This window comes from Oncorhynchus mykiss, chromosome 16, assembly GCF_013265735.2.
Source record: "Oncorhynchus mykiss isolate Arlee chromosome 16, USDA_OmykA_1.1, whole genome shotgun sequence".
NCBI lineage: Eukaryota > Metazoa > Chordata > Actinopteri > Salmoniformes > Salmonidae > Oncorhynchus > Oncorhynchus mykiss.
In genome coordinates, this window is record NC_048580.1 from 72,361,845 (window position 1) to 72,426,978 (window position 65,134).

Sequence of the window (65,134 nt, forward strand, 5' to 3'; positions counted from 1 at the left end):
TGTGCTTGAGGGACACGGTGTTGCATGCCACCAGAGATGTATGTGACTGGCAGACTTCCTCATCTTTCTCTTCTGTCATCCTCTTCCCCACACCTCTCCTCATCCCCCTCCACCTTCCTCATCCTCTTCCCCACACCTCTCCTCATCCCGCCTCTACCTTCCTCATCCCCCCTCTACCTTCCTCATCCTCTTCCCCACACCTCTCCTCATCCCCCCTCTACCTTCCTCATCCCCCCTCTACCTTCCTCATCCTCTTCCCCGCACCTTTCCTCATCCTCCCTCATCCTTCCTCATCCTCTTCCCTGCACCTCTCCTCATCCCCCCTCTACCTTCCTCATCCTCTTCCCCGCACCTTTCCCCATCCCCCCTCATCCTTCCTCATCCTCTTCCCCGCACCTCTCCTCATCCCCCCTTTCACTTCCTCATCCTCTTCCCCGTACCTTTCCTCATCCCCCCTTTCACTTTCACTTCCTCATCCTCTTCCCCGTACCTCTCCTCATCCTCTTCCCCGTACCTTTCCTCATCCTCTTCCCCGTACCTTTCCTCATCCCCCCTTTCACTTTCACTTCCTCATCCTCTTCCCAGCACTTCTCCTCATCCCCCCTTTCACTTCCTCATCCTCTTCCCCGTACCTTTCCTCATCCTCTTCCCCATACCTTTCCTCATCCCCCCTTTCACTTTCACTTCCTCATCCTCTTCCCCGCACTTCTCCTCATCCCCCCTTTCACTTCCTCATCCTCTTCCCCGTACCTTTCCTCATCACCCCTTTCACTTCCTCGTCCTCTTCCCCGTACCTTTCTTCACCCTCCTCTCCTCTCCTCTCTTCTCCTCCTCCTCTTTCCCTCACCCTCCTCTCTTCTTCTCCTCCTCTTTCCCTCACCTCTATTTAACAGCTTGTAAACAATCAAATCTCTTCTGTTGTAAATGCCAATGATTGAGATCCAAAGTCTTTACTGTGGTAGTAGCGAGGTAGTAAAACAACTCCCTGCTCTACGCATCACTCTGTGCTCGTCCCAAATGCCCCCCTCTTCCTTATGGGCCCTGGTCTGAAGTAGTTCACTATAAAGAGAATGCTTATGCTTGTGATAACGCTCTCTCCAATGGGCTTTTGTGTCAATATTAACCTATTATACATCTCATGTGATAGGGCTCAGTAGGGCACTACAGGAAGTCATCGCGTTCAAGCATCAGTTTCTGCTTTAACAGTTTAACCGGTATATGGAATATGGTATAAACAAAACACACTCTCCAATGGATTTAGTGTTTTTTTAATTATTTTTTACTGCATCAGTAAGGCAGAGCAGGCAGCCATCTTGTTTTCAAGGTCAAATCAGAATACAGCCATGCAGACCATCACTGTGTTATTGATGCATGCTGTGCTCTTCCTCCTGACAAATCTGTTGCTTTAGAAAGCTGATGTCCTCTGTGTATATGATATTATAATAGTAAATGTTATGCAGATTTGATCATATTTTGAAGATAGCATTAACATCTATTAATCACATTTGACTCTTTATTCATGTTTAGCATTTCTAAAAAATAAAACAAATTAAACGATCCATCTTTGCTCTGAGAAACGTTGTACACACTTAAGGCACTTAATCATAATTGCTTCAGGGTTGCTGGTGATAATGGCAGTCTAAGTCACTTTCCAATGGTGTCTCAGGGAGAGTTAGGATATGAAGAGAAAAAAACAAAAACATTTCACACATGTACATATGTAAAATTGGACAAATTTAAGCACCCACCAGCAGTGGGTGAAAATGAAAAAAAATATATGTACAATTTATTAGTTCTCACATTTTAAAATGATTTCCTTGCAATATAATTGTTATTGGTGGTCTCAATACTCTAGGACATACTCCAGCCTGGCCATTCATTCACAGCCTCGATGCATAAATCCCAGTCTGTAAGCTGCTAAGGTGCTGGAACACAGTGAGTAACTATCATATGATCTGCAGTTGCCGTAGCAACTGATCCCAGCAGTCGAGCCCTTGGAAAGTGAGTCACATGAGCGAATGGAAGCAGGCGGGCGGGCGGGCGGGCTGCAGCAAGCTTACTGTGTACACACACTGTGTGTGTGTGTGTGTGTGTGTGTGTGTGTGTGTGTGTGTGTGTGTGTGTGTGTGTGTGTGTGTGTGTGTGTGTGTGTTCATCCACAATCTGCCTCGTGATGCACAGGGGAGAATAGGGGCTAACATGCACAGCCATACACACGCCATAAGCTGAGGATGCTCCACCATGCCTCCAGCTGTAGTTACTGTGGGTGGCAGCATGGAAAACAGAGGGAGGGAGAGATGGAGAGAGAGGGAGAGAGAGCTGGAGGGATGGATGGATAAAGGGAGGAGCCACCTCATGGACAAGCCAATCCTATCGTCAGTGGTGGTCTGCATCAGCAACATGTCTTCTCTTTCACACACAAAAAAAAAAAACATTTTCACACACACACATTCTCATCCTGACAGATGGACAAATACAACATTGCAACATCTATAATCTAGAGCCTTTAGTTTAGACCTCTGGCAATGCAATGGTTGTCTGAGGATGGAGGAATACCGTTGAGAATCTGAATGTTTTACACGCAGACATTCCCACTGTAAACCCTGGGAAAACCTCCAAAATAATGTGATCGTATCCTCTTAAGTTTAACATCTAATGTAAGAGCTTAATATAGTCTATTTACAGATTCCTTTAAAAACATTAAAAGGAATTATAGGAATGTGTTCTCTGCCTAAGTCATTTCCTGTAGGATTTACCATCCGTTCTAATGGTAGCACATTCCTAACCTCTTAAAACAACCCTAATATTTCAGCCCAGTTTAACTTGTTTGCGTCATTCTACACAGCAGCCACACTTCTGAATGTTCTAAACTGGGCTATCCTCACTGTTTGTTGTTCTAAAGGCATCTGAGTCATAGCTGGTTCTCTGTGGACTGCTGTCTCACACACTGCTGCCTGCCTCAGGGCAGAGTATCCAGGGAGTAGGGGGTAGGATGCCCAGGGAGTAGGGGGTAGGATGCCCAGGGAGTAGGGGGTAGGATGCCCAGGGAGTAGGGGGTAGGATGCCCAGGGAGTAGGTGGGTAGGGTACTCAGGGAGTAGGGGGTAGGATGCCCAGGGAGTAGGGGGTAGGATGCCCAGGGAGTAGGGGGTAGGATGCCCAGGGAGTAGGGGGTAGAATACCCAGGGAGTAGGGGGTAGGGTACCCAGGGAGTAGGGGGTAGAATACCCAGGGAGTAGGGGGTAGGATGCCCAGGGAGTAGGCGGGAAGGGTACCCAGGGAGTAGGGGGTAGGGTGCCCAGGGAGTAGGGGGCAGGATACCCAGGGAGTAGGGGGTAGGGTACCCAGGGAGTAGGGGGCAGGATGCCCAGGGAGTAGGGGGTAGGGTGCCCAGGGAGTAGGGGCAGGGTACCCAGGGAGTAGGGGGTAAGTTACCCAGGGAGTAGGGGGTAGGGTACCCAGGGAGTAGGGGGCAGGATGCCCAGGGAGTAGGGGGTAGGGTGCCCAGGGAGTAGGGGCAGGGTGCCCAGGGAGTAGGGGGTAGGGTACCCAGGGAGTAGGGGGCAGGATGCCCAGGGAGTAGGGGGTAGGGTGCCCAGGGAGTAGGGGGTAGGGTGCCCAGGGAGTAGGGGGTAGGGTGCCCAGGGAGTAGGGGCAGGGTACCCAGGGAGTAGGGGGTAAGTTACCCAGGGAGTAGGGGGTAGGGTACCCAGGGAGTAGGGGGCAGGATGCCCAGGGAGTAGGGGGTAGGGTGCCCAGGGAGTAGGGGCAGGATACCCAGGGAGTAGGGGGTAGGGTACCCAGGGAGTAGGGGGCAGGATGCCCAGGGAGTAGGGGGTAGAATACCCAGGGAGTAGGGGGTAGGATGCCCAGGGAGTAGGCGGGAAGGGTACCCAGGGAGTAGGGGGTAGGGTGCCCAGGGAGTAGGGGGCAGGATACCCAGGGAGTTGGGGGTAGGGTACCCAGGGAGTAGGGGGCAGGATGCCCAGGGAGTAGGGGCAGGGTACCCAGGGAGTAGGGGGTAAGTTACCCAGGGAGTAGGGGGTAGGGTACCCAGGGAGTAGGGGGCAGGATGCCCAGGGAGTAGGGGGTAGGGTGCCCAGGGAGTAGGGGCAGGGTGCCCAGGGAGTAGGGGGTAGGGTACCCAGGGAGTAGGGGGCAGGATGCCCAGGGAGTAGGGGGTAGGGTGCCCAGGGAGTAGGGGGTAGGGTGCCCAGGGAGTAGGGGGTAAGTTACCCAGGGAGTAGGGGGTAGGGTACCCAGGGAGTAGGGGGCAGGATGCCCAGGGAGTAGGGGGTAGGGTGCCCAGGGAGTAGGGGCAGGATACCCAGGGAGTAGGGGGTAGGGTACCCAGGGAGTAGGGGGCAGGATGCCCAGGGAGTAGGGGGTAGGGTGCCCAGGGAGTAGGGGCAGGGTACCCAGGGAGTAGAGGGTAAGTTACCCAGGGAGTAGGGGGTAGGGTGCCCAGGGAGTAGGGGCAGGGTGCCCAGGGAGTAGGGGGTAGGGTACCCAGGGAGTAGGGGGCAGGATGCCCAGGGAGTAGGGGGTAGGGTGCCCAGGGAGTAGGGGGTAGGGTGCCCAGGGAGTAGGGGGTAGGGTGCCCAGGGAGTAGGGGCAGGGTACCCAGGGAGTAGGGGGTAAGTTACCCAGGGAGTAGGGGGTAGGGTACCCAGGGAGTAGGGGGCAGGATGCCCAGGGAGTAGGGGGTAGGGTGCCCAGGGAGTAGGGGCAGGATACCCAGGGAGTAGGGGGTAGGGTACCCAGGGAGTAGGGGGCAGGATGCCCAGGGAGTAGGGGGTAGAATACCCAGGGAGTAGGGGGTAGGATGCCCAGGGAGTAGGCGGGAAGGGTACCCAGGGAGTAGGGGGTAGGGTGCCCAGGGAGTAGGGGCAGGGTACCCAGGGAGTAGGGGGTAAGTTACCCAGGGAGTAGGGGGTAGGGTACCCAGGGAGTAGGGGGCAGGATGCCCAGGGAGTAGGGGGTAGGGTGCCCAGGGAGTAGGGGCAGGGTGCCCAGGGAGTAGGGGGTAGGGTACCCAGGGAGTAGGGGGCAGGATGCCCAGGGAGTAGGGGGTAGGGTGCCCAGGGAGTAGGGGGTAGGGTGCCCAGGGAGTAGGGGGTAAGTTACCCAGGGAGTAGGGGGTAGGGTACCCAGGGAGTAGGGGGCAGGATGCCCAGGGAGTAGGGGGTAGGGTGCCCAGGGAGTAGGGGCAGGATACCCAGGGAGTAGGGGGTAGGGTACCCAGGGAGTAGGGGGCAGGATGCCCAGGGAGTAGGGGGTAGGGTGCCCAGGGAGTAGGGGCAGGGTACCCAGGGAGTAGAGGGTAAGTTACCCAGGGAGTAGGGGGTAGGGTGCCCAGGGAGTAGGGGCAGGGTGCCCAGGGAGTAGGGGGTAGGGTACCCAGGGAGTAGGGGGCAGGATGCCCAGGGAGTAGGGGGTAGGGTGCCCAGGGAATAGGGGGTAGGGTGCCCAGGGAGTAGGGGCAGGGTGCCCAGGGAGTAGGGGGCAGGATGCCCAGGTAGTAAGGGGCAGGATACCCAGAGAGGTAGTGGATCTCCAGTTTGCCCTACAGTAGACAAATACTTGTGTTTATAATTGTATCTTTCAAGGAAGAGGATCCCTCACAAGATCCATTTCAAAGGAAGAGGATCCCTCACAAGATCCATTTCAAAGGGAGAGGATCCCTCACAAGATCCATTTCAAGGAAGAGGATCCCTCACAAGATCCGTTTCAAAGGAAGAGGATCCCTCACAAGATCCATTTCAAAGGGAGAGGATCCTTCACAAGATCCATTTCAAAGGAAGAGGATCTCTCACAAGATCCATTTCAAAGGAAGAGGATCCCTCACAAGATCCATTTCAAAGAAAGAGGATCCCTCACAAGATCCATTTCAAAGGAAGATGATCCCTCACAAGATCCATTTCAAAGAAAGAGGAACCCTCACAAGATCCGTTTCAAAGAAAGAGGATCCCTCACAAGATCCGTTTCAAAGAAAGAGGATCCCTCACAAGATCCATTTCAAAGGAAGAGGATCCCTCACAAGATCCGTTTCAAAGAAAGAGGATCCCTCACAAGATCCATTTCAAAGGAAGAGGATCCCTCACAAGATCCATTTCAAAGAAAGAGGATCCCTCACAAGATCCATTTCAAAGGAAGAGGATCCCTCACAAGATCCATTTCAAAGGAAGAGGATCCCTCACAAGATCCATTTCAAAGAAAGAGGATCCCTCACAAGATCCATTTCAAAGAAAGAGGATCCCTCACAAGATCCGTTTCAAAGAAAGAGGATCCCTCACAAGATCCGTTTCAAAGAAAGAGGATCCCTCACAAGATCCATTTCAAAGAAAGAGGATCCCTCACAAGATCCATTTCAAAGAAAGAGGATCCCTCACAAGATCCATTTCAAAGGAAGAGGATCCCTCACAAGATCCATTTCAAAGGAAGAGGATCCCTCACAAGATCCATTTCAAAGGAAGAGGATCCCTCACAAGATCCATTTCAAAGGAAGAGGATCCCTCACAAGATCCATTTCAAAGGAAGAGGATCCCTCACAAGATCCATTTCAAAGAAAGAGGATCCCTCACAAGATCCATTTCAAAGGAAGAGGATCCCTCACAAGATCCATTTCAAAGGAAGAGGATCCCTCACAAGATCCATTTCAAAGGAAGAGGATCCCTCACAAGATCCATTTCAAAGGAAGAGGATCCCTCACAAGATCCATTTCAAAGGGAGAGGATCCCTCAGAAGATCCATTTCAAAGGAAGAGGATCCCTCACAAGATCCATTTCAAAGAAAGAGGATCCCTCACAAGATCCGTTTCAAAGAAAGAGGATCCCTCACAAGATCCATTTCAAAGGAAGAGGATCCCTCACAAGATCCATTTCAAAGAAAGAGGATCCCTCACAAGATCCATTTCAAAGGGAGAGGATCCCTCACAAGATCCATTTCAAAGAAAGAGGATCCCTCACAAGATCCATTTCAAAGAAAGAGGATCCCTCACAAGATCCATTTCAAAGGGAGAGGATCCCTCACAAGATCCATTTCAAAGAAAGAGGATCCCTCACAATATCCATTTCAAAGGAAGAGGTTCCCTCACAAGATCCATTTCAAAGGGAGAGGATCCCTCACAAGATCCATTTCAAAGGAAGAGGATCCCTCACAAGATCCATTTCAAAGGAAGAGGATCCCTCACAAGATCCATTTCAAAGGAAGAGGATCCCTCACAAGATCCATTTCAAAGGGAGAGGATCCCTCACAAGATCCATTTCAAAGAAAGAGGATCCCTCACAAGATCCATTTCAAAGAAAGAGGATCCCTCACAAGATCCATTTCAAAGAAAGAGGATCCCTCACAAGATCCATTTCAAAGGGAGAGGATGCCTCACAAGATCAATTTCAAAGGGAGAGGATCCCTCACAAGATCCGTTTGCCAACTATCCCTTCAAAGAACAACACACGTTCCAAATCCTCTATTTAGCTTTAAAGTGTTCAGTGATACTCTTCCATCTGTGCACCAACTCAGATGGCACTAAAGCACAACAACAATTGCGACCCTTTGTGTCTAGGAATTTACTACTGTAGGTCTGTGTGTGTTCATATTTAAAAAAATATATATATACATGTTGATGTGTTGCTGTTCCAAAGTGAATAACTTTAAATGTCTTTATAGTCCACAGCTGCTCAAGAAATGACAAGCGGTGTGCATCCAAAGATGTCCTTGAAAAACATGCAATAATGTGTCATATTCTCTCAATAGAGCAGGGCTTCAGCAGAAGAAAAAAGGGCAGTGGAGGCAATTAAAGAAATGGTCTGGAAGATAGCCTGTCTGTGATCGCATATCCTCAGCCAGAAATGGAAGATAGCCTGTCTGTGATCGCATATCCTCAGCCAGAAATGGAAGATAGCCTGTCTGTGATCGCATATCCTCAGCCAGAAATGGAAGATAGCCTGTCTGTGATCGCATATCCTCAGCCAGAAATGGAAGATAGCCTGTCTGTGATCGCATATCCTCAGCCAGAAATGGAAGATAGCCTGTCTGTGATGGCATATCCTCAGCCAGAAATGGAAGATAGCCTGTCTGTGATCGCATATCCTCAGCCAGAAATGGAAGATAGCCTGTCTGTGATGGCATATCCTCAGCCAGAAATGGAAGATAGCCTGTCTGTGATCGCATATCCTCAGCCAGAAATGGAAGATAGCCTGTCTGTGATCGCATATCCTCAGCCAGAAATGGAAGATAGCCTGTCTGTGATGGCATATCCTCAGCCAGAAATGGAAGATAGCCTGTCTGTGATGGCATATCCTCAGCCAGAAATGGAAGATAGCCTGTCTGTGATGGCATATCCTCAGCCAGAAATGGAAGATAGCCTGTCTGTGATGGCATATCCTCAGCCAGAAATGGAAGATAGCCTGTCTGTGATCGCATATCCTCAGCCAGAAATGGAAGATAGCCTGTCTGTGATGGCATATCCTCAGCCAGAAATGGAAGATAGCCTGTCTGTGATGGCATATCCTCAGCCAGAAATGGAAGATAGCCTGTCTGTGATCGCATATCCTCAGCCAGAAATGGAAGATAGCCTGTCTGTGATCGCATATCCTCAGCCAGAAATGGAAGATAGCCTGTCTGTGATCGCATATCCTCAGCCAGAAATGGAAGATAGCCTGTCTGTGATCGCATATCCCCAGCCAGAAATGAACTGTGATGTTGTTGGAAGAATATATGAAGCCATGCCACACATCATGTTACAATATCCGGTAATCATACGCATAATGTGTGTTTACGAGTAATAATACTGATAGAAACAATGCATTTTGTTCCATTGATTTGAATGTCTCTTGGACATTAGATAACGGCATATGGTAGGTGTAATTGTAGGAATGAAAATGATGTGGATATATTGAAGCAACATATCAAGACATCACTCAGGAAATTAAAGCTTGGTCGCAAATGGGTCTTCCAAATGGACAATGACCCCAAGCATACTTCCAAAGTTGTGGCAAAATGGCTTAAGGACAACAAAGTCAAGGTATTGGAATGGCCAGCACAAAGCCCTGACATCAACCCTATAGAAAATGTGTGCGCACAACTGAAAAAGTGTGTGCGATCAAGGATCCTACAAACCTGACTCAATTATACCAGCTCTGTCAGGAGGAATGGGCCAAAATTCACCCAACTTATTGTGGGAAGCTTGTGGAAGGCTGCCTGAAACGTTTGACCTAAGTTAAACAATTTAAAGGCAATGCTAGCAAATACTAATTGAGTGTATGTAAACTTCTTACCCACTGGAAATGTGTTGAAAAAAAAGCAAAAATAAATCATTCTCTCTACTATTATTCTGACACCTAAAACAGGGAATTTTACTAGGATTAAATGTCAGGAATTGTGAAAAACTGTGTTTAAATGTATCTGGCTAAGGTGCATGTAAACTTCCGACTTCAACTGTACCTTTACTTTAACTGCCCTCCCTCAGGGACAAATAGCAGCACCTCGACTGTTATTGTCTGACAGAAACATACTAGATGCTTTAAAATAGGTATATAAACATCGGCTGACGTAAGAAAGAGAGGATGACTCAAACCAGCGTCAGGCATCTTGATGGGGAGAAAAAAAAACTTCACCATAGTCAACTCTAAATACAGGGAGTTGTCCTACCAATATTAACCACGTGGAAGGAACCTTAACAGGCGTTTTCAGAAAGAATATAGACAATATCAGTGCTGGATTGATGAAGTAATACAATACATTGTCGTTAATGTGTGTACAAGTGACCGTTATTGTCCGTTAAACTTGCCAATGAGAACCATTGGTGTCTGTCTCTGTCTGCGTCAGACTTTACGCGCATCACCGCATGTCATTTTCCACCAAGGAACTCGCGGTGATTTTGCATCTCTGCGCGCAGAGAGATGCTGGTTTCGGAGGTTGTGCCTGAATGAAGATTTGCCTTACTAAATGTGTGAATTTTGAATTGCTTTGAGAACAAATACTTTTGCTGTTGTACTTTGAATAAGGTAAGGAGGGCATTTACGATTCTTAATCCTTTCTTTCCATCTAGCAACGCATTAGGCTACTCGATTGCATCATGAAATATCTAGGCTAATAATAAGATAATCGTTCAAGTCAATGGAAAATAATTGTCATGTGTCACCTTTTCAAATCTGCATGATTGTTTCATTGGCTATTTCATACTGTAGCGTTGTCTTTTTGAAAGCGTTCGTCTTTTTTCCGTGCGATTTGAGGCTGAGCGCTCATTGGCGCGGTCACTCTAGGTTGCGGTGCTGTCCACAATATTTAGTTCGATTATAAAGCCCCACAATAAGCATCCCCGACGTTCAGGTATAGCATTTATTGAGTGATCAGGTCACATATGGAGGAAATAGGCTACCGTGCTCTGTCTTTGGATGCATGAACATCTTATTCGGGGTTTTCTTACCTTGACCTTGGCGACGATTCATGAAATGTGTCCTCCAGCTGTGCACTGTTTGAAGCAATAGTGTTTATTTTTTTCCCACAAGGAGTCACACACGACACAGTGTACCTGTGGACATTAGGCCAATTGGCTATGACATGATGGTGTCTCTCAGTTGAGTTGGGCCTGGAGGAGGCACCCCTAAGTGGGAAGATGCTAGATGTCAAGATGCTATGGGATTTCAACTCTGTTTTTAAAAAGTTCCAAATCCTCTCAAAACCACATGGAATAGAATAGTTTCTATAGAATATAATAATTTGTTGTCTTCAGAAAAGGCAATTATTTCCCCCAGTATACAACAATATACTATAGTTTTGAGTTTGACATGGGATGTACTGAAACTGTCCAAGAACAAGTGATTAGACTCAATATGGGTGGACCATGGCCTGGATATATTTAATTCACTCCTAGCCTCTATCCCGGTCGTGAATAGGGTGTGATGTCTGGCAGGTTAAGGCTAGTTCACTTCTATTTTGTCACAGTAACTCTATGTGATTGGCAGCAGTCCTTCCAAGAGATGACAGTGACAGTCTGTGAGATAGTGAGAGGAGGAGAGGTTGGGTTTCACTGATGCTGCAGGGAGGGAATGTACATTTAACAGGAAGAACCATTGCCTAGCAACCCCATTTGGATAAAGTGGAGCATCTCCTCTAGAAATGGCACCACAAGGACCTGGACTGTTATGATTTAAGCAACAACTCTTCCCTGGAGAGATGGGGTCTTACTGGTTGGTCTGATTGCAGGTTTCAGCTATCTACTACTATCCAAATGCCCTTCTTAACTTCATTTTGTGTTGTTTACACAGGGTTTGTTACGTAGCGTCACTACTCTCCACATGTATAAAGGAACCATCCAGTTATTTGGCCTACAGAAATGCCATGATTCATAGTTGATGAGCAGACACGACAACGGTCTGGTTGATAAGGTCAAGGCTAAAGTGACAGACAGTCAGACAGGTCTGAGGGCCCCAGGATACTGTAGCTCATTTCTCTCTCTCTCTCTCTCTCTCTCTCTCTCTCTCTCTCTCTCTCTCTCTCTCTCTCTCTCTCTCTCTCTCTCTCTCTTTTGCTCTCTCCCCTGTCTCCCTCTCTCTTTGTCCCTCTCTTTCTTTCTCTCTCTCTCTCTCTGACTTCCTACAGTGAGAAGTTAATCACTCAGTAGATTTTCATCTGATAAACTATCCCAACATCTACTAAACATAGGATTTAAGGCCAGAGGTTTCCAACTTGATCATGATTTGCGTACGCACCATAAATAGGAGGCCACTATAGGCCAGAAATAAATCATTGTCACGTGTCAGTTGTGCAGAGGTGAGGACGGAGTCAGGCGCAGGACACCGAACCGAGTAAAATAACGTACTTTACTCTGAAAAATAAACAGCCAATAAATCCACGCAAGGATAACAAACCCGAACACAAAAGACTAACACAGAACCAGGAACAAACACGTACAAAACATAATGAGAACCAGAGGGTTAACACATGGAAACAGAAACGTGGATCGGTGGCAGCTAGAAAGCCGGTGACGACGACCGCGAACGCCGCCTGAACAAGGAGAGGCACCAACTTCGGCGGAAGTCGTGACAATAATCTCTAGGCTATGTCACAAATAGCACCCTATTCCCTATGTACTGCACTACTTTTGATAGGGCTCTGGTCAAAAGTAGTGCACAAACTAGTCCGACGACCCTGACGTGAATGACATACTGCTTCCCCTGAACAGGCCCAGATCCCCGTCATTTGCGGGAAGAGAAGGCGGAGAAAATGGGGCCAGAGGGCAGGCTGCTTTCTGAGAATTCGTAGGCGATCAAATAAATCCCCACTGCCTTCCATTCTGCTAGCAAACGTGCAATCTTTCAAAAATAAAATCGATGAACTACGCGGAAGATTAAACTACCAACGTGACATTCAAAACTGTAATATCTTATGCTTCATGGAGTCGTGGCTGAATGAGGACATTATCAATATGCAGTTGGCTGGTTATATGCTGTATCAACAGGATAGAACAGCGGCGTCTGGTAAGACAAGGGGCGGCGGACTACGTATTTTTGTAAATAACAGCTGGTGCACGATATCTAAGGAAGACTAGATTTTGCTCGCCTGAGGTTAAGTGTCTCATGATAAGCTGTAGACCACACAATCAGCCTAGAGAGTTTTCATCTGTATTTTTCCTTTGCTGTCTGCATACACCACAGACTTATGCTAGCACTAAGACCGCACTCAATGAGCTATATTCCGCCAAAAGCAAACAGGAAAACTCTCACCCAGAGGTGGCGCTCCTAGTGGCCGGGGACTTTAATGCAGGGAAACATAAATCAGTCTTACCAAATTTCTATCAGCATGTTAATTTAATGTCCAGATGGAAAAAAACTTTGAACCACTTTTACTCCACACACAGAGATGCATACAAAGCTCCCCTCACCCTCCATTTGGCAAATCCTGCTTACAAGCAAAAATTAAAGCAGGAAGCACCAGTGACTCGATCAATAAAAAAGTGGTCAGATGAAGCAGAAGTTACAAAATTGTTTTGCTAGCTCAGACCGGAATTTGTCCCGGGAAGCACAGCCGAGAGCAAATAACACTGGCAAATAACACTGAAACATGCATGAGAGCACCAGCTGTTCCGGAAGACTGTGTGATCACACTCTCCGCAGCCTGCAGTCCATTGATTATTGATTTCCATTACCATTAATATTGATCTATTTCTTCTGCTATTGGTCACTATTATTCCTCTTTACATGTATATATTACCATTAGTATATTGAGCCTCCCGAGTGGCGCAGCTGTCTAAGGCACTGCATCTCAGTGCAAGGGGCGTCACTACATTCCCAGGTTTGAATCCAGGCTGAATCATATCTGGCCGTGATTGGGAGTCCCATAGGGCGGTGCACAGTTGGCCCAGCGTCGTCCGGGTTTGGCCAGGGTAGGCCGATATTGTAAATGAGAATTTGTTCTTAACTGAATTGCCTAGTTAAATAAAGGTTAAATACTAAATATTACGATAAGTATTTATATATTCCTGCTATCACACAATTTTCAGCCCTGTATATAACTACCAGTACATTTTTATTGTATAAACCCACCTCAACCAATCCAGTACCCCTGCACATCGAATAAGGTACGGGTACTGACCTATATATACAACCAGTCCATATCCCTGTACGTTCAATAAGGTACTGACTGACCTGTATATACTTTTATTCGCGTGTTTCTTTAACTCATCGTAGTTCTTGTGTTTTTTATTCTTACTTTAATTATTTTTTTCTACTTTCTATTACTATCTATATTGGTATCAGTGTATTGTTGGGAAAGAGCACTGAATGTAAGAATTTCACTGTACTGTTTTACACCTGTTGTATCCTGTGTGCGTGGCGAATAAACATTGTAACTTGAATAGAATGGGCGTCCCCATTCAAGTCAATGATGGCATAATGGATGGACTGATGGCCATTGCTAAAACATGTGCTACGATTCAACTCAACTGACGTTGCAAAAAATCCATTCCATTGCATGAGCCACGTCAGTTAGTATAATTTGAATGAACATTCTACATTACCATGGAAATGATTGCATCACCATACCAGGCAGCCATTGTGAGTGTACACATGAGTTTACCAGTCAAATCGCCTGGGTTAGAGCTTATAACCAAGACTGTTTCATTCATTATCTTTCTATGTGTGCTGCGGCTGCATTGTGGTCATTCAGTCAGCTGTTCGTTCAACCGCAAAAAAATGTAATAATAATAATAGTTTAAACGGTTATGACAGTCTTCATTCATAACCATCGGTTACACGGTTATATTGTAATTGTGCCAGCCCTACCTACAGTTGAAGTCAAAAGTTTACATACACCTTAGCCAAATACATTTAAACTCAGTTTTTCACAATTCCTGATATTTAATCCTAGTAAAAATTCCCTGTCAGTTAGGATCACCACTTTATTTTAAGAATTTGAAATGGCAGAATATAAGTAGAGAGAATTATTTATTTCAGCTTTTATTTCTTTCATCATATTCCCAGTGGGTCAGAAGTTGCATACACTCAATTAGTATTTAGTAGCATTGCCTTTAAATTGTTTAACTTGGGTCAAATGTTTCGGGTAGCCTTCCACAAGCTTCCCACAATAGGTTGGGTAAATTTTGGCCCATTCCTCCTGACAGAGCTGGTGTAACTGAGTCAGGTTTGTAGACCTCCTTGCTCGCACACGCTTTTTCAGTTCTTCCCACAAATGTTCTATGGGATTGAGGTCAGGTTTTTGTGATGGCCACTCCAATACCTTGACTTTGTTGTCCTTAAGCCATTTTGCCACAACTTTGGAAGTATGCTTGGGGTCATTGTCCATTTGGAAGACCCATTTGCGACCAAGCTTTAACTTCCTGACTGATGTCTTGAGATGTTGCTTCAATATACCCACATAAATTTCATCCCTCGTGATGCCATCTATTTTGCGAAGTGCACCAGTCCCTCCTGCAGCAAAGCACCCCCACAACATGAGGCTGCCACTCCCGTGCTTCACTATTGGGATGGTGTTCTTCGGCTTGCAAGCCTCCCCCTTTTTCCTCCAAACATAACGGTGGTCATTATGGCCAAACAGTTGTATTTTTGTTTCATCAGACATTTCTCCAAAAAGTACTATCTTTGTCCCCATGTGCAGTTGCAAACTGTAGTCTTGCTTTTTATGGCGATTTTGGAGCAGTGCCTTCTTCCTTGCTGAGCAGCCTTTCAGGTTATGTCGATATAAATCAAATCAAATGTTATTGGTCCCATACACATGGTTAGCAGATGTTAAGTGTAACAAAATGGTTGAGCTTCTAGTTCTGACCGTGCAGTAATATCTAACAAGTAATCTAACAATTTCACAACAACTACCTTATACATGCAAGTGTAAAGGAATTAATAAGAATATGTACATATAAATATCTGGATGAGCGATGGTCGAGCGGCATAGGCAAGATGCAGTAGATGGTATAGAGTGCAGTTTATACATATGAGATTAGTAATTTAGGGTATGTAAACATTACATAAAGTGGCATTGTTTCAAGTGACTAGAGATATGTTTATTTCCTCCAATTTTTTTATTATTAAAGTAGCTAGAGATTGAAGTCAGTATGTTGGCAGCAGCCACTCAATGTTAGTGATGGCTGTTGAACAGTCTGATGGCCTTGAGATAGAAACTGTTTTTCAAGTCTCTCGGTCCCAGCTTTGATGCACCTGTACTGACCTCGCCTTCTGGATGATAGCGGGGTGAACAGGCAGTGGCTCAGGGGGTTGTTGTCCTTGATGATCTTTTTGGCCTTCGTGTGACATCCAGTGGTGTAGGTGTACTGGAGGGTAGTTTGCACCCGGTGATGCATTGTGCAGACCTCACTACCCTCTGGAGAGCCTTACGGTTGTGGGCGGAGAAGTTGCCGTACCAGACAGTGATACAGCCCGACAGGATGCTTTCGATTGTGCATCTGTAAAAGTTTGAGTGTCTTCTTCACCACGCTGTCTGTGTGGGTGGACCATTTCAGTTTGTCCATGATGTGTACGCCGAGGAACTTAAAACTTTCCTTCTTCTGCACTACTGTCCTGTCAATGTGGATAGGGGGCTGCTCCCTCTGCTTTTTCCTGAAGTCCACGATCATCTCCTTTGATTTGTTGACGTTGAGTGTGAGGTTATTTTCCTGACACCACACTCTGAGGGCCCTCACCTCCTCCCTATAGGCCGTCTCGTTGTTGTTGGTAATCAAGCCTACCACTGTAGTGTTGTCTGCAAACTTGATGATTGAGTTGGAGGCGTGCATGGCCACGCAGTCATGGGTGAACAGGGAGTACAGGAGAGGGCTGAGAACACACCCTTGTGGGGCCCCAGTGTTGAGAATCAGCGGGGTGAAGTTTAGAGGTCGACCGGTTAATCGGAATGGCCAATTAATTAGGGCCGATTTCAAGTTTTCATAACAATCGGAAATCGGTATTTTTGAACGTCGATTTGCCGTTTTTTTTTTTTTACACCTTTACTTAACGAGGCAAGTCAGTTAATTAAGAACACATTCTTATTTTCAATGACATCCTAGGAACGGTGGGCTAACTGCCTTGTTTAGGGGTACCTTGTCGGCTCTGGGATTCAATCTTGCAATCTTACGGTTAACTAGTCCAACGCTCTAACCACCTGCCTCTCATTGCACTCCACGAGGAGCCCAACTAATACAACCAACTCAAAACAGGTGTAATCAATAAACACATAAGGAGGGGGAGAAAAGAATCAGTGGCAGCTAGTAGGCCGGCGACGACGACCGCCGAGCGCCACCAAACAGGAAGGGGAGCCACCTTCGGTCGGAGTCGCGACAGAATCAATCAATCATAATCACTAGTTAACTACACATGGTTGATGATATTACTAGTTTATCTAGCTTGTCCTGCGTTGCAAATAATCAATGCAACGCAGGGGGATGATTTAACAAAAGCACATTTGCGGAAAAAAGCACAATCGTTGCACGACTGTACCTAACCTAAACACCAATGCCTTTCTTAAAATCAATACACAGAAGTATATATTTTTAAACCTGCATATTTAGCTAAAAGAAATCCAGGTTAGCAGACAATATTAACCAGGTGAAATTGTGTCACTTCTCTTGCGTTCATTGCACGCAGAGCCAGGGTATATGCAACCGGTATCAGCTTTTTTTGGTCCTCCAATAATCGGTATTGGCATCGGCGTTGATAAATCATAATCGGTCAACCTCTAGTGGAGATGTTGTTTCCTACCCTAACCACCTGGGCGCGGCCTTTCAGAAAGTCCAGGACCCAGTTGCACAGGGCAGGGTTGAGACCCAGGGTCTCGAGCTTAATGACGAGTTTGGAGGGTACTATGGTGTTAAATGCTTAGCTGTAATCAATCAAGCATTCTTAAATAGGTATTCCTCTTGTCCAGATGGGTTAGGTCAGTATGCAGTGTGATTGCGAGTGTGTTGTCTGTGGACCTATTGGGGCAGTAAGCAAATTGGAGTGGGTCTAGGGTGTCAGGTAGGGTGGAGGTGATATGATTCTTGACTAGTCTCTCAAAGCACTTCATGATGACAGAAGTGAGTGCTACGGGGCGATAGTCATTTAGCTCAGTTACCTTAGCTTTCTTGGGAACAGGAACAATGGTGGCCCTCTTGAAGCATGTGGGAACAGCAGACTGGGATAGGAATTGATTATATATGTCCTTAAACACACCAGCCAGCTAGTCTGCGCATGCACTGAGGACACGGCTACGGATGCCATCTGGGCCGGCAGCCTTGCGAGGGTTAAGACGTTTAAATGTTTTACTCACGTTGGCCGGGGTGAAGGAGAGCCTGCAGGTTTTGGTAACGGGCCGTGTCAGTGGCACTGTATTGTCCTCAAAGCGAGCAAAGAAGTTGTTTAATTTGTCTGGGAGCAAGACGCTGGTGTCCACGACTGGGCTGGTTTTCTTTTTGTAATCCGTGATTGACTGTAGACCCTGCCACATACGTCTCGTGTCTGGGCCGTTGAATTGCGACTCTACTTTGTCTCTATTCTGATGCTTAGCTTGTTTGATTGCCTTGCGAAGGGAATAGCTAAACTGTTTGTATTCGGTCATGTTTCCGGTCTCCTTGCCATGATTAAAAGCAGTGGTTTGCACTTTCAGTTTTGCGTGAATGCTGCCATCAAGACACGGTTTCTGGTTTGGGAAGGTTTTAATAGTCACCTTGGGTACAACATCACCGATGCACTTGTTAATAAACTCGCTCACCGAATCAGAGTATACATCAATGTTGTTGTCTGAGGCTATCCGGAACATATTCCAGTCCACGTGATCGAAGCAATCTTGAAGCGTGGAATCCGATTGGTCGGACCAGCGTTGGAACAGACCCCAGCATGGGCGTTTCCTGTTTTAGTTTCTGTCTATAGGCTGGGAGCTACAAAATGGACTCGTGGTCAGATTTACCAAGGGACTATAGGACTTGTTTTACTGTGGATATAGATACTTTTGTAGCTGTTTCCAACAGCATTTTCACAAGGTACTCTGCTGCTGTTCTGTGATTGATTTGCACTTCTCGCACCAAAGTACGTTCATCTCTAGGAGACAGAACGCGTCTCCTTCCTGAGCTGTATGACGGCTGCATGGTCCCATGGTGTTTATACTTGCGTACTATTGTTTGTACAGATGAACGTGGTACCTTCAGGCGTTTGGAAATTGCTCCCAAGGATGAACCAGACTTGTGGAGGTCTACAATCTTTTTTCTTAGGTCTTGGCTGATTTCTTTTGATTTTCCCATGATGTCAAGCAAAGAGGCACTGAGTTTGAAGGTAGGCCTTGAAATACATCCACAGGTACACCTCCAATTGACTCAAATTATGTCAATTAGCCTATCAGAAGCTTCTAAAGCCATGACCTAATTTTCAGGAATTGTCCAAGCTGTTTAAAGGCCCAGTCAACTTAGTGTATGTAAACTTCTGACCCACTGGAATTGTGATACATTGAATTATAAGTGAAATAATCTGTCTGTAAACAATTGTTGGAAAAATTACTTGTGTCATGCAGAAAGTAGATGTCCTAACCGACTTGCCAAAACTATAGTTTGTTAACAAGAAATGTGTGGAGTGGTTGATAAACGAGTTTTAATGACTCCAACCTAAGTGTATGTAAACTTCCAACTTCAACTGTATAGCACAGACCCTTCCCCCATCAGATGTACTGGCTAAACCAACAACATAGCATCCCTCTGAGGAGGAGCTACTGACTTGTCAAGCAGCCAGTCAGCCGACCACCCCAAGCAGCCAACCAACCAACCAGAGATTAGAGGGTTTTACACAGTCTCACTCCACAAAGTTACATTCAATTGCCCAATGCCGTGAGCTCAGGCAATTTCCATTCAGACTCAATTTCTAGACAAATCTCCTTTAGCTATTACCTTAGACCTGGAATAATTGGGACTGACATAAATACAGCTGAATCATGCTGAAATGTTAGGCTCTTTGATCAAAACTACTGTGGTTTTAAAGAGCCCGTACAGAGAGGAGAGGAGAGGAGACTGCTGTGGATAGGGTGTCTGTATTTGTCTAGTTGCATAAGATATAGACATTGAGCTTTTGTCGCTGTAAATTATCTGTGTTTTAAGGCATATACAGAGACATATTTCCAAGTCTGATTGTTTAGGACATAGAAAGATTTCTCTAACCAACTCGTAACTTGTCTCTTTCCAGGTTCAAGACAAAAAAAACATATTTACGCCTCTATCTGTGGAATCTACCTTTTGACCATCTCTGACCCCTTCTGACATCGTACCCCTGACCCTAGACCACCCTCACCATCCACCGCCACCATGCCTAAAAACAGCAAGGTGACCCTGGGACTCCCTCACAGTGATCCCGTCACTGAGTCAGTGGCGGACCTCCTGACCCTGGCCGAGCCCCTGGACTATAAGAGCAGCCGAATGAGTATGGGTCTCAGCCCCGGGGCCCAGCCGGCTATGGGCAAGGGCCTGCTACCTTCTCCAGGGGACGAGGAGGGGAGGCCGGCCTGGAACAGCAAGCTGCAGTACATCCTGGCCCAGGTCGGGTTCTCTGTGGGGCTGGGCAATGTCTGGAGGTTCCCCTACCTGTGTCAGAAGAACGGAGGAGGTGGGTAACGCTGGGGAATCTGGGTATTGTACTTAGTTACTGGTGGGGATTCTGGATAGTGTAGTCACAGGGGGGATATGGGTACCTTAGTCTTTGTCGGGATTATCTGTGGGGCTGGGAAACATTTGGAGGTTCCCCTACCTGTGTCACAAGAACAGAGGAGGTGGGTTCTGGGTATTGTAGTCACTCTTGGAGTGGGGGGATATGGATACTGTTGTCACTAGTGGGGATTATGGAGACTGTATTTTCGGTGGGGGTGGGCTTCCCTATAGGCCTCGCTATCGTATTGAGGTTCCTCTACCTAGGCCGGAAGAATGGAGGAGCTGGGTATTGTAGTCACCGGAGATTCTGGGCACTGTAGTCAATCTGCATACTGTAATTACTAGTGAGGGTTTTTTGGAACTCTGTGAAGTAGTTACTGTGTTATAATAATGATGATGATAATGACGATCATGAAGACCCATGCTGTGTTTACTATGTATGTATCAGAACACGCTCATCCTTTACAGCTTTACAAGGCTTTACAGCTTTAAAAGGCTTTACAGCTTTACAAGGCTTGAGAAAGTGCAGTTTGTTTTGATGTCACCAGTCACCCCAGGCTGGTGGAGAAATGGTGGGGGGGTAAGAGCATCACATCTCTCGACAAGGCGGGTCATTGTTCTGGCAGACTGGACAGGTGTGAAATAGCAGGCAGTTGTAGCTGTCACTATTCACATTTTCTATGGTGTAGTACCAGGCTGAGTCAGGGAACATCCAATAGGTGACCCTGAGCATCTTGTTCACTTGTTGCAACAAGGATAAACATGGTGAAGGACTATAATACATTTGACTTCAAAGATATACTGCCCTTGGCTATACTAGTACTATAATACCCTAGTATCCCCTAGTACAGTGTTTCAAAGATATACTGCCCTTGGCTATACTAGTACTATAATACCCTAGTATCCCCTAGTACAGTGTTTCAAAGATATACTGCCCTTGGCTATACTAGTACTATAATACCCTAGTATCCCCTAGTACAGTGTTTCAAAGATATACTGCCCTTGGCTATACTAGTACTATAATACCCTAGTATCCCCTAGTACAGTGTTTCCCAAAACGCGAGGGGATGGAAGGTGGGTGCGGGTCCCCCCTCCGTCTTAAAATCAATGAATAAATATATATATATATATTACGGTTACATACAGTATATACATACAGTAGCAGTCAAAGGTTTGGACACACCTACTCATTCAAGAGTTTTTCTGTATTTTTACTATTTTCTACATTGTAGAATAATAGTGAAGACATCAAAACTATGAAATAACACATATGGAATCATGTAGTAATTTTAAAAAATGTAAATATATTTTATCTTTGAGATTCTTCAAAGTAGCCACCCTTTCTTTGCCTTGATGACATATTTGCACACTCTTGGCATTCTCTCAACCAGCTTCACCTGAAATGCTTTTCCAACAGTCTTGAAGGAGTTTCTACATATGTTGAGCACTTGTTGGCTGCTTTTCCTTCACTCTGCGGTCAAACTCACCCCAAACCATCTCAATTGTGTTGAGGTTGGGTGATTGTGGAGGCCAGGTCCTCTGAGGCAGCACTCTATCCCTCTCCTTCTTGGTCAAATAGCCCTTACACAGCCTGGAGGTGTGTTAGGTCATTGTCCTGTTGAAAAACAAATGATAGTCCCACTAAGCACAAACCACATGGGATTGCGTATCGCTGTAAAATGCTGTGATAGCCATGCTGGTTAAGTGTGCCTTGAATTCTAAGTAAATCAAGACAGTGTCACCAGCAAAGCACCCCCACACCATCACACCTCCTCCTCCATGCTTCATGGTGGGAACCATACATGCATAGATCGTCCGTTCACCTACTCTGTGTCTCACAAAGACACAGCGGTTGGACACATCAGACAAAAGGACAGATTTTCACCGGTCTAATGTAATTTTTTTGTGTTTCTTGCCCAAAACAAGTCTGTTCTTCTTATTAGTGTCCTTTAGTAGTGTTTTTTTTTGCAGCAGTTCGGCCATGAAGGCCTGATTCACACAGTCTCCTCTGAACAGTTGTTGACATGTGTCTTTTATTTGTGAAGCATTTATTTGGGCTGCAATGTGAGTTGCAGTTAACTCTAATGAACTTATCCTCTGCAGCAGAGGTAACTCTGGATCTTCCTTTCCTGTGGCGGTCCTCATGAGAGCCAGTTTCATCACAGCGCTTGATGGTTTTTGGCGACTGCACTTGAAGAAACTTTGAAAGTTCTTGAAATGTTCGGGATTGACTGGTCGTTTCTCTTATCTTATTTGAGCTGTTCTTGCCAGAATATGGACCTGGTCTTTTACCAAATAAGGCTATTCTGTATACCACTCTAACCTTATCACAACACTCAATGCAGCTTCAAATACATTAGGAAGGAAATAAATTCCTGTTATTTGAATTGCATTCCAGGTGACTAAATCATTAAGCTGGTTGAGACAATGCCAAGAGTGTGCAAAGCTGTCATCAAGGAAAAGGGTGGCTATTATATATAATATACATTTTGATTTGTTTAACACTCTTTTGTTACTACATGATTCCATATGTGTTATTTCAATGTAGAAAATAGTAAAAATAAAGAAAAACACTTAATGAGTAGGTGTTCAATATATATATATATATATATATATATATATATATATATATATAATTTTTTTGAGGAACTCAGTCAGTCTCAACTTACTCTTGAAAGTCGTGTGCCATCAGGTGCCATTTCTAAACTGTTGTGTCCCAGTGAAACCTGACACCGTGGTAGCCTGTAACCTCAAGTCCAGGCTTGTCCTAGTGATGATTGATTCTGATGCTCCTTGACAGCCCATTTGTGTCTCCCTACGTCTCCTCCTCTCCTCTCCTCTCCTCTCCTCTCCTCTCCTCTCCTCTCGTCTCCTCTCCTCTCCTCCTCTCTCCTCTCCTCTCCTCTCGTCTCCTCTCGTCTCGTCTCCTCCTCTCCTCTCCTCTCGTCTCCTCTCGTCTCGTCTCCTCTCCTCCTCTCTCCTCTCCTCTCGTCTCCTCTCGTCTCGTCTCCTCCTCTCCTCTCGTCTCCTCTCCTCTCGTCTCGTCTCCTCCTCTCCTCTCCTCTCGTCTCGTCTCGTCTCCTCCTCTCTCCTCTCGTCTCGTCTCCTCCTCTCCTCTCCTCTCCTCTCCTCTCCTCTCCTCTCCTCTCCTCTCCTCTCCTCTCCTCTCCTCTCCTCTCCTCTCATCTCCTCTCATCTCGTCTCCTCCTCTCTCCTCTCGTCTCCTCTCCTCTCGTCTCGTCTCGTCTCCTCCTCTCTCCTCTCGTCTCGTCTCCTCCTCTCCTCTCGTCTCGTCTCCTCTCCTCTCTCTCTCTCTTCCTCCTTTCCCCCCTCCTTCATGTTCTCTCTATTCTATTGCCTTTTGATGAAAGGCCAGTAGAGATGATATTGAACAAAGGCTACAGTATTACAGTGCTCAATTACAGCAGCAAAAAGCACCACTATATTATAAGCCCTCCATCAAAATAATTGTGTTCCAAAGAGTAAAGAGCATTATAAACCTGAAGGGCTTTCGCTCTGCTGTGTTTGGATCCGCACAACCAGTCCAGGCCTCCTAGTCCCAGGTGTGTTATTACTGGGATTTGTTTTCTGGTCTCCTGGAATAGCAGCAGCAAGTGAGAGTTGGCTGGCAGCCATGGTTGTGTTGATTAGGGTATTCATTGGGGTGCAAATGTGTTGTTTGTGAGTGCATGATGATGCTCTGTGTGCTCAGTGGAGCTAAAAGAGGGAGAGTAGAGAGGTACAGTTTAGTGCAAGACAGAGGGAGACAGGAAGTGGTGAGGCTGCAGAAGGCAGAGAGAGACAGGAAGTGGTGAGGCTGCAGAAGACAGAGAGATATGGGAAGTGGTGAGGCTGCAGAAGACAGAGAGAGACAGGAAGTGGTGAGGCTGCAGAAGCCAGATAGAGATGGGAAGTGGTGAGGCTGCAGAAGACACAGAGAGACTGGAAGTGGTGAGGCTGCAGAAGACAGAGAGATATGGGAAGTGGTGAGGCTGCAGAAGACAGAGAGATATGGGAAGTGGTGAGGCTGCAGAAGACACAGAGAGACAGGAAGTGGTGAGGCTGCAGAGGTAGGATAATAGAAAACATGACCATGACAAACCAGTCTGTCTTTCTTTGTTTTGCTTGAGACATTTCTTTCAATGTGAAATATAGTGTGCTAGCCTTTTCCTTCCATCCAGAAGGCTGTTTCAATTTGACCTTTACTGACTTGTACCTAACCTTCTTCCTCTTCATTCTCCATCTCCTTCTCATTCCTCTTTCTTCCACTTCTCCTTCCCTTTCACTCTTCCCCTCCCCCATCCCCTCCCTCCACCCCCTTCCCCTCTCAGGTGCGTACCTGGTCCCGTACTTCATCCTCCTCATCCTCATCGGGATCCCTCTCTTCTTCCTGGAACTGGCGGTGGGACAGAGGATTAGGAGAGGCAGCATCGGGGTGTGGAACTACGTTTACCCTCAGCTAGGAGGCATCGGGGTCTCCAGTCTAATGGTGAGAGGCTTGCACACACACACACACACACACACACACACACACTAAAGGACTGTGGCGGTCATGACATTTTGCCAGCCCGGTGAATGTCGTGCAAATAACTGCTGGTCTCATGGTACTTGACTGTTAATTACAAGAAACGCGTTTAGCATCTCTAGGCTTTGAGCCACTGGTGCGGACCTTTAGCACATCTACATTTTAAAAAGTCTAATACATCCATTTGAATGTAGCCTACACCACCACACAATAAATCCATTATTTATTTAAGCAGGTTTAAAGAAATGTTATGATATGAAGAAAATTGTACCTATTTCAGAAGAACAGAATAGCATATTCTGAGACGACCTTATGTCAGGGCCCTGATCTGTAGGCTGTGGGCTATTTTAGTTAATTTAGCAGACAAGATTGGTTTTCATTCCTGTGGTATCATTTTATAGTGAGAAGAATACAATTGAACATAGCTGAATAAAATATAAAATATATTTTTCCCAAATGATTTCCGAGGGAGTAATAGAATAATAAAGCCTACTAATGTACAGGACACACCGACTCATTCAAGGGGTTTCTTTATTTTGACTATTTTCTACATTGTAGAATTATCCTGACACAAGGTGAGACCCAGATGTAGACACAGGAGGCAGATGGTTGGAGTCTTACAATGTTAATTGTACTCCAAAAGGAGTAGGCAAGAGAATGGTCGTGGACAGGCAAAAAGGTCAAAACCAGATCAGAGTCCAGGAGGTACAGAGTGGCAGGCTCGTGGTCAAGGCAGGCAGAATGGTCAGGCAGGCGGGTACAAAGTCCAGAAACAGGCAAGGGTCAAAACCAGGAGGATTAGAAAAAGGAGAAATACAAAAAGCACCTGTAGGGGGTGGAGACAGTCACAAGAACAGGTGAAACAGATCAGGGCGTACCCCACCTGTCGTCCTACCTGGGTGCATACCTGGCTGACCGGGGTGCCGGCGGTGGAATTGGCGATGAGGGCCAGGTCCAAGATGTCTTTACCAGGAACCCAGCACCTCTCCTCCAGGCCATGACCCTCCCAGTCAACCAGGTACTGGAAACCCCTGCCCCGTGGTCGAACCTTCAGGAGTCGTCTCACCGTATACACTGCCTGGCCATCGATTACCCGGGGGGTTGGAATGGGCCTGGTAAAACAGACAAAGGACAGTGAGACACGGGCTTAATTCTGGACACATGGAGAGTAGGATGGATACGGAGGGTACGGGGTAACACAAGACGGACAGCAGTGGAACTCAGGACTCTGGAGATGGGAAAAGGGCCAATGAAATGGGGAGACACTCCCCGGCCAGGTCCCGAGTGGAAAGCCATATAAAGCCATGTCCTCTGCCCAATGCAGCCGAGGGGAGCTGGGGTCCGGCAACAGTCCGCTTGTCGACGATACCTGGAGTTGGTCGTGAGAATAGCCGACAGAGGTGGACATCGACAGAGGTGGACAAACATCTGGGCCGAGGGTGCGCTGACCTCCTGCTCTTGTTCCCGGGAAGACTGGAGGCTGATACCCCATGGAGCACTCGAAAGGGGAGAGTCCCATGGCAGAACAGGGAAGGGTGTTCCTGGCATACTCCACCCAGACCAGTTGTTGGTTCCAGGTAGTGGGATTGGTTGAGACTAGGCATCTCAGTGTGGTTTCCAGGTCTTGGTTGGCTCGCTCCGACTGACTGTTGGTTTGGGGATGGAATCCAGATGACAGCCTGGCCGACGGCCCAATAAGGGTGCAGAATGCTTTCCAGAACTGAGACGAGAACTGAGGACCCCGATCAGAGACCATGTCTACCGGGAGTCCGTGGATCCGGAAGACATGCTGCATCATAAGCTGAGCCGTCTCCTTGGCAGAAGGTAGTTTGGGGAGAGGGATGAAATGGGCGGCCTTGGAAAACCGGTCGACTACCGTCAGAATGACAGTGTTGCCATCAGACGGAGGGAGCCCAGTGACAAAGTTCAGAGATATATGAGACCAGGGATGATGAGGGACCAGTAGTGGCTGCAGAAGGACAGAAGGAGCTTGCCGTGGAGTCTTGTTTTGAGCACACACTGGGCATGCGGCGACGAAGGCTGAGACATCAGGAACCATTGTGGGCCACCAGAAGCGTTGTCAAAAGAAGGCTGGTGTACGACGGGACCCTGGATGACAGGTCAGCCTGGAGGAATAAGCAGGAACCGGGACTGGACTGGATTAGGGACAAAAATCCGGTTAGCCAGGCTCCCTTCAGGTCCAGGCTGGGATCGTTGTGCCTCGCGGATCAGGTTCTCAATACCCCAATCCACAGTGGCAGCAAAGCATGAGGTAGGGAGAATGGTTTCAGAGGTCAAGGGTGTGGCAAAGGAACTGTATAGGCGGAGAGGGCGTCAGGCTTCACATTCTTTGACCCTGGGCAGTAGGAAATGCTGAAGTTGAATCTGGTAAACAAGTGGGCCCACCGTGCCTGCCTGGAGTTGAGGCTCTTGGCTGTACAGAGATATTCCAGGTTTTTATGGTCGGTCCAGACCAGGAATGGCTGTTCTGCTCCTTCCGGCCAGTGCCTCTACTATTCCAATGCCATCTTCACCGCCAGGAGTTCTCGGTTGCCAACATCGTAGTTCCTTTCAGCAGGATTGAGACGATGGGACAGGAAGGCACAGGGATGAAGCTTCTGGTCCTGGGCAGATCGCTGTGACAAGATGGCCCCCATTCCAACATCCGAATTCCACCACAAATTGACGCGAGGGGTCCGGATGGATGAGGATGGGTGCTGTTGTGAACAGATGCTTCAGGTCCAAAAAGGCTTTGTCGACATCTGGAGACCATTTGAACGGCAAATACACTGGGGAAAATCAGCGACACCTGGAGAGGGTGGAGACAATCACAAGGACCCGTGAAACAGATCAGGGCGTGACAAAAATCATAGTGAAGACATCAAAACTATGAAATAACACATATGGAATCATGTAGTAACCAAAAAAGTGTTAAACAAATCAAGTATATTTTAGATTTTAGATTCTTCAAAGTAGTCACCCTTTGCCTTGATAAAAGCTTTGCACACTCTTGGCAAAAAAGCAAACTCGGCTCCATCCTTCATTGAGGCAGATGGCTTGTTCCTAACAAAACCCTTTGGTGTTGCCAACCACTTGAATAACTTTTTTGTTGACAAGATTAGCAAACTTAGGCCTGAAATGCAAACAACAAATGCTAAGCCTTCAGCACTGTAGTTTTGAGTTCTACAAAGTGGGTGTGGAAGAGATGAAACAATTGTAGCTGTCTATAAATGAGGACAAACCACCTGGTACCCACAAAGCTTGGCACACAGTTCAGACACTCATCGGTACAAGACATGTAACCAGAGGTCTCTTCATAGTTCCCAGGTTCAGTACAGAGGCTGGGAATCACACATTCTTTAAATAGATAATAATAATAATAATTTTATGCCATCCCAGGTAACTCAAGATAGCAATAAAACCAGATTAAAAACCAGATAAAATAACACTTTACTGCACAAAGGGGACTGTGAAGAGACACTGCCATTTTATAAATATTTTTATTATAATTTGCCCTGTATTATGTATGTATTAGACCTAGATATTGTGTGTATGTATTAAATGTATGTATTTCAGTCCTTGACTAATAGTGTTCTGTACTATGTCTTATGTCATGTTTCATGTGGACCCCAAGAAGAGTACGGCTAATGGGGGACCCTAATAAGTACAAAATGCCAAATAGGCCTTCTGGCAACGCAATAATAGAATAGTTTATTGTTCTCCAATGAACAGCCAAGACTGTCTCAAACATATACCATTCACCAGGACACGAAACAGCAGTTTTGATGTCATTGTCTCAGTTTACCTGACAGACGTGTGGTCTGATGAAACATTTTGCGTCCCTCAGAAGGCCTAACCACATTAGTGTCTCTAGAGAGTTCAAAGTAGACTGACATACAGACGTCAGCACTACCAGTCGCTTTCATCTGTCAAATGTCACACTCCTCCATCCTCAGTACTCTCAGGCAGAGGCTTCTGTCCAGGAGAAGATGTGTGCTCTGGATGTCTATGTTGCTATGTGGCTAACTGAAGGACCAAGAGGCTAGCCTGTCTGTAAAATACAGTTGACTTTAGAGCTCAGGTCACTCAACACAATCACATCTGCTATGTCCACAGTCAGCCAGCCAGCCAGTCAGTCAGCGAGTCAGTCAGCCAAACAGTCAGTGAGTCAGCCAGCCAGCCAGTCAGTCAGCGAGTCAGTAAGCCAAACAGTCAGTGAGTCAGTCAGCCAAACAGTCAGTGAGTCAGCCAGCCAGCCAGTCAGTCAGCAAGTCAGTAAGCCAAACAGTCAGTGAGTCAGTCAGCCAAACAGTCAGTGAGTCAGTCAGTGTGTCAGTCAGCTAGTGAGTCAGTCAGCCAGTGAGTCAGTCAGCCAGAAAGTCAGTGAGTCAGTCAGCCAGTCAGTCTGTAGTCAGCCATTCAGTCAGTGAGTCAGCCAAACAGTCAGTGAGTCAGCGAATCAGCCATTCAGTGAGTCAGTCAGTGAGTACGCCAATCAGTCAGCCAGTCAGTCAGTCAGTCAGCCAGGATATCAGTGAGTCAGTCAGCCAGTCAGTCAGTGAGTCAGCGAGTCAGTCAGCTAGTGAGTCAATCAGCCAGTGAGTCAGTTAGTCAGTCAGTCAGACATTAGATCTCAGGGCACTCACCACACTCACATCTGCTGCAGCCAGCCAGCCAGTCAGTCAGTGAGTGGCTCAGTGAGTGAGTCAGTCACTCAGTGAGTCAGTCAGTAAGTCAGTCAGTAAGTCGGTGAGTCTTGGGTCTGTGAGTCAGTCAGCCAGTCAGTCAGCGAGTCAGTCAGCCAAACAGTCAGTGAGTCAGTCAGCCAGTGAGTCAGTCAGCTAGTGAGTCTGTCAGCCAGTGAGTCAGTCAGTCTGTGAGTCAGCCAGCCAGTCAGTCAGACTTTAGATCTCAGGGCACTCACTCTCATCTGCTACAGCCAGCCAATCAGTCAGTCGGTGAGTCAGTCAGTGAGCCAGTCAACGAGTCAGTCTGTCAGCCAGTCAGTCAGTCAGTGAGTCAGCCAATCAGTCAAGGAGTCAGTCAATGAGTCAGTCAGCAAGATAGTCAACCAACCAGTCAATCAGTCAGTCAGTCAGTGACACAGTTAGTCAGTCAGTGTGTAGTCAGTCAGTCAGTGACACAGTCAGTCTGTAGTCAGTCAGTCAGTCAGTGAATCAGTCGGTCAGTCTGTAGTCAGCCAGGCCCATGCAGCCCTGGTCCAGAGAGGTGCTAGCATGGATAATGTAACATAGGCCAACAGTTAGTCAGTCAGTGAGTCAGTCCGCCAGTCAGTCAGTGAGTAAGTCAGTCAGTGAGTCCGTCAGTGAGTCAATCAGCCATTCAGTCAGCCAGTCAGCCAATCAGTCAGCCAGTCAATCAGTCAGCCAGTCAGTCAGCCAATCAGTCAGCCAGTGAGTAAGTCAGTCACTCAGTGAGTCAGTCAGTAAATTAATAAGCCAGTCAGTCAGTCAGGGATTAAGTCAATCAATCAGCGAGTCAGTCTTTCAGTCAGTTAGTGAGTCACTCAGTCAGTGGCACAGTCAGCCAGTCAACCAGTCAGTCAGTCAGTCAGTCAGTTAGTGACACAGTCAGTCAGTCAGTCAGTCAGTTAGTGACACAGTCAGTCAGTCAGTCAGTCAGTCAGTTAGTGACACAGTCAGTCAGTCAGTCAGTTAGTGACACAATCAGTCAGTCAGTCAGTTAGTGACACAGTCAGTCAGTCAGTCAGTCAGTCAACCAGTCAGTCAGTCAGTCAGTTAGTGACACAGTCAGTCAGTCAGTCAGTCAGTCAGTCAGTCAGTTAGTGACACAGTCAGTCAGTCAGTCAGCCACGCAGTAAGTCAGCCAGTCAGTCAATCAGTCAGTTAGTGACACAGTCAGTCAGTCAGTCCGTCTGTAATCAGTCAGTATCTAATAGCTAGCATACCAATGAAGCATTGTATTGGACACACATCTTAGAATGAAGCATTGTATTGGACATACATCTTAAAATTAACCATTGTATTGGACATACATCTTAAAATGAACCATTGTATTGGACACACATCTTAAAATTAACCATTGTATTGGACATACATCTTAAAATGAACCATTGTATTGGACACACATCTTAAAATTAACCATTGTATTGGACATACATCTTAAAATTAACCATTGTATTGGACACACATCTTAAAATTAACCATTGTATTGGACACACATCTTAAAATTAACCATTGTATTGGACACACATCTTAAAATTAACCATTGTATTGGACACACATCTTAAAATTAACCATTGTATTGGACACACATCTTAAAATTAACCATTGTATTGGACATACATTCTAAGTAGTATTCTACTATAGCTATTGGAAATTGCAGACAGTGCAGGAGGCCCTATACAGTACTATGCAGTGCTGAGGCATTGAGGTGTGAAGTGTAAGATTTGAGGTGTTGGGCTTGAGGGTTGAGGCGGGAGGCCATATGAGGCATTGAGGTGTGAGCCGTAAGGTTTGAGGTGTTAGGCTTGAGGGTTGAGGCGGGAGGGCATGAGGCATTGAGGTGTGAAGTGTAAGGTTTGAGGTGTGAGGGTCGAGGCGTGATGGTTGAGGTTTGAGGCGTGAGGTTTGAGGCGTGAGGGCCTGAGGCTTGAGGGTTGAGGCAGGAGGGCTTGAAGTTTGAGGCGTGGGGGTTCAGGCAGTGAGGTGTGAGGCGTGATGGTTGAGGCGTGAGGCAGTGAGGCATGAGAGTTGAGGCTTGGGGGTTGAGGCAGTGAGGTGTGAGGGTTGAGGCGTGAGGTTTGAGGCGTGAGGGTTGAGGCGTGAGGGTTTCAGGCATGAAGGTTGAGGCATATGAGGGTTGAGGTGTGAGGGTTCAGGCATGAGGGTTGAGGCGTGGGGGTTGAGGCAGTGAGGCGTGAGGGTTGAGATGTGAGGGTTTTAGGCATGAGGGTTGAGGCGTGAGGGTTGAGGTGTGAGGGTTTCAGGCATGAGAGTTGAGGCGTGGGGGTTGAGGCAGTGAGGCGTGAGGGTTGAGGGTTGAGGCAGGCCGGATGGACCTGGATGTTTATGTACCTACACTAACATACCACTTAGAAAGAAGAAATGTATTGGGCATGCATTCTAAATAATATGCTATGCCAGTATGTATACTGCAGTCAGTCTGTCTGACCCTGAGATGGTGAGGCGTTAGGCAGACTGGATGGCTCTGTAACAGTACTCATACTAGCCTACCACTTAGAATGACACCATTATGCTCCCATTGATATTAGAATGTAACCACTGCAGTCGATAAATCAGTCCCGCAGGCTCTGCTGCAGAGGCAGATAGACAGTCAGCCAGGCCCTGCTGGAGAGGCAGATAGACAGTCAGCCAGGCCCTGCTGGAGAGGCAGATAGACAGTCGGCCAGGCCCTGCTGGAGAGGCAGATAGACAGTCAGCCAGGCCCTGCTGGAGAGGCAGATAGACAGTCAGCCAGGCCCTGCTGGAAATGCAGATAGACAATCAGCCAGGCCCTGCTGGAGAGGCAGATAGACAGTCAGCCAGGCCCTGCTGGAGAGGCAGATAGACAGTCAGCCAGGCCCATGCAGCCTGGGACAGTGAGGATTAAGCTGTATGTAGCCTAGGGCAATGAGGGTTGAGGCAGGCTGGATGTAACCTGGGACAGTGAACTTTGAGGCAGGCTGGATGTAACCTGGGACAGTGAGGGTTGAGGCAGGCTGGATGTAACCTGGGACAGTGAGGGTTGAGATAGGCTGGATGTAACCTGGGACAGTGAGGGTTGAGATAGGCTGGATGTAACCTGGGACAGTGAGGGTTGAGATAGGCTGGATGTAACCTGGGACAGTGAGGGTTGAGATAGGCTGGATGTAACCTGGGACAGTGAGGGTTGAGATGGGCTGGATGTAACCTGAGATTAGTGAGGGTTGAGATAGGCTGGATGTAACCTGGGACAGTGAGGTTTGAGATAGGCTGGATGTAACCTGGGACAGTGAGGGTTGAGATGGGCTGGATGTAACCTGGGATTAGTAAGGGTTGAGGCAGGCTGGAAGTAACCTGGGACAGTGAGGGTTGAGATAGGCTGGATGTAACCTGGGACAGTGAGGGTTGAGATAGGCTGGATGTAACCTGGGACAGTGAGGGTTGAGATAGGCTGGATGTAACCTGGGACAGTGAGGGTTGAGATAGGCTGGATGTAACCTGGGACAGTGAACTTTGAGGCAGGCTGGATGTAACCTGGGACAGTGAGGGTTGAGATAGGCTGGATGTAACCTGGGACAGTGAGGGTTGAGATTGGCTGGATGTAACCTGGGACAGTGAACTTTGAGGCAGGCTGGATGTAACCTGGGACAGTGAACTTTGAGGCAGGCTGGATGTAACCTGGGACAGTGAACTTTGAGGCAGGCTGGATGTAACCTGGGACAGTGAGGGTTGAGATAGGCTGAATGTAACCTGGGACAGTGAGGGTTGAGATAGGCTGGATGTAACCTGGGACAGTGAGGGTTGAGATAGGCTGGATGTAACCTGGGACAGTGAGGGTTGAGATAGGCTGGATGTAACCTGGGACAGTGAGGGTTGAGATGGGCTGGATGTAACCTGGGATTAGTGAGGGTTGAGATAGGCTGGATGTAACCTGGGACAGTGAGGGTTGAGATAGGCTGGATGTAACCTGGGACAGTGAGGGTTGAGATAGGCTGGATGTAACCTGGGACAGTGAGGGTTGAGATGGGCTGGATGTGACACCAGGAGCTCCGCTGCTCTGCTCTGGAGCTATAAATACATAGAGGCCTAGAACACACAGAGGACTTTAATTATTCAGAGAAACTTCAGCTGTGGGCTGCCTGAGTGTCTGAGAGTGAATCACAGAGAAAAGCCTATTCATATGATAGCATTTCCTGTGTAGCTTTCTGTTGGTCTTTGCGTGTCGGCCAGGAAAGCCATATGTATGTGTAACCAGCTAGACGACACCACCGTTTGGTTGATGGAAACTCTGATATGCTATGGGTTTCCCAAAACACAGCCCCATCACATAAAAAACACAGCCCTATCACATAAAATACACACCACAAAACAAACATTGTAGTTTGAGCAATGACAGACATTTCTTGGAAGAACTTGTTTTACCTTTCTCTCTCTGTCTCTCTCCAGGTGTGTGGTTTCGTGGGCCTGTACTACAACGTGATCATCGGCTGGAGTATCTTCTACTTCTTCCAGTCCTTCCAGTACCCGCTGCCCTGGGCAGAGTGCCCAATCAGAGTGGTCAACGGGAGCCAAGCCAGTAAGGTCACACAAGCAGCACAGTTTATAACAGTACAGAAAGTGTGAACACAGCGAGACACAGTACAGCATCATGTAGTACAACACAGTACAGCATCCTGTAGTATAACACAGAACATCATCAGGGTAGTATAACACAGTACAGCATCCTGTAGTATAACACAGAACATCATCAGGGTAGTATAACACAGAACATCATCAGAGTAGTAATCACTTCATATGACATCGCAGCACGTTATATGACATCACGTCATATAACATCACAGCACGTCATATGACATCACGTCACATAACATCACGGTACATAAATGTCAACCACTGTGCAGTACAGCGTGGCTGAGATCTTGGGTACAGCTGAATACACCACACTACATTACATTTGCTACATTGGCCTACTGTAGTTTTCCATTCACTGTGCCTGCTCAGTACTGTATAGTCAACAATACATTACATCAAATGATATGATGTTTTACTGTCACATATCGTGAACAGCTGGTAATCTGCTGGTTGAGCAGAGAGAGGATGAGGTGGGATGCAGTCAGAACAGAGCTGGGATGGCTCTACACTTAATCTGACCTAAGAGGGTAGGTGTGATGCTGCGTACTGTCAGGAGGTACGGCCCAGTCTCTGAGTACCCAGCATGCCCTGCGATGACGGCAGGCAGCACATAGCAATCCAGACAGAGTCAGGGACCTTACGTCAGCATTAGCACGCATTAGCTCCTCCACTCACCTTGTGTTAGCATGCTAGTCTGAGGTCCCACACTGACCTTATGTTGGCATGCTAGTCTTAGCTCCCACAGCGACCTCTATGCAGATATTAACCATTGGCCACTATGTATACTTCACAGCTGTATATTTAGTACTTTCTCCCCCCTCTTTGCACACTCCCATATCTCCCTCTCTCCTCCTATCTTCCCCCGTCTCCCTTCTCACCTCCCTCCCTCCGTCCCTCCCTCTAGTCATCGAGCCGGAGTGTGAAAAGTCTTCTGCCACCACCTACTTCTGGTACCGGCAAACCCTGAACATCACCAGCACCATCGAGGACAGCGGAGGCCTCAACTGGAGAATGACCCTGTCCCTGTTCGCCGCCTGGCTCATCGTCTGTCTGGCAGTGATCAAGGGTATCCAGTCATCTGGGAAGGTAGCAGGCCGAGAGCTATTATATAGATCTGTGTGTGTGTATACACGTGCATATATGCACTGTATATATACTATCTGAAGGTACTGTATATATACTATCTGAAGGTACTGTATATATACTATCTGAAGGTACTATATATATACTATCTGAAGGTACTATATATATACTATCTGAAGGTACTGTATACATACTATCTGAAGGTACTATATATATACTATCTGAAGGTACTGTATATATACTATCTGAAGGTACTATATATATACTATCTGAAGGTACTGTATATATACTATCTGAAGGTACTGTATATATACTATCTGAAGGTACTGTATATATACTATCTGAAGGTACTATATATATATACTATATGAAGGTACTGTATATATACTATCTGAAGGTACTGTATATATACTATTTGAAGGTACTATATATATACTATCTGAAGGTACTATATATATACTATCTGAAGGTACTGTATATATACTATCTGAAGGTACTATATATATATACTATATGAAGGTACTGTATATATACTATCTGAAGGTACTGTATATATACTATCTGAAGGTACTGTATATATACTATCTGAAGGTACTATATATATACTATCTGAAGGTACTATATATATACTATCTGAAGGTACTGTATACATACTATCTGAAGGTACTATATATATACTATCTGAAGGTACTGTATATATACTATCTGAAGGTACTATATATATACTATCTGAAGGTACTGTATATATACTATCTGAAGGTACTGTATATATACTATCTGAAGGTACTGTATATATACTATCTGAAGGTACTATATATATATACTATATGAAGGTACTGTATATATACTATCTGAAGGTACTGTATATATACTATTTGAAGGTACTATATATATACTATCTGAAGGTACTATATATATACTATCTGAAGGTACTGTATATATACTATCTGAAGGTACTATATATATATACTATATGAAGGTACTGTATATATACTATCTGAAGGTACTGTATATATACTATTTGAAGGTACTATATATATACTATCTGAAGGTACTATATATATACTATCTGAAGGTACTGTATATATACTATCTGAAGGTACTATATATATACTATCTGAAGGTACTATATATATACTATCTGAAGGTACTATATATATACTATCTGAAGGTACTGTATATATACTATCTGAAGGTACTATATATATACTATCTGAAGGTACTATATATATACTATCTGAAGGTACTATATATATACTATCTGAAAGTACTGTATATATACTATCTGAAAGTACTATATATATACTATCTGAAAGTACTATATATATACTATCTGAAAGTACTATATATATACTATCTGAAAGTACTGTATATATACTATCTGAAGGTACTATATATATAATATCTGAAAGTACTGTATATATACTATCTGAAGGTACTGTATACATACTATCTGAAGGTACTATATATATATAAAGTATTGTATATATACTATCTGAAAGTACTGTATATATACTATCTGAAAGTACTATATATATACTATCTGAAAGTACTGTATATATACTATCTGAAAGTACTATATATATACTATCTGAAAGTACTGTATATATACTATCTGAAAGTACTGTATACATACTATCTGAAGGTACTATATATATATAAAGTACTGTATATATACTATCTGAAAGTACTGTATATATACTATCTGAAAGTACTATATATATACTATCTGAAAGTACTGTATATATACTATCTGAAAGTACTATATATATACTATCTGAAAGTACTGTATACATACTATCTGAAGGTACTATATATATATAAAGTACTGTATATATACTATCTGAAAGTACTATATATATACTATCTGAAAGTACTATATATATACTATCTGAAAGTACTATATATATACTATCTGAAAGTACTATATATATACTATCTGAAAGTACTGTATATATACTATCTGAAGGTACTATATATATACTATCTGAAAGTACTGTATATATACTATCTGAAGGTACTGTATACATACTATCTGAAGGTACTATATATATATAAAGTACTGTATATATACTATCTGAAAGTACTGTATATATACTATCTGAAAGTACTATATATATACTATCTGAAAGTACTGTATACATACTATCTGAAAGTACTATATATATACTATCTGAAAGTACTGTATATATACTATCTGAAAGTACTGTATACATACTATCTGAAGGTACTATATATATATATAAAGTACTGTATATATACTATCTGAAAGTACTGTATATATACTATCTGAAAGTACTATATATATACTATCTGAAAGTACTGTATATATACTATCTGAAAGTACTGTATACATACTATCTGAAGGTACTATATATACAGTACTTTATATATATATAGTATCTGAAAGTACTGTATATATACTATCTGAAAGTACTGTATACAGTGCATTCGGAAAGTATTCAGACTTTTTTATGTTACAGCCTAAAATCGAAATTCTAAAATCATTTTTAGACATTTTCTAAAATGTATATATAAAATAAAAACTGAAATATCACATGTATATAGTAAGTATTCAGACCCTTTACTCAGTACTTTGTTGAAGCACCTTTTGGCAGCGATTACAGCATCGAGTCTTCTTGGGTATGACGCTACAAGGTTGGCACACCTGTATTTGGGAAGTTTCTCCCATTCTTCTCTGCAGATCCTCTCAACCTCTGTTAGGTTGGATGGGGAGAGATGCTGCACAGCTATTTTCAGGTCTCTCAGAGATGTTTGATTGGGTTCAAGTCCGGGCTCTGGCTGGGCCACTCAAGAACATTCAGAGACTTGTCCCGAAACCACTCCTAATTTGTCTTGGCTGTGTGCTTAGGGTCATTGTCCTGATGGAAGGTGAACCTTTGCCCCCGTCTGAGGTCCTGGGTGCTCTGAAGCAGGTTTTCATCAAGGATCTCTGTACTTTGCTCCATTCATTGTTCCCTCAGTCCTGACTAGTCTCCCAGTCCCTGCTGCTGAAAAACATTCCCACAGCATGATGCTGCCACCACCATGCTTCACCGTAGGGACGGTCCCAGGTTTCCTCCAGACCTGAGGCTTGGCATTCAAGCCAAAGAGTTCAATCTTGGTTTCATCAGACCAGAGAATGTTGTTTCTCATGGTCTGAGAGTCTTTAGGTGCCTTTTGGCAAACTCCAAGCGTGCTGTCATGTGATTTTTACTGAGGAGTGGCTTCCGTCTGGCCACTCTACCATAAAGGCCTGATTGGTGGAGTGCTGCAGAGATGGTTGTCTTTCTGGAAGGTACTCCCATCTCCACAGAAGAAATCTGGTGCTTTCAGACTGACCATTATGTTCTTGGTCACCTCCCTGACCAAGGCCCTTCTCCACTGATTGCTCAGTTTGGCTGGGCGGCCAGATATAGGAAGAGTCTTAGTGTTTCCAAACTTCTTCCATTTAAGAATTATTGAGACCATTGTGTTCCCGGGGACCTTCATTGCTGCAGAAATGTTTTGGTACCCTTCCCCAGATCTATGCCACGACAACAATTCTGTCTCAGAGCTCTACGGACAACTCCTTCGACCTCATGGCTTGGTGTTTGCTCTGACATGCACTGTCAACTGTGGGACTTTATATAGACAGGTGTGTGGCTTTCCAAATCATGTCCAATCAATTTAATTTACCACAGGTAGACTCCAATCAAGTTGTAGATACATCTCAAGGATGATCAATGGAAACGGGATGTAACTGAGCTCATTTTCGAGTCTTATCGCAAAGGGTCTGATTACTGTTTTTTTTTTCTTTTCGCTTTGTCATTATGGGTGGGGTATTGTGTGTAGATTGATGAGGATTTTTGTATTTTATTTAATCAATTTTAGAATAAGGTTGTAAACGTAACTAAATGTGGAAAAACTCAAAGGGTCTGAATACTTTCCAAGTGCACCAATGACTGACTGGAAAGGAACAGGGCCAGGGGCATTGTCTTCCCGACAGATACTGTATGCTGTTGTAACATGATTCTATCTTTGGTAAGACAGTGGGGGGGAGGGGTTACATGAAAAAGAAACACTGTTGTTGTTGAAATTGTTCTGGAAGGTTTAAGCGATCCACTCAGTTGTTATTCCAGATTATTAATTGTGCTGGGGTTTGACTTTTTCAAATACAGATATTTTCCTATGGACTTTCTATGTGTAAAATACAGTAGGAAGAGATTCACATCTTGTCGTGTATAAGTATATTCATTTTCATGAGCATTTTTATACTGGCTGAACTGTGACATAGCCTATGAGAAAGGCTAAAATGTTAAAGCACAAAATACTATCTTTGTATTATCTTGTGTTAAACAATAGTATCTTTGTATTATCTTGTGTTGAACAATTCTATATTTGTATTATCTTGTGTTAAACAATACTATCTTTGTATTATCTTGTGTTAAACAATAGTATCTTTGTATTATCTTGTGTTAAACAATTCTATATTTGTATTATCTTGTGTTAAACAATACTATCTTTGTATTATCTTGTGTTAAACAATAGTATCTTTGTATTATCTTGTGTTAAACAATACTATCTTTGTATTATCTTGTGTTAAACAATACTATCTTTGTATTATCTTGTGTTAAACAATAGTATCTTTATATTATCTTGTGTTAAACAATAGTATCTTTGTATTATCTTGTGTTAAACAATTCTATATTTGTATTATCTTGTGTTAAACAATTCTATATTTGTATTATCTTGTGTTAAACAATAGTATCTTTGTATTATCTTGTGTTGAACAATTCTATATTTGTATTATCTTGTGTTAAACAATTCTATATTTGTATTATCTTGTGTTAAACAATTCTATCTTTGTATTATCTTGTGTTGAACAATTCTATCTTTGTATTATCTTGTGTTGAACAATTCTATCTTTGTATTATCTTGTGTTAAACAATAGTATATTTGTATTATCTTGTGTTGAACAATTCTATCTTTGTATTATATTGTGTTAAACAATAGTATCTTTGTATTATCTTGTGTTAAACAATAGTATCTTTGTATTATCTTGTGTTAAACAATAGTATCTTTGTATTATCTTGTGTTAAACAATAGTGTCTTTGTATTATCTTGTGTTAAACAATAGTATCTTTGTATTATCTTGTGTTAAACAATTCTATATTTGTATTATCTTGTGTTAAACAATTCTATATTTGTATTATCTTGTGTTAAACAATAGTATCTTTGTATTATCTTGTGTTAAACAATTCTATATTTGTATTATCTTGTGTTAAACAATTCTATATTTGTATTATCTTGTGTTAAACAATAGTATCTTTGTATTATCTTGTGTTGAACAATTCTATATTTGTATTATCTTGTGTTAAACAATTCTATATTTGTATTATCTTGTGTTAGAATTGTTTAACACAAGATAATACAAAGATAGAATTGTTCAACACAAGATAATACAAAGATAGAATTGTTTATCTTTGTATTATCTTGTGTTGAACAATTCTATCTTTGTATTATCTTGTGTTAAACAATAGTATCTTTGTATTATCTTGTGTTGAACAATTCTATATTTGTATTATCTTGTGTTAAACAATTCTATCTTTGTATTATATTGTGTTAAACAATTCTATCTTTGTATTATCTTGTGTTAAACAATAGTATCTTTGTATTATCTTGTGTTAAACAATAGTATCTTTGTATTATCTTGTGTTAAACAATAGTATCTTTGTATTATCTTGTGTTAAACAATAGTGTCTTTGTATTATCTTGTGTTAAACAATAGTATCTTTGTATTATCTTGTGTTAAACAATTCTATATTTGTATTATCTTGTGTTAAACAATAGTATCTTTGTATTATCTTGTGTTAAACAATTCTATATTTGTATTATCTTGTGTTAAACAATTCTATATTTGTATTATCTTGTGTTAAACAATAGTATCTTTGTATTATCTTGTGTTGAACAATTCTATATTTGTATTATCTTGTGTTAAACAATTCTATATTTGTATTATCTTGTGTTAGAATTGTTTAACACAAGATAATACAAAGATAGAATTGTTCAACACAAGATAATACAAAGATAGAATTGTTTATCTTTGTATTATCTTGTGTTGAACAATTCTATCTTTGTATTATCTTGTGTTAAACAATAGTATCTTTGTATTATCTTGTGTTGAACAATTCTATATTTGTATTATCTTGTGTTAAACAATTCTATATTTGTATTATCTTGTGTTAAACAATTCTATCTTTGTATTATCTTGTGTTAAACAATAGTATCTTTGTATTATCTTGTGTTAAACAATAGTATCTTTGTATTATCTTGTGTTAAACAATAGTATCTTTGTATTATCTTGTGTTAAACAATAGTATCTTTGTATTATCTTGTGTTAAACAATAGTATCTTTGTATTATCTTGTGTTAAACAATTCTATATTTGTATTATCTTGTGTTAAACAATTCTATATTTGTATTATCTTGTGTTAAACAGTAGTATCTTTGTATTATCTTGTATTGAACAATTCTATATTTGTATTATCTTGTGTTAAACAATTCTATATTTGTATTATCTTGTGTTAAACAATTCTATCTTTGTATTATCTTGTGTTGAACAATTCTATCTTTGTATTATCTTGTGTTAAACAATAGTATCTTTGTACTATCTTGTGTTAAACAATTCTATCTTTGTATTATCTTGTGTTAAACAATTCTATCTTTGTATTATCTTGTGTTAAACAATTCTATCTTTGTATTATCTTGTGTTATGGGAAGGAAGCCAAATGAATGAGCTTAGTCTAAAGAGTCTAGGAGGCACAGTGTTGTTCGATAATATGTTGGCTGGCCAACAACTCCATTGCTGCTTCCCAAATGGTGACCTATTCCCTATATAGTGCACTACATTTAACCAGAGCCCTATGGTAGCATATTCCCTATATAGTGCACTACTTTTGACCAGAGCCTTGGTCAAACTTGAGAATAGGGTGCCATTTGTGATTCAGCCTAACAAAGTGCTTTCATCTCAGTCCAAACAATGAGTCATGATCACAACACAACAATCCAACCCACATTTTGGAAGAGAGAAATATATAACAAGTTCTGACAGTTTGTCTGGATTCCAAATAATACCTTATTCCCTGTACACTGAGTACAAACATTATTAACACCCACAGTTGTGTCAAGTTGGCTGGATGTTCTTTGGGTTATGGACCATTCTTGATACACACGGGAAACTGTTGAGCGTGAAAAACCCAGCAGCGTTGCAGTTCTTGACACAAACCGGTGCACCTGGCCCCTACTACCATACCCCATTCAAAGCCACTTAAATCTTTTGTGTTGCCCAATCACCCTCTGAATGGCACACGTACACAATCCATGTCTCAATTGTCTCAAGGCTTAAAAATCCTTCTTTAATTAACCTGTCTCCTCCCCTTCATCTACACTGATTGAAGTGGATTTAACAATTGACATCAATAAGGGATCATGGCTTTCACTTGGATTCACCTGGTCAGTCTATGTCATGGAAAGAGCAGGGGCCATGGTCTAAAGTAATGCCCTGTATAGAGGGATACAACCTTTTAACATGGGGCTATTATTCAACTATAAATTACCAAAGTTATGATAGATTGCCATAGAGTTTATGTTAATTACCCACATTTTGAAGATTTCCGGGAACTTTAGTAAACTACGTGTGTGTGTGTGTGTGTGTGTGTGTGTGTGTGTGTGTGTGTGTGTGTGTGTGTGTGTGTGTGTGTGTGTATGTGCATTCATACATCTGTATGCACGTGTCTGTCTCAGTGTCTCTGTCTGTTCGAAGCATCACAATATGGTCCCTCTTCACTGTGATGCCAGACTAGTTTGAGGCAGTATGGTAGTGTCCGTGGTAATGGCGTGGTGGTTTCCATGGTAACAGCGTTGGTGTGTCCATGGTAACAGTGTGGTGGTTTCCATGGTAACAGTGTGGTTGTGTCCATGGTAACAGTGTGGTTGTGTCCATGGTAACAGTGTGGTGGTGTCCATGGTAACAGTGTGACGTGTGTACAGTCCTCTGTCTGTCGCCCCTCTCAGGTGATATACTTTATGACGGTGTGTGTGTGTATTTTTGCTCCTATCAGGTGATGTACTTCAGCTCTCTCTTCCCCTACGTGGTGTTGATCTGTTTCCTCGTCAGAGGCCTGATGCTCAAAGGATCTGTTGACGGCATCGCTCACATGTTCACCCCAAAGGTACACACACACACACACACCAAATGTACACACACACACACATTCACACACATTCACACTCGCAACACTAAAGGTAAACACACACACACCATCCTTTATCTATGGTACTGAGAATTACAGCTCCACAGATTCAACTCACCTGCATGTTGTGTATCCGAAGGTACAACACAGCCATCCAACATCCAACACAGCCATCTGATATCCAACACAGCCATCCGATATCCAACACAGCCATCTGATATCCAACACAGCCATCCAACACAGCCATCCAACACAGCCATCCAACACAGCCATCCAATACAGCCATCCAACATCCAACACAGCCATCCGATATCCAACACAGCCATCCGATATCCAACACAGCCATCTGATATCCAACACAGCCATCCAACATCCAACACAGCCATCTGATATCCAACACAGCCATCTGATATCCAACACAGACATCCGATATCCAACACAGCCATCTGATATCCAACACAACCATCCAACACAGCCATCCGATATCCAACACAGCCATTCGATATCCAACACAGCCATCTGATATCCAACACAGCCATCTGATATCCAACACAGACATCCGATATCCAACACAGCCATCTGATATCCAATACAGCCATCCAACATCCAACACAGCCATAAGATATCCAACACAGCCATCTGATATCCAACACAGCCATCTGATATCCAACACAGCCATCCGATATCCAACACAGCCATCTGATATCCAACACAGACATCCGATATCCAACACAGCCATCTGATATCCAACACAGCCATCCGATATCCAACACAGCCATCCGATATCCAACACAGCCATCCGATATCCAACACAGCCATCCGATATCCAACACAGCCATCTGATATCCAACACAGCCATCTGATATCCAACACAACCATCTGATATCCAACACAGACATCTGATATCCAACACAGCCATCTGATATCCAACACAGCCATCTGATATCCAACACAGCCATCTGATATCCAACACAGCCATCTGATATCCAACACAGCCATCTGATATCCAACACAGACATCCGATATCCAACACAGCCATCTGATATCCAACACAGCCATCCGATATCCAACACAGCCATCCGATATCCAACACAGCCATCTGATATCCAACACAGCCATCCGATATCCAACACAGCCATCCGATATCCAACACAGCCATCCGATATCCAACACAGCCATCTGATATCCAACACAGCCATCCGATATCCAACACAGCCATCCAATACAGCCATCCGATATCCAACACAGCCATCCGATATCCAACACAGCCATCTGATATCCAACACAGCCATCTGATATCCAACACAACCATCTGACATCCAACACAGACATCCGATATCCAACACAGCCATCTGATATCCAACACAGCCATCTGATATCCAACACAGCCATCCGATATCCAACACAGCCATCCAATATCCAACACAGCCATCTGATATCCAACACAGCCATCTGATATCCAACACAGCCATCCAACATCCAACACAGCCATCCGATATCCAACACAGCCATCTGATATCCAACACAGCCATCTGATATCCAACACAGTCATCTGATATCCAACACAGCCATCTGATATCCAACACAGCCATCTGATATCCAACACAGCCATCCGATATCCAACACAGCCATCCGATATCCAACACAGCCATCTGATATCCAACACAGACATCCGATATCCAACACAGCCATCTGATATCCAATACAGCCATCCGATATCCAACACAGCCATCCGATATCCAACACAGCCATCTGATATCCAACACAGACATCCAACATCCAACACAACCATCTGATATCCAACACAGCCATCTGATATCCAACACAGCCATCTGATATCCAACACAGCCATCCGATATCCAACACAGCCATCCGATATCCAACACAGCCATCTGATATCCAACACAACCATCCAACACAGCCATCCGATATCCAACACAGCCATCCAATACAGCCATCCGATATCCAACACAGCCATCCGATATCCAACACAGCCATCTGATATCCAACACAGCCTTCTGATATCCAACACAGCCATCCGATATCCAACACAGCCATCCGATATCCAACACAGCCATCCGATATCCAACACAGCCATTCGGCATCCAACACAGCCATCCGATATCCAACACAGCCATCTGATATCCAACACAGCCATCTGATATCCAACACAGCCATCCGATATCCAACACAGCCATCCGATATCCAACACAGCCATCCGATATCCAACACAGCCATTCGGCATCCAACACAGCCATCCAGCACTATTTCCGACTCCTTCTCAAACACAGGGCTATGGCTGTCATCACACTCAGACTACAGAGTGGCTGTCATCACACTCAGACTAGAGAGTGGCTGTCATCAGACTAGAGAGCGGCTGTCATAACACTCAGACTACAGAGTGGCTGTCATCACACTCAGACTAGAGAGCATTGGTACAGAGCATCACATTCTGAGAGGAGAGAAAGGTTTCCTTATATGGCAGTTTGAGTCACAGGGCACTGTCTGTTTGTCTGTCTGGACTGGATTCTATGTAGGGAAACTAGTCTCAGGGCACTGTCTGTTTGTCTGTCTGGACTGGATTCTATGTAGGGAAACTCTAGTCTCAGGGCACTGTCTGTTTGTCTGTCTGGACTGGATTCTATGTAGGTAAACTCTAGTCTCAGGGCACTGTCTGTTTGTCTGTCTGGACTGGATTCTATGTAGGGAAACTCTAGTCTCAGGGCACTGTCTGTTTGTCTGTCTGGACTGGATTCTATGTAGGGAAACTAGTCTCAGGGCACTGTCTGTTTGTCTGTCTGGACTGGATTCTATGTAGGGAAATTAGTCTCAGGGCACTGTCTGTTTGTCTGTCTGAACTGGATTCTATGTAGGGAAACTCTAGTCTCAGGGCACTGTCTGTTTGTCTGTCTGGACTGGATTCTATGTAGGGAAACTCTAGTCTCAGGGCACTGTCTGTTTGTCTGTCTGGACTGGATTCTATGTAGGGAAACTCTAGTCTCAGGGCACTGTCTGTTTGTCTGTCTGGACTGGATTCTATGTAGGGAAACTAGTCTCAGGGCACTGTCTGTTTGTCTGTCTGGACTGGATTCTATGTAGGGAAATTAGTCTCAGGGCACTGTCTGTTTGTCTGTCTGAACTGGATTCTATGTAGGGAAACTCTAGTCTCAGGGCACTGTCTGTTTGTCTGTCTGGACTCGATTCTATGTAGGGAAACTCTAGTCTCAGGGCACTGTCTGTTTGTCTGTCTGGACTGGATTCTATGTAGGGAAACTCTAGTCTCAGGGCACTGTCTGTTTGTCTGTCTGGACTGGATTCTATGTAGGGAAACTCTAGTCTCAGGGCACTGTCTGTTTGTCTGTCTGGACTGGATTCTATGTAGGGAATCTCTAGTCTCAGGACACTGTCTGTTTGTCTGTCTGGACTGGATTCTATGTAGGGAAACTCTAGTCTCAGGGCTGTGTTTGTCCTGCAGTCTTTTGTTCCTCTTGCATCCCATTCTTTGCAGGGATAGGAACGTTGATCCTCACTCTTAGATAGCTAGATAGAGGAGTGTTTTAGTGAAACCTTTTCTTTGAATGACACTCAACCATAATTCATGTATTCAATATTCCGTGCTGGATGTCTGGGTCCCTAGAGTGACGTCAGACTGAAAGTGTGAAATTGTGGTTGTTGTCTCCCTCCAATGGCTGACTTAGGTACTCGCACTAGATAATGTCTTACTCCTCTTGTTAAGTGCAAAAGGACAGGCCATGATTGTGTAGAACATTACATAGTTACCTCTGACCTCTAACCCCAGTTGGAGAAGATGCTGGAGCCCCAAGTATGGAGGGAGGCAGCCACCCAGGTGTTCTTCGCTCTGGGCCTGGGGTTCGGAGGGGTCATAGCCTTCTCCAGCTACAACAAGCGGGACAACAACTGTCACTTTGACGCAGCGCTGGTCTCTATCATCAACTTCATCACCTCCATCCTGGCTACGCTGGTGGTGTTCGCCGTGCTGGGGTTCAAGGCCAACATCATGAACGAGAAATGTGTTGTGGAGTGAGTATATTTTATCCCAGATATGTTTGTGCTGTCTTCTAGAGTTAATCTACTGTATAATGAGTCGTTCCTCTTGAATATTGACTTAATATGATGTGTTTTTTGGCAGGGTTGGGGAGTAATGTATTACATGTAATCTGTTACATGTAAGGGATTACAAAAAAAAAAAAACGGTAACTGTAATCCGTTATGTTACCAGCAAAAATATTCTAATCAGATTACACATACTTTTGAAAAACTAGATGATTACTTCGAGGATTACTTTTAAATTCAGAAAGGATGTTTGGGAAAAAAAATATTTGACCGTTCTCTGTTTTCTCAGTGACATTCAAATCAGCATTGATAAAAGGAACAAGTTTAAGTTTGTTCCACCTGAGCGAGTCTAACCACAAGTCAGAGACCACTATGGGATAACAGCTGCATAGTGTGGATCCCAGCCTATGGGATAACAGCTGCATAGTGTGGATCCCAGCCTATGGGATCGCAGCTGCATAGTGTGGATCCCAGCCTATAGAATAACAGCTGCATAGTGCAGATCCCAGCCTATGGGATAACAGCTGCATAGTGTGGATCCCAGCCTATGGGGTAACAGCTGCATAGTGTGGATCCCAGCCTATAGAATAACAGCTGCATAGTGTGGATCCCAGCCTATGGGATAACAGCTGCATAGTGTGGATCCCAGCCTATAGAATAACAGCTGCATAGTGTGGATCCCAGCCTATAGAATAACAGCTGTATAGTGCGGATCCCAGCCTATAGAATAACAGCTGCATAGTGAGGATCCCAGCCTATGGGATAACAGCTGCATAGTGTGGATCCCAGCCTATAGAATAACAGCTGCATAGTGTGGATCCCAGCCTATGGGATAACAGCTGCATAGTGCGGATCCCAGCCTATGGGATAACAGCTGCATAGTGTGGATCCCAGCCTATAGAATAACAGCTGCATAGTGTGGATCCCAGCCTATGGGATAACAGCTGCATAGTGTGGATCCCAGCCTATAGAATAACAGCTGCATAGTGTGGATCCCAGCCTATGGGATAACAGCTGCATAGTGCAGATCCCAGCCTATAGAATAACAGCTGCATAGTGTGGATCCCAGCCTATAGAATAACAGCTGCATAGTGTGGATCCCAGCCTATGGGATAACAGCTGCATAGTGCAGATCCCAACCTATGGGATAACAGCTGCATAGTGCGGATCCCAGCCTATAGAATAACAGCTGTATAGTGTGGATCCCAGCCTATGGGATAAAAGTGGAGCTTTCATTGCTCAATCTAATTCATGCTGATAAAAAGGCCTAATGGACACATGCTCAAACTTGTACACGTTTGATAAACTTAAAGGGGCAATCTGTAGTTGCTACATCCATTTTTTGACTTATAAATTATATATATATATATAAATATACAGTTGAAGTCGGAAGTTTACATACACCTTAGTCAAATACATTTAAAGTCCGTTTTTCACAATTCCTGACATTTAATCCTAGTAAAATTCCCTGTTTTAGGTCAGTTAGGATCACCACTTTATTTTAAGAATGTGTAATGTCAGAATAATACTAGAGAGAATTATTTATTTCAGCTTTTTTTTATCACATTCCCAGTGGGTCAGACGTTTACATACACTCAATTAGTATTTGGTAGCATTGCCTTTAAATTGTAGAACTTGGGTCAAATGTTTTGGGGAGCCTTCCACAAGCTTCCCACAATAACTTGGTTGAATTTTAGCCCATTCCTCCTGACAGAGCTGGTGTAACTGAGTCAGGTTTGTAGGCCTCCTTGCTCGCACACACTTTTTCAGTTCTGTCCACAAATTGTCTATAGGATTGAGGTCAGGGCTTTGTGATGGCCACTCCAATACCTTGACTTTGTTGTCAACTTTGGAAGTATGCTTGGGATCATTGTCCATTTGGAAGACCCATTTGCGACCAAGCTTTACCTTCCTGAGTGATGTCTTGAGATGTTGCTTCAATATATCCACATCATTTCCATCCCTCATGATGCCATCTGTGAAGTGCCTGTTCCTCCTGCAGCAAAGCACCCCCACAACATGATGCTGCCTCCCTAGTGCTGCACTTTTGGGATGGTGTTCTTCACCTTGCAAACATAACGATGGTCATTATGGCCAAACAGTTCTATTTTTGTTTCATCAAACCAGAGGACATTTCTCCAAAAAGTACAATCTTTGACCCCATGTGCAGTTGCAAGCCAGACTGGCTTCTTTATGGCGGTTTTGGAGCAGAGGCTTCTTCCTTGCTGAGCGGCCTTTCAGGTTATGTCGATATAGGACCCATTTTACTGTGGATATAGATACTTTTGTACCTGTTTCCTCCAGCATCTTCACAAGGTCCTTTGCTGTTGTTCTGGGATTGATTTGCACTTTTCGCAGCAAAGTACATTCATCTCTAGGAGAAAGAACATTTCTCCTTCCTGAGCGGTATGACGGCTGCGTGGTCCCATGGTGTTTATACTTGCGTACTATTGTTTGTACAGATGAACGTGGTACCTTCAGGCATTTGGAAATTGCTCACAAGGATGAACCAGACTTGTGGAGGTCTACAATTTTTTTTCCTGAGGTCTTGGCTGATTTCTTTTGATTTTCCCATGATGTCAAGCAAAGACGCACTGAGTTTGAAGGTAGGCCTTGAAATACATCCACAGGTACACCTCCAATTGACTCAAATTATGTCAATTAGCCTATCAGAAGCTTCTAAAGCCATAGCATTATTTTCTGGAATTTTGCTGTTTAAAGGCACAGTCAACTTAGTGTATGTAAACTTCTGACCCACTGGAATTGTGATACAGTGAATTATAAGTGAGATAAACTGTGTTTGTTAACAAGAAATTAGTGGAGTGGTTAAAAAACAAGTTTTAACGACTCCAACCTAAGTGTATGTAAACTTCCGACTTCAACTGTGTATATATACACTACCGGTCCAAAGTTTTGAACACCTACTCATTCAAGAGTTTTTCTTTATTTCTACATTGTAGAATAATAGTGAAAACTTCAAAACTATGAAATAACACATATGGAATCATGTAGTAACCAAAAAAGTGTTAAACAAATTTTAATATATTTTATACTTGAGATTCTTCAAAGTAGCCACCCGTTGCCTTGATGACAGCTTTGCACACTCTTGGCATTCTCTCAACCAGCTTCATGAGCTACTCACCTGGAATGCATTTCAATTAACAGGTGTGCCTTGTTAAAAGTTCATTTGTCAAATTTCTTTCCTTCTTAATGTGTTTGAGCAAATCAGTTGTGTTTTGACAAGGTAGGGGTGGTATACAGAAGATAGCCCTATTTGGTGAAAGACAAGTCCATATTATGGCAAGAACAGCTCAAATAAGCAGAGAAACGACAGTCCATCATTACTTTAAGACATGAAGGTCAATCAATACAGAACATTTCAAGAACTTTTAACCTTTAACCTTTCTTCAAGTGCAGTCACCCTCAAGCGCCAAACTCTAATAATTTTGTCAAGCTCAAATAGCTTAACCAACCATCTATTGTCATTGTAAAATAGAGTCAATCTTTTTCAGCACTATCCCTACCCACTCGGTCTTTCCTACCTGTTACTATGAATGCAGCTAGATGAAATCACTATCTCACAATTAACACTAACACTTTCCTCCTCTCCGCTCTCCTCCTTTCTACAGGAATGGTGAGAAGATCCTAGGTTACCTGAACACAGGTGTGTTGAGCCATGATCTGATCCCTCCCCATGTCAACTTCTCTCACCTGTCAGCTGTGGACTATCAGGAGATGTATGGAGTGATCAAGACTGTCAGGGAGGACAGCTTCAGTCAGCTTGGACTGGACCCCTGTGTACTGGAGGACGAACTCAACAAGGTATGTTGGGTCTGGACCCCGTATACTGGAGGACGAAATCAACAAGGTATGTTGGGTCTGGACCCCGTATACTGGAGGACGAAATCAACAAGATATGTTGGGTCTGGACCCCTGTATACTGGAGGATGAACTCAACAAGGTATGTTGGGTCTGGACCCCTGTATACTGGAGGATGAAATCAACAAGGTATATTGGGTCTGGATCCCTGTATACTGGAGGTCAAACTCAACAAGGTATGTTGGGTCTGGACCCCGTATACTGGAGGATGAAATCAACAAGGTATGTTGGTCTGATTTGGTTTAGAGGTGAATTATTTTTATTTTTTTACATTTTCACAAGAAATACACTGCTCAAAAAAATAAAGGGAACACTTAAACAACACAATGTAACTCCAAGTCAATCACACTTCTGTGAAATCAAAATAATTTTTGTGTGATTTTGTTGTCAGCACATTCAACTATGTAAAGAAAAAAGTCATTCATTCAGATCTAGGATGTGTTATTTTAGTGTTCCCTTTATTTTTTTGAGCAGTGTATATATATTTTTGTGGCCTTTGATGTAAATCTATAGTCCTGATTTTTCTAGTCCTGCTTAGGGTCTGGGGAACTAGCCTATAAAGTAGAGATTTCATACTCTTATCAACACCCAAAGCACTTCCAACATCATCTACAACCACTTTTAGATGGAAAAACAGTCGTCTCATTATATGAAGTGAAATACAGTGAGGACACATGGATAAAACATCACTCTTTCCCTCCCTCTCTCTTTCTCTAGGCAGTGCAGGGAACAGGCCTGGCCTTCATCGCCTTCACTGAGGCCATGACCCACTTCCCTGCCTCTCCCTTCTGGTCTGTCATGTTCTTCTTCATGCTGATTAACCTGGGGCTGGGGTCCATGATCGGCACCATGACAGGGATCACCACACCTGTACTGGACGCCTTCCCCAAGATCCGCAAGGAGTTCCTCTGTGGTAAGGCTTCTATTGGTTGGTTGGAGGATTCTTTATCAGTCAGAAGTCAAAGGTCAGCCAATGGCTGTTGAAAGAGACTATACAGTGCCTTGCGAAAGTATTCGGCCCCTTTGAACTTTGCGACCTTTTGCCACATTTCAGGCTTCAAATATAAAGATATAAAACTGTATTTTTTTGTGAAGAATCAACAACAAGTGGGACACAATCATGAAGTGGAACGACATTTATTGGATATTTCAAACTTTTTTAACAAATCAAAAACTGAAAAATTGGGCGTGCAAAATTATTCAGCCCCCTTAAGTTAATACTTTGTAGCGCCACCTTTTGCTGCGATTACAGCTGTAAGTCGCTTGGGGTATGTCTCTATCAGTTTTGCACATCGAGAGACTGACATTTTTTCCCATTCCTCCTTGCAAAACAGCTCGAGCTCAGTGAGGTTGGATGGAGAGCATTTGTGAACAGCAGTTTTCAGTTCTTTCCACAGATTCTCGATTGGATTCAGGTCTGGACTTTGACTTGGCCATTCTAACACCTGGATATGTTTATTTTTGAACCATTCCATTGCAGATTTTGCTTTATGTTTTGGATCATTGTCTTGTTGGAAGACAAATCTCCGTCCCAGTCTCAGGTCTTTTGCAGACTCCATCAGGTTTTCTTCCAGAATGGTCCTGTATTTGGCTCCATCCATCTTCACATCAATTTTAACCATCTTCCCTGTCCCTGCTGAAGAAAAGCAGGCCCAAACCATGATGCTGCCACCACCATGTTTGACAGTGGGGATGGTGTGTTCAGCTGTGTTGCTTTTACGCCAAACACAACGTTTTGCATTGTTGCCAAAAAGTTCAATTTTGGTTTCATCTGACCAGAGCACCTTCTTCCACATGTTTGGTGTGTCTCCCAGGTGGCTTGTGACAAACTTTAAACGACACTTTTTATGGATATCTTTAAGAAATGGCTTTCTTCTTGCCACTCTTCCATAAAGGCCAGATTTGTGCAATATACGACTGATTGTTGTCCTATGGGCAGAGTCTCCCACCTCAGCTGTAGATCTCTGCAGTTCATCCAGAGTGATCATGGGCCTCTTGGCTGCATCTCTGATCAGTCTTCTCCTTGTATGAGCTGAAAGTTTAGAGGGACGGCCAGGTCTTGGTAGATTTGCAGTGGTCTGATACTCCTTCCATTTCAATATTATCGCTTGCACAGTGCTCCTTGGGATGTTTAAAGCTTGGGAAATCTTTTTGTATCCAAATCCGGCTTTAAACTTCTTCACAACAGTATCTTGGACCTGCCTGGTGTGTTCCTTGTTCTTCATGATGCTCTCTGCGCTTTTAACGGACCTCTGAGACTATCACAGTGCAGGTGCATTTATACGGAGACTTGATTACACACAGGTGGATTGTATTTATCATCATTAGTCATTTAGGTCAACATTGGATCATTCAGAGATCCTCACTGAACTTCTGGAGAGAGTTTGCTGCACTGAAAGTAAAGGGGCTGAATAATTTTGCACGCCCAATTTTTCAGTTTTTGATTTGTTAAAAAAGTTTGAAATATCCAATAAATATTGTTCCACTTCATGATTTTGTCCCACTTGTTGTTGATTCTTCACAAAAAAATACAGTTTTATATCTTTATGTTTGAAGCCTGAAATGTGGCAAAAGGTCGCAAAGTTCAAGGGGGCCGAATACTTTCGCAAGGCACTGTATGTTGTATGCCTTACTTTGAATTGGTAAGCATCCGAAATGTAGTCATATAATCAGCCTGACATCTTTCTTTCTCTAGTCCTCCTCTCTCAGTAGGCAGTTGCATCGTAGTCTTCTTTTGTGGTCTGTAGGTATGATTATTAATGTTTCCTCCTCCTCTTCCTCCTCTTCCTCCTCCTTCCTTCTCAGTTGGTTGTTGCATTGTGGCGTTCTTCTGTGGCCTGCTGTTCGTCCAGCGCTCCGGGAACTACTTTGTGACCATGTTTGATGACTACTCAGCTGGCCTGCCTCTCACTGTGGTGGTTATGCTGGAGAATATATCTGTAGCCTGGATCTACGGCACTAAGAGGTACTGGATGCGTAACATGACACAAGGAACGTACATATTACCTTACAGCAGTGCCTAGGAGAAATAGCTTTGTAAAATTGATTGTGTTCAAAATTCTCTTTTGTTCATCCCCACCTTAATCTCCTTCCTTCCTTCCTTCCTTCCTTCCTTCCTTCCTTCCTTCCTTCCTTCCTTCCGTCCATCCATCCGTCCATCCATCCATCCTTCCTCTCTCTCTTTCTGTCTCTCTCTCTCTCTCTCTCTCACTCTCTCTCTCTCTCTTCTCTCTCTCTTCTCTCTCTCTCTCTCTCTCTCTCTCTCTCTCTCTCTCTCTCTCTCTCTCTCTCTCTCTCTCTCTCAGGTTCATGCAGGACCTAGAGGACATGTTGGGTTTCAGACCTTACTCTTTCTATTTCTATATGTGGAAGTACGTATCTCCTGCCTGTCTCACCGTGCTCATCGTTGCCACTGTGATAGAGATGTCCGTCAGTCCTGCTGGGTACAATGCCTGGGTGCAGGAACTGGTCAGTGAATCTTTACCTTTGTTACACCAGTTTAGCTCTAACGCATTTGTGCTAATCCATCCCATTTCACCTAACTGGAATCTCACTCTTAGTCCAATGGCTACAATAGTGTCAATCTTTTTCATGGTCCTTCGAGCCCGGACGGCACGGTTCTCTTTGAAGCATCTTTTGTTTTCACACACTGTCCCTTTAAAACGATCTCCTCTTGGTCAATGGTTAACTCACCCTCATCTTCCTCGTCACGGACTGCTTCACTTTATACAAAGTGTCTTTAAAAGAATTCACACCCTTTTTAATTCGCTTTGTAAAATTGTTAATTAAATTTATTTCAAAAATTGAAAAAAGCTGAAATGTCTTGAGTCAGTAAGTATTCATCCCCTTTGTTATGGCAAACCTAAATAAGTTCAGAATTAAAAATGTGCTTAATAAGTTGTAAAATCACATAATAATTTGCATGGACTCATTCTGTGTTCAATAAAAAGGTGTTTAACGTGATGTTTTAATCACTACCCCATTTCTATACCCCAAACATACAATTATTCTGTAAGGTCCCTCAATCCAGTAGTGAATATCAAGCACAGATTCAACCAATGCCTCGCAAAGAAGTCGGGCACCCGACTGGTAGATGTGTGACAACATACCAAAAAAAGTGGATACTGGATATGCTTTTGAACAGTAAAAGGGTCAAGTTATTAATTAGGTTTTTGATGGTGTATCAACACACCCGGTCACTTTCTAACTTAGTTGCCAGAGAGTAAGAATAATAACATACCAAAACATGCATCCTGTTTGGAACAATATGCATCCTGTTTGGAACAATATGCATCCTGTTTGGAACAATATGCATCCTGTTTGGAACAATATGCATCCTGTTTGGAACAATATGCATCCTGTTTGCACTATAAAAAAAAATATTGCAAAGAAAATTAACTTTTTAGTCCTGAATACTAAGCATTATGTTTGGGACAAATCCAACACAACACATCACTGAGTACCACTCTTCATATTTTCATTCGTGGTGGTGGCTGCATCATGTTATGAGTATGCTTGTCATCAGCAAGGACTAGGGAGTAAAATTCCAAAATAAAAATGACAGAATAAAGCAAAGCACAGGCAAAATCCTAGAGGAAAACCTGATTCAGTCTGCTTTCAAATTCACATTTCAACCTAAAACACAATGCCAAATCTACACTGGAGTTGGTTACCAAGATGGCATTCAAATCAAATCAAATTTTATTGGTCGCATACACATGGTTAGCAGATGTTCATGTGAGTGTAGCGAAATGATTCTGCTTCTAGTTCCGACCGTGCAGTAATATCTAACAAGTAATCTAACATTGAATGTTCCTGAGTGGCCTTGAAGAGCTTGAAGATTTTTCTAAAGAATAACGGACAAATGTTGTACAATCCAGGCGTGAAGGGCTCTAGAGACTTACCCAGAGAGACTCACAGCTGTACTCGCTGCCAAAGGGGATTCTAAAATGTATTGACTCAGTGGGGTGAATACTTATCCAATTTGTCTTCCACTTTAACATTGCAGAGTATTTTGTGTAGATGTTTTTACCCAAGATGACAATTAAATCCATTTGAACCCCACTTTATAACACAACAAAATGTGGAAAATGTCAATGGGTGTGAAACATATCTGAAGGAACTGTATATTCCATCTATGTTTGTATTTACTGTCCAATCAGTTTATCGTGTGTTTGTATTTACTGTCCAATCAGTTTATCTTGTGTTTGTATTTACTGTCCAATCAGTTTATCTTGTGTTTGTATTTACTGTCCAATCAGTTTATCTTGTGTTTGTATTTACTGTCCAATCAGTTTATCTTGTGTTTGTATTTACTGTCCAATCAGTTTATCGTGTGTTTGTATTTACTGTCCAATCAGTTTATCGTGTGTTTGTATTTACTGTCCAATCAGTTTATCTTGTGTTTGTATTTACTGTCCAATCAGTTTATCTTGTGTTTGTATTTACTGTCCAATCAGTTTATCGTGTGTTTGTATTTACTGTCCAATCAGTTTATCTTGTGTTTGTATTTACTGTCCAATCAGTTTATCTTGTGTTTGTATTTACTGTCCAATCAGTTTATCTTGTGTTTGTATTTACTGTCCAATCAGTTTATCGTGTGTTTGTACGTCATATACACTTCTTTCTTGTGTTTTTATGCAGTTGCAAACCCAATTTCTCAATATTGGGACACTAAAAGCTTTTCTGAATCTGTATCTCAATGTCTCAATCTTCACTCTCCTCCTCTCCCCTCTTCCTCGTCCTCCCTCTCCTCTCTCCTCCCTCTCGTTCTCCCTCTGCTAGGCGTCGGAGAAGTTCCTCTCCTACCCTCCGTGGGCTCTGGGCGTGGCCTACTCCCTCATCATCGCCGCCATGCTTCCTCTCCCCTGCGTCTTCATCGCGCGCCACTTCAACCTGCTCTCTGACGGCTCCAACAAGCTGTCCGTCTCCTACCGTAAAGGCATGACCAAGGACCTCTCTGGTCTAGAGGAGGAGAACGAGTCCCGCTTCATCCTCGGTAAAGGCACCCCCAGCCCCAGCCCCTCTCCCATGCCTTCTCACCGCCCCTACCTGGGGCCCGGCGGAGCCCAGGAGATGACCAACACGGCTGGATATGGTACCGGGACACCGACCAAGACGGGTTATCAGAATATTCATTCGCCAGAGTCCGAACTATGATCGATCTGACTGACTGAAGCACAAGAAACCCTATCTATCAAACCCAACACAACACAACCCCTCCAGAGACAGAGAGAGAGAGAGAAAGAAAGAGCATATCTGTAAAGCACAGCCCCCCCTCTCTCTGCTGTTCACCTAGCTGTAAAGCACAGCCCCCCCCCCCCCCTCTCTGCTGTTCACCTAGCTGTAAAGCACAGCCCCCCCCTCTCTCTGCTGTTCACCTAGCTGTAAAGCACAGCCCCCCCTCTCTCTGCTGTTCACCTAGCTGTAAAGCACAGCCCCCCCCCCTCTCTCTGCTGTTCACCTAGCTGTAAAGCACAGCCCCCCCCTCTCTGCTGTTTACATATCCGTAAAGCACAGCCCCCCCCCCCCCTCTCTGCTGTTCACATATCCGTAAAGCACAGACCCCCCCCCCCTCTCTCTGCTGTTCACATATCTGTAAAGCACAGCCCCCCCTCTCTCTGCTGTTCACCTAGCTGTAAAGCACAGCCCCCCCTCTCTCTGCTGTTCACATATCTGTAAAGCACAGCCCCCCCTCTCTCTGCTGTTCACCTATCCGTAAAGCACAGCCCCCCCTCTCTCTGCTGTTCACATATCTGTAAAGCGAAGCCCCCCCTCTCTCTGCTGTTCACCTAGCTGTAAAACACAGCCCCCCCATCTCTGCTGTTCACCTTTTCGTTAAAGCACAGCCCCCCCCCCTCTCTCTGCTGTTCACCTAGCTGTAAAGCGAAGCCCCCCCCCCCTCTCTCTGCTGTTCACCTAGCTGTAAAGCGAAGCCCCCCCGTCTACTGTTCACCTAGCTGTACAGCCCCCTCCCACTCCCCATAACATAGAACATCTCTGAGCCTAAACACACTTTCATTCTATTCTAAAAAAACCTTCCCCACATCGCCCCTAATCCAAACAAAACCATGGCCCTAAGCAGAGCCACTACCAATGTTGATGTCAGTCCTCGTCCTACATCACTCAGAGGCACAAACGAAGAAGGAGGTTCTCCATTTGAATTCAGCCTTAGAAGGCAGGCAGGGGGTGATTCATCTAAACGCAGATAAGCCAAGCAGCTAGCGTTTGATCATCAGGCAGCGTGTGTGTGTATGTGTGTGTGTGTGTGTGTGTGTGTGTGTGTGTGTGTGTGTGTGTGTGTGTGTGTGTGTGTGTGTGTGTGTGTGTGTGTGTGTGTGTGTGTGTGTGTGTGTGTGTGTGTGTGTGTGTGTGTGTGTGTGTGTGTGTGTGTGTGTGGTAGTGCTCCCCAGCCAGTCCAGGTGACCCCTAGTGTTATAAATAGATGTGATACCCACGTTGGCAACCGGCCCCGGCAACACAGTGCCATGGTGATGAATCCTCTTGTGATGTCATGGAGGAAGGCACACAGACAAGAGGGAATACACACACACACACATAAGAGGGAACGTTGTTGTGCTTTGTCAACCAGCTGTTACCAAGCCGGGTTGTGTTCATTAGGGAAAACATTTTTAAAAGCAGAGTGAAACCAGCTGTTATCAAGCCGGGTTGTGTTCATTTGGGAAAACATTTTTAAAAGCAGAGTGAAAACAACTGTTAAAAAAACAATTGAAACAGGGAGGTACAGCCTGAATGTGTACTAAGGTACTACCTGAAAATGAGAGCACAGATTGTAGTTTTCCGTTGCAACATTTTTTTCTACGGTGTGACCTATTGAACACTACCCAGGTGTGCCGCAAGCCATTATATATGTTGATATCTGTTGACCGTTGTTCAGAAATGGATCAATGGGAAATGTAGGGTTAATTGTTATTGTACATTCCTCTAATCATGTTCTTCGATAAGCACTCTGATCAATCAATGGCACTAATAATAGATTTATTTATGTGAATTGTCAAGTAAAAAAAAAAAAGCCTTTTTATTTAAATGGTTGAGATATTTGTATGATAGTGTGTAGTAATAATAATTATGTGGATAATGTAGTCTCCAATACTGTAGTGTACAAAACGTTTTTGTTGTTGCAATAGAAGACTTGAGCCACCGGGTGGCGCTGTTGGCCACCAGAGGAGTACCTGACATAATCTGTGTGTTTCCTGCCTCTCCATGAAGACAGTGATGACACACACAGAGCACACTGTGGCTCTTTCTAAAAATCCATCCTCTCCTTCATCGCACTGATCTGCAAGAACTGACCAGGTTAAACATTTTCCAAACAGTGCAGATGAAGGGGGGAAAATTATGAGAGGGAGGATTTTTAAGAGATTGAGAATGAGATACATCCAAGCTGTTGCTGGCAGCCAGCCCAGAGATGCTTCGATTCTAATGTTGATACAGGCTATGGTCAACCTGTTGATGGATTCTATTGTTGATACAGGCTATGGTCAACCTGTTGATGGATTCTAATGTTGATACAGGCTATGGTCAACCTGTTGATGGATTCTAATGTTGATACAGGCTATGGTCAACCTGTTGATGGATTCTAATGTTGATACAAGCTATGGTCAACCTGTTGATGGATTCTAATGTTGATACAAGCTATGGTCAACCTGTTGATGGATTCTAATGTTGATACAGGCTATGGTCAACCTGTTGATGGATTCTAATGTTGATACAGGCTATGGTCAACCTGTTGATGGATTCTAATGTTGATACAGGCTATGGTCAACCTGTTGATGGTGCTTGAACAGCATATCTGTGTCTGTCTGCTAAGCCTTTTTAAAGTCGTCTTCATGGAGACATTCTATAGTGTTGTTATGTAGTCTGTAGTCCCAGCCACGTCAGCACTTTACAGCAGGTAGAGACCCTGGAGTTGAACATTAATGACTTTATAGCAGGTAGAGACCCTGGAGTTGAACATCAAGGACTTTATAGCAGGTAGAGACCCTGGAGTTGAACATCAAGGACTTTATAGCAGGTAGAGACCCTGGAGTTGAACATCAATGACTTTATAGCAGGTAGAGACCCTGGAGTTGAACATCAAGGACTTTATAACAGGTAGAGACTCTGGAGTTGAACATCAATGACTTTATAGCAGGTAGAGACCCTGGAGTTGAACATCAAGGACTTTATAGCAGGTAGAGACCCTGGAGTTGAACATCAAGGACTTTATAGCAGGTAGAGACCCTGGAGTTGAACATCAAGGACTTTATAGCAGGTAGAGACCCTGGAGTTGAACATCAAGGACTTTATAGCAGGTAGAGACCCTGGAGTTCAACATCAATGACTTTATAGCAGGTAGAGACCCTGAGGTTGAACATCAATGACTTTATAGCAGGTAGAGACCCTGAGGTTGAACATCAATGACTTTATAGCAGGTAGAGACCCTGGAGTTGAACATCAAACACTGATTGAACAGAAAACCACCGACAGAGCATGTCTTGTCTGTCTGCAGCAGTAGTCACAACAGGACTGTCATTAAAAATGATACTATTAGAAGTGATAGACCTGTAATGATGGCCATACAATACAGAATACCCAGCACACAAATAGCACAGGATCTAAAGTGCAGGCACAAACATAGAAATCCTCTCGATTGTGGATCACAGCCACATGTTGCTCGGGACTGCTTGTGGATCACAGCCACATGTTGCTCGGGACTGCTTGTGGATCACAGCCACATGTTGCTCGGGACTGCTTGTGGATCACAGCCACGGGTAAATAATGGATGACCAATTAGAGAGCTAGAATCACTTGAACTATTATTGATGGAGGGAGAGGTGGAGGGAGAGGGGGAGAGAGGGGGAGAGAGAGAGAGAGAGAGAGAGAGAGAAAATAGTAACCACCATACAGTACTCAAATCAAATCACATTTGATTAGTCACATGCACCTAATACAACAGGTGTAGACCTTACAGGGAAATGCTTACTTACGAGCCCCTAACCAACAATGCAGTTAAATAAAAACAGAATAAGAAATAAAAGTAACAAGCAATTAAAGAGCAGCAGTAAATTAACAATAGCGATACTATATACAGGGGGTACCGGTACAGAGTCAATGTGGAGGCTATATACAGGGGGTACCGGTACAGAGTCAATGTGGAGGCTATATACAGGGGGTACTGGTACAGAGTCAATGTGGAGGCTATATACAGGGGGTACTGGTACAGAGTCAATGTGGAGACTATATACAGGGGGTACCGGTACAGAGTCAATGTGGAGACTATATACAGGGGGTACTGGTACAGAGTCAATGTGGAGGTTATATACAGGGGGTACTGGTACAGAGTCAATGTGGAGGCTATATACAGGAGGTACCGGTACAGAGTCAATGTGGAGGCTATATACAGGGGGTACCGGTACAGAGTCAATGTGGAGGTTATATACAGGGGGTACTGGTACAGAGTCAATGTGGAGGCTATATACAGGAGGTACCGGTACAGAGTCAATGTGGAGGCTATATACAGGGGGTACCGGTACAGAGTCAATGTGGAGGCTATATACAGGGGGTACAGGTACAGAGTCAATGTGGAGGCTACATACAGGGGGTACCGGTACAGAGTCAATGTGGAGGCTATATACAGGGGGTACCGGTACAGAGTCAATGTGGAGGCTATATACAGGGGGTACCGGTACAGAGTCAATGTGGAGGCTATATACAGGGGGTACCGGTACAGAGTCAATGTGGAGGTTATATACAGGGGGTACCGGTACAGAGTCAATGTGGAGGCTACATACAGGGGGTACCGGTACAGAGTCAATGTGGAGGTTATATACAGGGGGTACCGGTACAGAGTCAATGTGGAGGTTATATACAGGGGGTACCGGTACAGAGTCAATGTGGAGGCTATATACAGGGGTTACCGGTACAGAGTCAATGTGGAGGCTATATACAGGGGGTACCGGTACAGAGTCTATGTGGAGGCTACATACAGGGGGTACCGGTACAGAGTCAATGTGGAGGCTATATACAGGGGGTACCGGTACAGAGTCAATGTGGAGGCTATATACGGGCGGGTACCGGTACAGAGTCAATGTGGAGACTATATACAGGGGGTACCGGTACAGAGTCAATGTGGAGACTATATACAGGGGGTACCGGTACAGAGTCAATGTGGAGACTATATACAGGGGGTACCGGTACAGAGTCAATGTGGAGACTATATACATGGGGTACCGGCTCAGAGTCAATGTGGAGACTATATACAGGGGTTACCGTTACAGAGTCAATGTGGAGACTATATACAGGGGGTACCGGTACAGAGTCAATGTGTAGGGGTAGAGTTATTTAAGTGACTATAGATAGATGACAACATCAGAGAGTAGCAGCGGTGTAAAGGAGAGGGGAGGGGGGCAAAGCAAATGGGTGGCCATTTGATTAGATGTTCAGGAGTCTTATGGCTTAGGGGTAGAAGCTGTTTAGAAGACTCTTGGACTCCAACTTTAATGTCATCCAGGCAGCTTCTGCCAAAGTGTGGTCTCTGTCTGGTTTGACACTACCCACGGGGAGCTGTCTGTCTGGTCTGACACTACCCATTGGGAGCTGTCTCTCTCTCTCTGGTCTGACACTACCCAGGAGGAGATGTCTCTCTCTCTCTGGTCTGACACTACCCAGAAGGAGCTGTCTCTCTCTCTCTCTGGTTTGACACTACCCAGGAGGAGCTGTCTGTCTCTGTCTGGTCTGACACTACCCAGGAAGAGCTGTCTGTCTGATCTGACACTACCCAGGAAGAGCTGTCTGTCTCTCTCTGGTCTGACACTACCTAAGAGGAACTGTCTGTCTGGTCTGACACTACCCAGGAAGAGCTGTCTCTCTCTCTCTGGTCTGACACTACCCAGGAAGAGCTGTCTGTCTGGTCTGACACTTCCCAGGAGGAGCTGTCTGTCTGGTCCGACACTACCCAGGAAGAGCTGTCTGTCTCTCTCTGGTCTGACACTACCCAGGAAGAGCTGTCTGTCTCTCTCTGGTCTGACACTACCCAGGAGGAGCTGTCTGTCTGGTCTGACACTACCCAGGAAGAGCTGTCTGTCTGGTTTGACACTACCCAGGAGGAGCTGTCTGTCTGGTCTGACACTACCCAGGAGGAGCTGTCTGTCTGGTCTGACACTACCAAGGAGGAGTTGTCAGTCTGGTCTGACACTACCCAGGAGGAGCTGTCTGTCTGGTCTGACACTACCCAGGAGGAGCTGTCTGTCTGGTCTGACACTACCCAGGAGGAGCTGTCTGTCTCTGTCTGGTCTGACACTTCCCAGGAGGAGCTGTCTGTCTCTGACTGGTCTGACACTACCCAGGAGGAGCTGTCTGTCTGGTCTGACACTTTCCAGGAGGAGCTGTCTGTCTGGTCTGACACTTTCCAGCAGGAGCTGTCTGTCTGGTCTGACACTACCCAAGAGGAGAGAGACAAGAAGGTGTTTATGCACAAGGGACCCATTCCGACTTAGGAATTTATTCCTCTCCTACGCACTTCTCAGAAGTTGGTATTCAGACTTACCTTATGCAGATGCATAACTGGCTTTGCAGGCGTGGTTCCCTTGCGAGCGTTGAATAAACGTAATTCAACCACTTACAAACCCTCTCACTCGCTGGCCAACAGATTTTCTTGTGGAGTATTCGATCAAAAGAGTTTTCAGTACATTTATCTTAAGCCCATCCCTTTACAGTGTACCTTTAATTAGAATAATTAGAATTTAATTAGAATACATGAATATGGTCGACAGACTAGAATACATAGAGAGACAGGTTCAGAATATTAGGGATCCATTTTTATAATATAATTTTTATTTTAAATATCTGCATATTTGTCTCTGTTTCAACACCAAGTGGTAGATACATTTTTTTTTTAAATACTCTCATTAAGGCACAACAGGTTTGGAGATCTCTAAGCACCTAATATATTGATAAATCAAAAATACAGTGGTTTGATTCATTCTTGAAATGTGTCACATTCAGTTCTTACAACCCATGATAATGTTGGAAGATTAGTGTACATAGAATTATAATAGGGACAATAGTGTACAATAGTAGGCTATATCCTCCTCTATTTCCTGCACTAGCCATAGAACTGTGTGATGTCACAGCCAAGTATTGCACTGTGTCAGGGTCAAATTGCTCCATAACATTTAAATTAGCCTACATGTCTTCTTATATATTACTATATATATATATATATATTATATATATTACTATATATATATTATATATATTACTATATATATATATATTATATATATTACTATATATATATTATATATATTACTATATATATATATATTATATATATTACTATATATATATTATATATATTACTATATATATATATATTATATATATTACTATATATATATATATTATATATATTACTATATATATATATATTATATATATTACTATATATATATATATTATATATATTACTATATATATATATATTATATATATTACTATATATATATATATTATATATATTACTATATATATATATTACATATTACTATATTATATATTACTAATGATACTCGGCAACAACGCCGTGGTCGTGAAGGAGTTTACAGAGGACGAAAATGAAGGTAAATTAAACAATTGGGGCGGCAGGGTAGCCTAGTGGTTAGAGCATTGGACTAGTAACTGGAAGGTTGCAAGTTCAAATCCCCGAGCTGACAAGGTACAAATCTGTCGTTCTGCCCCTGAACAGGCAGTTAACCCACTGTTCCTAGGCCGTCATTGATAATAAGAATTTGTTCTTAACTGACTTGCCTAGTAAAATAAATAAAAAGTAATTAAATGGAATGATAATGTAGGCTACACCAACTGAAGGGAAGTAACCGTTTAAATTGGCATTGTAATATGTGTGGTTAT

The 65,134-nt window shown here is 43.9% G+C and overlaps 1 protein-coding gene across 1 annotated transcript; it reads left to right on the plus strand.

Annotated features, from left to right (window-relative positions):
* Positions 1 to 9,649: 9,649 nt before the first annotated feature.
* LOC110491175 (sodium-dependent neutral amino acid transporter SLC6A17-like) lies at positions 9,650 to 57,516 on the plus strand. The gene is made up of 12 exons (XM_036947725.1): positions 9,650 to 10,006; positions 19,655 to 20,071; positions 24,444 to 24,601; positions 33,769 to 33,898; positions 34,859 to 35,040; positions 43,139 to 43,249; positions 47,070 to 47,311; positions 50,974 to 51,166; positions 51,941 to 52,136; positions 54,029 to 54,188; positions 54,529 to 54,691; positions 57,008 to 57,516. Exons 2-12 carry the CDS (start codon positions 19,774 to 19,776, stop codon positions 57,380 to 57,382), a joined length of 2,208 nt encoding a protein of 735 aa, XP_036803620.1. The 5' UTR covers positions 9,650 to 10,006; positions 19,655 to 19,773; the 3' UTR covers positions 57,383 to 57,516.
* The last annotated feature ends 7,618 nt before the right edge of the window (positions 57,517 to 65,134 follow it).

Bases quoted from the DNA above. Each gene is read 5' to 3' on its own strand.
- LOC110491175 (XM_036947725.1), top strand. From the start codon at position 19,774: ATGCCTAAAAACAGCAAGGTGACCCTGGGACTCCCTCACAGTGATCCC. The intron at 20,072-24,443 runs GTGGGTAACGCT...TTCCCCTCTCAG, and splicing joins GTGTCAGAAGAACGGAGGAG to GTGCGTACCTGGTCCCGTAC. The intron at 47,312-50,973 runs GTGAGTATATTT...TCCTTTCTACAG, and splicing joins AACGAGAAATGTGTTGTGGA to GAATGGTGAGAAGATCCTAG.